The 72,089-nt window shown below is 29.8% G+C and overlaps 3 protein-coding genes and 1 non-coding gene across 6 annotated transcripts; 2 read left to right on the top strand and 2 right to left on the bottom strand.

The window, feature by feature from the left end:
* Window positions 1–896: 896 nt before the first annotated feature.
* On the bottom strand, window positions 897–2,263 carry LOC136985658 (RAC-gamma serine/threonine-protein kinase-like). The gene has a single exon (XM_067282982.1). The coding sequence runs from the start codon at window positions 2,214–2,216 to the stop codon at window positions 897–899; it is 1,320 nt and encodes a 439-aa protein (XP_067139083.1). The 5' UTR covers window positions 2,217–2,263.
* A 3,031-nt stretch (window positions 2,264–5,294) lies between these two features.
* RpL37A (ribosomal protein L37A) lies at window positions 5,295–13,889 on the top strand. Its single transcript, XM_067283037.1, has 4 exons — window positions 5,295–5,414; window positions 5,646–5,774; window positions 12,805–12,887; window positions 13,783–13,889. The coding sequence occupies exons 1-4, from the start codon at window positions 5,412–5,414 to the stop codon at window positions 13,844–13,846; spliced, it is 279 nt and encodes a 92-aa protein (XP_067139138.1). The 5' UTR covers window positions 5,295–5,411; the 3' UTR covers window positions 13,847–13,889.
* A 2,835-nt stretch (window positions 13,890–16,724) lies between these two features.
* On the top strand, window positions 16,725–53,254 carry LOC136985697 (reticulophagy regulator 3). 3 transcript variants are annotated; one of them, XM_067283025.1, is made up of 8 exons: window positions 16,725–17,036; window positions 33,024–33,130; window positions 37,898–37,928; window positions 38,317–38,443; window positions 38,522–38,606; window positions 43,618–43,719; window positions 43,811–43,987; window positions 51,495–53,254. In XM_067283025.1, exons 1-8 carry the CDS (start codon window positions 16,804–16,806, stop codon window positions 51,845–51,847), a joined length of 1,215 nt encoding a protein of 404 aa, XP_067139126.1. In that variant the 5' UTR covers window positions 16,725–16,803; the 3' UTR covers window positions 51,848–53,254. The 3 variants fall into 3 exon arrangements, with proteins under 3 accessions (XP_067139126.1, XP_067139127.1, XP_067139129.1); XM_067283028.1 differs by lacking the exon at window positions 16,725–17,036 and adding an exon at window positions 17,206–17,362; XM_067283026.1 differs by lacking the exon at window positions 43,811–43,987.
* Window positions 53,255–64,240: 10,986 nt separating this feature from the next.
* TRNAK-UUU (transfer RNA lysine (anticodon UUU)) lies at window positions 64,241–64,313 on the bottom strand. The gene has a single exon. It is a non-coding gene; the product is annotated as a tRNA-Lys (tRNA).
* Between the last annotated feature and the right edge of the window lie 7,776 nt (window positions 64,314–72,089).

Raw genomic sequence — 72,089 nt, 5'->3', positions numbered from 1 at the left:
TAAAGATCTCCTTTTCAGACACGAATAGGAAGAATCAAGTGTCTTGATTGAACAATGAAAGTTTTTATTAAACAATAGAAAAGACTAAAGTCGAGGAAAACGTGGCTGGAGAGGATAGTATTTAGTCGCGAAACTGACCTCTCCCGCGCCCTCCGATCGGTTTCGAATTGTCACCAGGTGACGAGTCAAGACCAAGGAAAAGGCAGCTTTAGGGGAAAAACTTATAAAACCTCGCGAATTAAGGTCGTGACGTTCTTGGTTCAGAGTGCTCCTCTCTCGGATTTTTGCTGTTGTCATTCAACAACGAAAGTTTGTTCGACGTCCCGAGATTTGTCTTCGCCATCTCGTCCGTCAAGTTTCGTCCAGGTATACCCAGTCGCCGGAACTCATCTTTCAAGTTATGCTGCGCGCTCGAGGCCGTTGCTCTTCGCATCACCTTCGCCTGAAGACAAACGATCGTCGGAACATTTGAACTTTTTGTATAGACTGGTTTCCCACCTTTGGATAGGCATTACGTCTTGTTATAAGAATAGTTGTAAGAAATTTTTATTTTGTTAAACAGTTATAAGATGGAAAACCTGCCTCAGTGAGTCATTCCACTCCCACACGACAGTATTGACCGCTCGATTGTCGTGACCTTTTCTACCCAATCGGCTAACCTCACAAACATGTACTTCTAAAAAAAAATTTAAAATGGAACTGTCAGTAATTTCAAAAGAAACTCAAATATTGTAGGATAAAGTGATAGGACGACGATGGCCGAATGGTCGAGCGGTCAAAGTGGTATCTTACTGCTCTGGTGAACCTGGGTTCAAATCCGAACGGCTCAAAAAAGTGTCAAATACATTTTTTATTTGGCGCTTTTATTTAAGTTACTACAAAGTTTACATACAATTTTAATAATTAGATAATGTCATTTCTTCTGGTTTTCTCCAGTCTATCCCTTCAAAAAAGGGATGTCGTTGAATTTCTTTAAATTTGAACAACCCATTGCCCAATCTACGAACGGGATCCACTTGCATGAGTTCTTCGATAATTTTCCTGGCATTTTGAGAGAGATAGGAAGGTAAGTCTATAAAATCGCGTTCAAATTGCCTAAGAACGGGAAATGATCCTCGCTTCTTTCTTTTGGGAATCTTCCTTAGAATTTCCTCGCTGCATCTAGAACCTTTCCTAGGGAAGCCCGATAGCAACTTGAAGCCCAACATCCCCAAAGACCAAAAATCCACGCTACGATTGTAAGGGAAGTCCAGCAACATTTCGGGTGCCATGAACCAATAAGAGCCGCATTTTCCTCGGCATTTTTTGGCATAAACGCAATTTTTGAGACCTCTCAACTTCACCCATCTAGAATTAACTACCAAGACGTTATTAAACGAAAGATTACGATAAATGATGCCATTTTCGTGAAGAAAATTAAGAGCAAGTGCAATTTCTGCCATAAAAATCTTAACTTGATTCTCTGAAAGACATCTTTGCTTCTTTGAAATCATTGTCGTCAAATCGCCGTATTTCACGTATTCATACAAAAAACAAAAACTGAATTTAGTTTCAAATTTTGCGCAGATTTGTACGAAAAAAATATTATTTTTCACTAAATGTGAAACTCTATCTATCATATGGACTTTCTCTTTCACTTCTTTGTTTAAGCAAGATTCTTTTGATATTACTTCTAGTACATATAATTCTTTAGACATCTTTTCTTTCGTTAATAATAAGAAAAATCCTGAATAACTGTTTAAACATTTTAAAACTATCAAGTCTTTGATATTCCAAGCTTTCTCGTGTTCGAAGATCATTGAATTGTTACATATCATATAAAACTTTTCACCGAACTGTCCGTCTTCGTTTTTGTTATTATGATAAGGTATATTGTACGCCTCCCAAATAAGAAAATTGACCATGACAGATTTAACTTCATTAGAATTTTCTGATAGATAAGAGAAGATGATGTCTTCGCATTCGCGAACATTAAATGCTTCATCTTCTCCTCCTTCTTTGCTTTGTGGAGATCGTAACTCGTCATCATTATCAAATGCTGACATAATTTCATTGCCCTTTGCGGAAGATGATATGGATTCCTTAAAAAGTAATTTATTCTCCTCCTTCTCTTTCGGGTCATTTTGAATACTTTGTGTACGTAATAGAGATTTATTTGCATCGGAGCACACTTCTGTCGATAACTGAGTTTTTGATTTTACACTTTTGTAACTCATTTTTGTATACTTTCCGTTTAAAAGTTTCGAACAAAGAATTCCTCAGTTTGAATTTTTAAACATTAAATGTTGACGGAGAATGACCGAGGCGGTTAAAGCGTCAGCCTACCGCTATGGGATTTCCGGAATCGATCCGCAATTCAAGAAAGTTTTTACGAATGATATATTCTGAATATGTTGAGCCCTGTTTCTCACCACTCGGACACCCCATTGTAAAACTGACCGAACCCACTATAGTCTTGGAAAAATGGCCTTTTAGCGCACCAGAAGGCAGAAAGAGTAAACAAAAAACTTGATAGAAGGATAACAATGTGAATAATGAGATCGCAGAGTTACTGTTGCCAGAAAACACTATGAAATATATCACAGAATAAACAAAATGACAACGTCATAATAAATATAACACTAATACTGATTTTTTTACGTCTTTTCGCCCTATAAGATGGATTCTTTTAGCAAGTCCATTATGAATTCGGCCAGACCGACCATGGGGCGGCTGGGTGGTGAGGGGGTGTTCCGACCAAATATATCGGACCATCCAACGAAAACTTTCTGGGGATTTTTCGACCACTCCAAATGCGATCCCGTGTCCCCCAGAGTGGTAGGCTGCCACTTCGACCACTCGGCCATCCCGCTGTTGTAAGTTGAGCCTTTCCACGGTTATACAAAATTGAGTAGCAGTGTAAAATAAAAATGACTAAAATAAATAATTCTCGAGACTTTCTAAAAATATATTACATATTTTAATTAGTTTCAAAACAAATTTTTCGTTTTCTAAAAATATTAATTATTAAACTAGTGAAGAAAGTCAATTCGAACAGATGGTGTTCTGATCGTGTACACGTTAGAGCCCTATATAAACAGAGTATGGCCACTCTAACGTATGGACGCCATTTTGAAGCCAAAGTTGCAGTGTCACAGTACTGCTTAGCATTTAAACGAGCAATGTTAGTTAAAAACAGAAATTAGATTCAGAAAGAAGTCATATTAAGTTAAACATTTTTAATTATGTTCGGAATAATTGTAGTTTATAAGTGATGGACAAAATATATAACAATAACAGGCCTAGAAGCAAAAAAGTGAAAATATTAAAAAATTATATTTAGTGGATCACATTTATTCCCAGCACTATTGCGATATAAATAATCTGAAAAATATGTATTTAAATTTAAAAATATAGTAACTAAAGACCAAAATTATAATAAAAAATCAATAAAGTTTATTTTTCAACAAGAAAAACTTAAGTAACATAGTGTAACGTAGTAACAAATAGTGATTTTCTGCATTTTTTGCAAGGAATGCAGATAATTACTAAATATCAATCATTTATTAATAAAAAGGGTAATTTCCCCGTTACGGGGGGTGTTCTGTAGTCGCCTTTACAATGTCCGTAAAGAGGGGAGAGGCGAGCCTTGTTCGATTAACATTTCGTAGCCCGATCTTCCACAAGCAAATTTTAACTGCAGAGCCTTTCTTATTGTATTATTTTGCCATTTTATTTTCCGTGTTGACACGTTTCCAAGGGCTGTTATTTGATCAGGATTGAAAATTAATTTTATGTTTGTACTCTGTGTGTTGTCTCTGGACCAGGGGTTCTCAAACTTTTTCGATCCACTGCCCCCTTTGTTCCATAAAGTTATACCCAACGCCCCCTAACCCATCAGTGACCCCAACTTTTGCCTTTGGTCACTGTTCAGTACCCTGCCTCCAGCGCCCCCCTAGATTTACTCACCGCCCACAGGGGGCGGTAACGCCCACTTTGAGAACCCCTGCTCTAGACTAATTTTCTTATCTCTTCATAGAGATCCTTATTCTTTTCTGCACTCTTTTAACTTTATGTAATGCATTATGCAATTGAGATTACAATTCATTAATTTGTTTCGATTTTGGTGACAGTGGCTGGCTAACAAGATTACCGGAGTCTCGAAATACCGGACCAGATGTCTCATTGTCTTCGTCTTCATTCGTGCTTTTACATTCTTAGGCATTTTCTTCAAAAAGAATCAAAGTATGCAATAAAAAATAGAATATTTAATAAGAATATTTTAAATTTATATTATAAATATACCTGTACTGAGCAGCATAGATGTCATAGGAGATAATTTGTAGCGTAACTGTGGTCCAAGGTCGGATCTATACGCTCACAATTGTTCCTATGCCCTGTTTTTGATTCAGAGCATCTTCTCTTAAGTGCAGGAATGCGAGAAAAAAGTGTAGGACGGCATCGAGCTTCGGCAATCTTCTTCCATCCTTCCTGTGATTCTCACACTGATCTTTCTCAAAATGAACCGATGAGAGTTAATTGTAAATATTCACATCACTAAACCAATATACTTATAAAGGTTAAAATGTATTAACAGACTTAATACTCTTTAGCTTTAGTTTATTAATGTGCGATGTACAGTACAATTAAATAGGTAGGCAAAGCGGAAGTCCTTTCATAAAAATTCTGACAAAGTAATGCATGTTTTCCAGGAATCCATAATTTCTTATTTTCATCCAGCCGGTTTACTTTAATTGCCAATGCTTTTTTTCCTAGCTTTATCACTTGGAAATCGATGCAGTTTGAATTTAGGAGCTCTATTTTGAGCAATTAATGGCTGATCGACCCGGCATGATCTATTTTTATGTGGTAGCTTTAAGAGCGATATAGATGTATCGATAGATCTAAAGGCTAAAATAATAATTTCTAACGTCAGTATAGCAAAGTAAGAACTAACTTGATGTTTAGAATCTATTTTAGATTGGAACTACCTGGTATATAAAGTTTCCAATCCTGTTATTTATCGTAATAAATAGCTGATTGACACTCCCTTGTCATAAGCGGGTCGGAAGCTGGCCTCATAATGGCGTCCACAAACCACGTGATCGGCAGTAGCCAATCATATTTTGACCCCCCAGTTGACCATACTCTGTTTATAGAGGGCTCTAGTACACGTGCAGAAGAATTTGGATGACTATGTTTTTAATTAAAATTAACTAATATAAAGTCAAAAAAATCGATATAAATTTTTTTATTAATTTTATATACTTTATGTATTTTATTAATATAATATTTTCAAAATGTCTAAATTCATACAAAATTTCTTTAGGTAATTTATGCTATATTTGGCTGTAACTGTCAGACGCTATTTGGCTATATCTGGCAACTTATTCTCTCCGACATTTTGATTGTGGAACGTGTAAGAAGAACAAATGGTAAGAAATCCGATTTCATCCGCTTGATAATTTATTATAGAATACATTTAGTATTAATTTTAATCAAAATGAATAGTCTCGAGTTCGATTAAAGTTATTTTAAATACAAGGATTTTTTAAAAACACTAATATTAACATTTTATGAATCGTTTTTCATCAGCTTTATGACTTGAATTCTATAAAGGAAATTAACGAAAAAAAGAAAAACTTATGTTTTGTTAATTATTTTAGGCTAAACGAACCAAGAAGGTTGGTGTTGTGGGAAAATATGGGACTCGTTATGGTGCCTCTTTACGTAAAATGGTGAAGAAGATTGAAATTACTCAACACGCAAAATATACCTGCACGTTTTGTGGAAAGGTGAAATGCTTTATTCGTTGCTACTATTGTATAATATATCGTTTAAGGTGATACAAACCTATATAATTTTACTTGCGTCTTTATAATAATGTAGCTACTGTGTGTTATTTCATACATTTAGGGTAGCATAAGGTTCCTCTTAACTAAGGTATGCTGAAAGTATATTTTGTAAATGCTAATAGGGTATACCGCTAATAGTTTTTTCCATTTTCCAATCAGTAATGTTTTGCAATTTTAAATATGAAATTTGGGTTGATGTTTCCTAGGTATCGAGATGGCAGCTCCTCTTCAATCCCAGCAATCAGAAGAAAGAAAACAGTGGGGATGCACGTTTTAACCTAACCTAACTTGTTCTAATAATTATGGTAATTTATTAGAATACATTAGAACGTACATCCCCACTGTTTCCTTGCTTCTGTTTTTCTGGAATCTGAGACAAGCCGCCATCTCGATACCTAGGGTAACTGAAAATTAACTGAAATTTAATATAATTTTGAATACTTGGCTGAGAAGGGTTTGTGTAATTTATTATAATAGATGAGGGTGTAAATGCTTTACAATTGCGACCTCCTTCCTGTTATATAGGTATATAAAACAGATATACAAATGAAATTGTTTACTGATGACAAATCATAAAACAATGTGATCCAAAAAGATTCTTTCATATACGTATTACTAAACCAAATGATTGCCGTAATTAATTGTACTATTTTTTGCTACTATTAATAATTAGAAATTAAGTAACTTGGTAACTAGATAGGGTGACTAGGTTTTTTTTCCAGAAAATCCAGGGAAATATATGAATTGTCACTTTTTATGGTACACACAGCAGCCTACATGTATAAGTACTGTCAAATAGGTAATGTACAGTACCATGTTCATGACTGAGACCTAGGCATTTTAATTTCGGTTGAATTCGTTCACTTCAATCAAATAGCTCTCCTCCAATACGGTTTATTTTTTGGCACATTTTTAGCCATATTTTTTTGTTTTAAAATTTGGCTTCTTTTTGGCAAAATTAATTAAAAAATTACCTGCCAACTGAAGACATTAGATACATCCTCTGACAGAAAAACTGTCAGCAGCAATATTACAGAAACCACAAGGAATAAAGGGGGGACAAACAGGGAAAAGATTCCTTGCTGGGCACAGATGATCAAAAATGGGGCCTGTCCCCAGAAATCTGGGATGGATATTAGAAGTAGACATTAGATGGCATCTCTTTTGAAATTATTAATTATAATAATTTAATATTTTATTAAATAATTTAGAGCAGTCTGGAAGAAAAGAATAGGCCCAGAGTGGGATTTGAACCACAACCCCCAATTACTGTGCGATATACTGACAGTTATGCCACCTGCACATCTGGGCTGATTCTTTTTTTCCAGATTGTTCTAAATTATTATTATAATAATTAATTTTGATAAGAGATGGTGCCCAATGTCTACCTCTAATATCAAATTACTTAATTTCTAATTATTAATAGTAGCAAAACACTGACAGCACTGACACTTTTGTGGTGTTTTTCTGAGGACCGTCGGAACATGTGTCATGCTGAATCAAAATCCGTTTCCATTGGGGACATTAATTTTGGATCTGTGAATCTTATACTTGTAACAGATCATGCTGTAATTATTGTACTGTTTGCAATGACGACTAAATATAAACATGTTGTTCTCAGTGTTCCGATAAACTTAAAATGATAGATCAGTTGAAGAGTGGTGCTAGTGGATCAAGCTTAGCTCGGAAATATGGAGTTGAAAATGCCACAATATTGAACATTAAAAAGAACAGTGATGCCATTAAAAAATTTATGTTTGGCTTAACATTGACGAAAATTCAACGCAAAGCAACACACAATGGAGAAAATTTTCAACATGGGATAGGTTAATATATTTTGTCGTACATAATTGGTTATCCAAACAACCCCCGTCTCCAGTTGATTCAGATAAACGACGCTCTACTGTATTATAGTAAAAACAAGTGCTTCACTAATAATATACAGCATAGGCAGCTATGCTATATACTATTAGTGCATATCACAGTGATTTTTCTGAATGTGATTAAAATTTAATCATACAAGTGAAAATATATATTGTAAAAAAATCTGAAATAAAACCCATGAGGTAAACCCATAAAACATATTAACTTAATGCAGCATTTCTCATTCTTTTTATGTACAATAAAATATCTTAAAAAATTCTATGGACCACCAAGTTATTTAGGCCTAATTTTTTTTAACCCTTCACTTTGGATATGCCTCATATATAGTATATATATCTTGTGTTATTTTATTCCCAAAGAACCCTGGAGACATTTTTTTTATAAAATGCCTCTTTCAAAAATATGGGATACATCAATTCATGACTGCTATCCTGCTTTATCATAATATATGTTTAAAGCGGAAAAGTTCATGAAACATTTTAAGTTTTAATTAATTTATACATGCAAGAGCAACCAAAAAAAATAGCTAAATTTCAAATATTCTGCAACTATATTTTTTGCAAGAATACATTGCTAGTATTATTAAATTTTAGTATTATTAAATATCTGAAATAAAAGTTTATTAACTTGATTTTTAGATTAATTCCAAACAATTGCTGGATTATTGGCTGTAATGAGGGCAAATTACTTGATATTTAGTTTTACCTCCCCTATACATCAAACCTCAGTTTATGAACAAAATTTTGAACACCATATTTGCTACAATAACTGTTTCCAAACAAGCTACTCGGCAGAGCCAACTACTGATGGTCAACTTCCTATATATCCTATGTTAAAGAAAGTCTTCACCTATCAATGACAGAACTACTGATTCAGTAGTGGTGCTGAGATTCACCTCATGTCATTAGCTATCACAACACAAACAATCAATGACATTGTTGTTAAAATTAGATTTCAATGCACATGCGGGTAAGATACTACTACTGGTTTTTGGTATGTGTCACAATTTAAATTAAATTAATAAAAACTCCTTAAGAACTTTCAACGAACATCTTTTAGGAAAACATGGGTATCTGTAAGTCAGAAAAAAAATTTAATTATACAAAACTATTATTAATTACTTTTCTGAATTTTCAAGAAAAGTGAACAATGGCAAATTATTCCTTTCGTAAATTATGCATCTAACCTTTTTATTTTTAAAGTAAATTATAAACTATAGCACTAGAAACAAATGAAACTTACACCATGGTAAATTGAAATCAAAACTAATGAAATCACTTGTATTAAACAGAAAATGTAAATTGTGTGATCGTTGTTGTTGCATGCTTTAGCCAGTGGTGTGTTGCATATCTTTAGTCATGTGATTTTTTCATTGTCCATCTGTGAGCTGGCAGCATAGCATCACTTTGCAGCAGACTGTTCTTTGACTTTGGTATTTTTCCTTCATTGTGCATTATTTCTTCTAGTTTTTTATTTGTTTATTCCAAAAGCCACTGTGGGAACCTAAGAAAGCTAGTGTAAGCATAAAATCAAAATGGAAAAGAGTGAAAATAACAACAGGTGAAGAAAGAGATAATATGGAAGCATGAAAATGGCATTTGTGTCTCAGATCTGACTTTGCAGTTTGATTTGGGAAAGTCATTGATCTGTATCATTCTCAAGAACAAGAAAGCAATAAAGGATGCAATGTTGTCAGGCTATGATCACTAAGCAAAGATTGCAGACCTTAGAAGCAGAAAAGTTGCATTTTGATTTGGATAAATGAAAAGCAGTTGGCTGGTGACAGTATTTTGGAGACTCGTTTAGTGAGAAAGTAAGGCTTTTGCACCAAAATTTTCTCAAGAAAACCACAGGTTCAAGTTCTGAGACTGATGTTTAAGGCTAATTGAGGCTGTTTGAAAAGTTTGAGAAGCAAAGTGTGATTCAACATGGCGAGGGTTTCAAGTGTTGACAAAAAAGATGCAGGAAAAGTTTGTGAATAAATTTGGTGCATATGTGACTGTTGAGTAGTTTTATTCCCCAGAAAGTGTAATTGTGATGAAATTGGATTGTTTTGGAAAAAAAATGTCAAACAGAATGTACTGTATATAACCCAGGAAGAAAAGGTTTTGCCTAGAAACAAGCTGATGATGGACAAGCTAACTCTTGCTTTGTGACAATGCTAGTGGTGATTTTAAGGTGAAACTATTGCTCATGTATCATCTGAGGACCTCCATGAGTTTAAGAGAAATAACTTTATGAAAAGTAAATTGTCTGTCGTGGAAGGCTAAACAGTAAGGTCTGGGTGACCAGACAGTTTTTCCTGGAATGGGTCCATGAAGTTTCTGCTCCTAGTGTGAGGAAATATCTTAATGAAAATAACTTGTCACTGAGGGGCCTGCTTTTGATGGACTATGTTCCTGCCTACTCCAGGCATGGAGATTAACTTACTGGAAGAGTTTGACTTTATTATTGTGAAGTTTCTGCCTCTTAATACAACTCCACTGATTCAGCCAATGGATCAACACATCATTTCTAACTGTACTAAGCTAAATGATTACCGTAATTAATTGAGCTATTAATATGCTGTAATTAATAATTAGAAACTAAGTAATTTGGTACTAGAGATAGATGTTAGTTCTTTTCTTCCAGAATGCTCTAAATTATTATTATAATTAATTTAGTTAAGAGATAGTGCCTAACTACTTCTAGTACCAAATTACTTAGTTTAATTATTAATTATAGCATATTAATAGTTTGATTAATTACAACAATTGCTTAGCTTAGTATCTATACATTGGGAAGTTGATAGAAATATATATATAACTTTAAAAGTGTAGCACCAAACACTTTTTATGACATGGAGTTAACTCTGTGACTTTTAGAAGAACCACTTTAATATCTTTTGTTGCTTAGGTCTTATTGACAAGGCCTGGTTGCAAGTAACTCTCAGAACCTTGAATTCAGCATGGAGGAATTCTGGCCTGATTGTGTTGCAGAGAAAGACTTTGAGGGATTTGAGAGACAGCCTACTAGAGTTGTCAATGACATCATATCTCTGTAATATTATCAATACCCTGATAAGGCGGTAGCAAGTCGTGTCATTGACTTTTCACATGACATGGCAATGCTGTTTCACTTCTGTAACATTGTGAAATGTAGGCAAAAGCAAATTTCATTACATAAATTTTTAGTGAAAAAGAAGCCCAATGATTCCCAAGCAGAATCTGCTAGTGAGAAGCAGAAAATCCAAAAAGGTAAGTGAAAAAACTTCTGAAGTGCAGTTATTTAATAATATTATGGAGGGGAATTACCATTCCAAGAAATAACATCCCTTTCTTCCCTTCCACTGCCTCTCCATCCTTCATCTGTGCCATCAAGATTTCTCAGCATGGATAAGGGTGAATGAAATTGTCATTCTTATTTATAAACTATTTGTTATTCAGTTCGTATGTTGTTATATAATATTGCATTTGTAGGCATTCTTATGGATGAATGAAATACAGCTAATATGGTTAATAGGTGGGTCAGGAATGGATTAATCCATTTTACATTGTTTATGGGAAATTTTGTTACAGTTTGAGAACAAATCAGTTTCTGAACAACTTTTAGGAACAAATTAAGTTTGTGAACTGAGGTTTGACTGTATTATAGCTTGAATCTCTTCAAAAATAAAAATTTTTGTAACTTGTAGGATATTTTATAAAGTGGTTTATTTCTCTATTTTAGTAAAATTTAAAAAATTTTTTTTGAATTTATTGGGATTTTCTGTTTATTATTATTTTTTAATATATATATATATATATATATAAACTATATGTATATTAAGTTTATATATTACAGTAAGACCCCACTTAATGCAGGGATGCATTTCTAGACAACAAAGTGCTAAACGAAACAGCGTTAAACAAGATAATTTTAACATAGAGTAAATAGGGATAGGGAAACACACAACCAAAAATAAATAAATTTTACTTTACTTTTAAGTTATTTTTATATTATATGTTAAATAACACATAAAGTAAAGTTCATTTTTTGTGATGAAGGTCCTGACTTCTAAAATTCTTGTTTTTTGCAATGTTGTTTGTTTGTTAAGTTATGGCAATGCAACACTTGGGCGATCTGCCTGTGGGGATGCCTTCCAGTAGGTCTTTTTAAGAGAAACTAACCCCTTTTCAGGCATTACAGATGTGGAAAAAACCCAGAAAACTCCACATGGCCAGCCTGTCTGAGCTTGATCGAACACCCTACCTACAAACCTACAATCGAACTCCCAGTGTTCAGAGTATGAAGACCACTTGGCCACTGGCAAGCACTTTTTTTTTTTATTTATCATAAAGTTGTGAAGTTTCATTTGTCACTTGTTTTCTTTCCTTATGCAAATGTCGGTAGCAGAAGATCGCATCTAAAACGCCTCATTTTGCTTTTGCATTTCTTTCAAAATCTGTATCATTCACTACAATTTGATCAACAATTTCAGTTATCATTACCAAACTTTTCATAAGGAAATCAGTAGAGAAATTTTTTGGGTTTGTTTTCAAAATCTTTATTTTCCAGTTCTACACGAATTCCTTGTTCTGCTAGTTCTTGAAGGTTGTCATTGGTAAGGCTCTTACCAGTAACTTGCAGTAACTCCTCAATATCCTGCTCATCTACATCTCCTAGTCCTGTTGTATGGATTAGGTTGACTTTACTCAACCTAACAATACAGCGATAGGCTCTTTTCGTTGAGAATTCTTGGATACCTTCAGTCATAACTTCTTCCACACTTCGTTCGTGCATTTATCAGTTAATTCTTGCTAAACGAAGCCGATATTGCCTATGACATCCATGATGATATATTTTTTCCAAAATTGCACCAAAAATATATATATTTAAAGAAGGTACACCTTTTTCTGATTGGATCGTGTTCATAAATATATGAATCAATGAAATGCCACAATAATTTAAATTGGCTTAAATTTTGAGCTTTTTTTAGGCTTCGAGCAGACCGCATTAAGCAGGGTCTTACTGTATTTTTTATGTTAGTTACATTATATATATATATTAGTTTACATATTATATTTTAATATATATAATAATAATAATAATATATATCTGTTAATAGGAAACAATGAAAAGAACATGTGTGGGTATATGGAAATGTAGAGCTTGTCAAAAGACTGTAGCTGGTGGAGCATATGTTTACAGGTATTATTTATTACAATTCATAAGCATTACATGAGTTCATTACATTTCATTCAGAAAATAAATTCACAAATCACTTTTAAATCAACTGTACAGGAAACTACTGTAAGTGTTTACTTAACATTGTTTCATTTTTGTTTTGTTGATAAAACTAAAAGTACATTTGTAATCTTTTACAATTATTGTATTTTCTTTATAAAACTGATTCTATGAGATGGGAATTGAGTGGAGTTTGCAAACATGATCCAAAAAGAATAATTGAATTTGTTTCTTGAAATCTGATTAATATAATTTGCATTCAGTATACTTTTATCTTTTTCAAGTAACATGAACATGTATCCACATTAAACAAGTAAGACATTTAATTTCAATGTAAATTGTAAACAAATTTGCCTTGTTTGCATTGCCATTTTTAATTTATGTAGCACCCTATGTAGTTTAGAATTGCCAATCAGTAGTTTTTGAACTGTATAATGATGGGGGGTACTCCTTATAATTTTCACTTTTTATAAATTCTTTATTACTTATTTTTACCCATCACCAATGATGAGAATGAAGCTTTCCTCTGCATACTATACACTATCACTCACTTAGTCACAAAAATTGGATAAATAATTATCTTATATTTAACCAATAACAATTCCTTTGCTTTTAGTATGTGTATGTTAACTTGTAACTCTGATAATTCTTGATCTTTTGTTGTGATATCATTAAGGTTGAAGTTTACAAGAACCAATGTTAAGTGAGCCCTTACTGTACATTGTTTTTTTTTATTTGAGCTTTAAAACTATAACTAAAAAAAAATACAAACTATAAATGTATGTTTCTTTAATAAAAATTTGTATTGTTTCTTTGAGATTGAAATAACTTAATGTTTCATTTTTTTTTCTTTTTATAGCACAACTGCAGCTGCAACTGTAAGGAGTGCAGTTAGACGTTTAAGAGAAATGAAAGAGCAATAATTTGTATTAGAATTTCTGTGAAAATACATAATTTAACAGAAAATTTTTGTCTGATTTATTTATTGCTGAAAAAATACAGTGAACATTTATTATAATGAATACTTACTATTTTTGTTTTAGATAGATAGATAGCCTAATAAATAGGATTTAACAATTTGGAGGGCTTATCACACCAAGGCTGACAGAAAAAAGGACCAGATCTTTTACAAAAAAGTTAGTCTTTAATAATCACCTTCAAATTTAGGTAAGGATGCATTTTGGGTACAAGGACCCCTCATCAGCTTACAAACACATAGTACCAACATATAATTATAACATCAGTAGTTAACCAAAACAAAGGAATTTTTGACATATACAGTGCATTGTATTTACAATTTTTAATACAACTCATATACTAAAGAACTAAAACTATCAAGCATAAAATTTTTTAATATAATAATGTGATATATCACATTATTTGGGAGAAGTAAATGTTTTATTTTCTCCCACATATTCTGAATTCTGGTATATGGTTCCACTCTTAATAATAAAATATTGTTAAGTATATTAAAAACCAAAAGGGAGGGAAACTAACAATGAACTTACTATTATTAAAATATTTGGTTTCCAGACCTTAAACAAAACAAATATATCAAATCCATAAGACTGAAGCCAACTGCCTTGTTACAATTCATTTTCAATCTGATGTGACTTTACTCCCATATCTATTCAGGTTATGTAAAAACGATGTCATTCCACCCTCAGTCCCAAGTTATTAATTCTAATTTCTTCTTGTATTTTCAGAATTTCTGTGTTCCTGTAGTCTTCTTTTTAATTGATTGTTTTCTGTCAGAATACTCTTTACACTATTTTTTAAAATTTCACAACCTTCAGTATTACAGTGTTTGTGCCACTGATGATATCAAATTGTTTTTGATGGCATATGTTCTTTAATTCTTATTTTTAATTTTCTTCCAGTTTCACCAATGTATCTTTTTTTTATGTGAAAAACTGCAACCTAATGAGTAAACTACATAATAGTTACTATAAATTATCATTTGAGTATAATAAAACAAATATTATATTAATATAGTCAGGTCACCAAGTTGCAATTTTAAATCCACTGTCGAATTCGAATGCTATAAGGAGACTAATAATAATGGCCAGCCAGGATGAGCTACATAAATATCGTAACACTACAAATAATGTAAGACAGATTGGCACACATGCATATTATCAATAGAAAACGATATTACAGATCGCTCATCTACAATGACGTTATAAAAGGCTACTCAAGTAAAAAAACGTAGAAAAATAAATTTTAATTAAAAATTGGCAGAATGCCGCTCCCAGCTATGGGTAAATGGCGTGATGGTATACTTATAAACAAAATTTTTAATAAAATACGTTTTTTAAATGTTTTTTTTTAAATATAAGATATAAAGTTTGTCATTCAACACCATTTCATAAATATATTTCAACTCTGATTTTGATGTTATTAATTAATAAATCTATCTTCTATTTTTTTAAAATACAGAAGAATCTGCATTTTTTTAAAACTTTCCGCCGTGTATGCACTAAGGGAGTCCGTCTAGATATGTCGGTCCCCATCCTTCACCACCCGGCTGCCTCATTGTGGGCCTGGCCGAACCCATAATGAGCTTGCTTAATTAAAGAGGCTCTCTTAGTGCCCACAGGGCGGAAAAAGTTTAAAAAGGGGGACGGGGCGCGATATATCCAGACGAACCACCACCGAAAGATTTCTGGAGATTCGACTCGTTTGGATTCGCTACCGGGTCCTCCAGAGCGGTAGGCCGTCACCTTAACCGCTCGGCCATCCGGCTTTTAGAAGAATCGGCTATTTAAAATTTCGAACTTCCGACTGCTTGAAACCATTAGTTTCTTCTGATAAATAGCAGGAAAATGTGGAATATAATTATAGAAGTAAATAAACAAATACCGTATATTTCCGCAGATAAGACGATGTATAAATTTTCGTCAAAGTCATTTTGTAGTTTTAGCATATATTTGTCCTATAAGACGACCCCCAAACTATCAATGGGCTATGAATTTAGTTTAGATCAGCGATCATCATCTGGATAATAATACTGTATAGCGTATACGGAATTATGTCTTATTCGTAATTTTTCGAATGAACAAATTTTATTTTCTGCCTTGCTATTGTTGCAAACGTTCTCACTGATTCGGGTAATGACCTTGATTATTCACGAAAACGTATGAGTTATTCTATTTTGTGGACATGCCCTACTCTCTACTAGTAAATAATTACGGTTTGTCCGTTTTTTATAACTTAATTTACAAAAAAATTAGATTTATATATCTGTCCTGTAAGACGACCTCGGATTTTGGGGGCCTTTTTTATGATTCAACTATCGTCTTATCTGCGGAAATATACGGTATAGTAAAATATGAATTTAAGAAAAAATGCAGTGCAATTTATTCCATTAATTTGGACGAGTAATTCGGCTTCGATTAACATTAACGTTAGGTTCGCGTGGAGAATTGTGGTCATGGTCAAGGATAATAATGTTAAATGAATATATCACTATTTCCTCTAACCAGTTTCGAAATTTCCTCAAAATTATAACATTTAAAGCAATTTTCCCCATCAATATATGTATTACACTTAAAAGAACGCGATCCTTTCGTATAGTATAAATTTCCAAATTTCTATACAATACTTCACTAAAATTTTAGAAATTTATTACTTTACTTATTAACTTGTAATGCTATATTTTTATTTTAAAATGCGTAATTATTATTCATAATAATTAATGTAAACTTATTTTTATATAGTTAATTAATTTAAAAAATCGATTTAAAAAAAACCAAACGATATATTTTGCAAATAATGTTAAAGCGCCACCTGTGGAAAAAAATTAGTTTCGAAATGAGAGTGATTTAATATTTGTGTCAATTGGATTATACGCTTTAAATAAGTGGAAGTTGTGTCCTAAATGAGTTCGTATATAAACAGATTGATTAAATCAATGGAAAATTTATATAATTATTTAATACAAATGATTCAAACACGTGAGGAAAGGAACGAAGAGTTAGTTAGGCCCGAAAGTAATTTTGCGTCTTTGATAAGTAAGCTCGAACAATACATCATTCCTATTCAGGCCCTTTTAATATGGGAACGGCCTTACATCAGTGCTGTCGTCTTAATCGCTGTCAATATATTATTTTGGTAAGTGTTTAAAATGTACTAACTAAAAAATAAAGTTAAAAACGATCAAACTAATACACCATGTCTCGTTTACTCTAATTGGTATATTGTCGTGTATGAAATGAATGAGAACCAATCACAATATTTGATATAGTTAGATCACGTAAAAGAATAACCATTCGACGGTCCTTTGTATTCAATCTTATATTAAGAAACAGACTAACTTTAGCAATAAATGCTTTTGCCAACTGCGATGTACTTTTCTAACGTTCAGTAAACAAGATGTGTTTCGCAGAATTCGTCGTGACTTGCAATTTTAATCATTGACAGTGTCTGTTCAGCTTCAGGTAACTTCGTAAATATATTATCTTATTATATTAATTCATTAATTGGTTTATAAGTTAGCAAATTTACAGAAATTTTAATAAAATTTGCTAGCTGTAAACTAGTGTACAAATTAAATGTTGAAAGAAATCTTATTTTTATAAGTTATTGCTATTTTATAATAGTAAATTTTTATAAAATGTCATTCTCTTCCAGTAGAAAAAAAATTCTAAATTACTATTAGAAAAATATACTACGAGAAGTAAATTTATGGCAAAAGTTGTTGTTTTAAGAGGATTGAATCTATGAATTATGCTGAAGTTTGTTAGCTACAGATTACACATACTGTACAAAAATACTTTTTAACAAAAAATAAATTTCAAAGGAAAAGTGATTGACTTAATTTATGTTGTTTATATTTTTATCAGTACGTATCAAAAACTGGTTGTGAAAGCAAAGCTTTGTAGGAATTTGTAAACATATAATTAATCTAACTAAAGGTTTGAGTAAAGCTCGATTTGATTTTTTTGAAATTCTGGATTTAATAAGTAATTTTCAGGAATTAAGATTACATCATTGCAGAATTTTTACACAAACATTTTTTTTTGGTTTTTTGGTGGATTTTTAAATTTTAGGTTATGTTGACTTCAGTTGTATTTATTATATATAGGTTGTATTTATTATAAATATTAATGAAACATAAAATAGGAATAATTTTTAAATATATTATAAAATTGTTAAAAAAACAAAAAATTAAAATATAAAATGTTAATATATATTGAGTTTATTTATAAAAGTATTACTTATTAATTTTTTAAAAAAAATCTAATAATAATTTAAATCAGTATGTCAAGACAGGTAAAAATGCTTTATAAATTTTCTAAATTATTATTGATATCAAATATAAATGTATAATTTAAATTAATAAACTATAAAATGAATCATGCTATAAGATGATCTAGAATATGCAGCATAAATTATTTGAAAAAGTTCTTGCCAAATTAATAAGTTAGGATCCTTTTTATAAATTGTTTTTCAAAAGTTGTTTTTCTGTTATCTACATCCTCTTGTAGGTTGCTATTTTTTTGTTTACATGTTTTTTGATTCAACATTGTTTACTTCTATAAAAATATAAATAGCATCTGATTCAATTAAAAAAAACTTGAATATTGATGTAATTACTTTTATTAATTTTTGATTTCTTGTTTCATTTCTTAATGATTTTATTAATTGATAATTGAAATATATTGATATTAGATAAAAAATTTTCCAGGACAAAAATTTTTAAATTTACAAAATTTAAGAAAATTCTTAAAACACATTTTTATGTATGGTATACTTATCACTTTGTCCCTATAAACATAATATATGATGGCAATAGTTACAAAAATAATTGATAAGAGTATAAAGAAAATTTAAACAAAATATAAACAATGGAGCTCCCTTGTAACCAGTATGTTCTTGTCACAACTGCATGACCTACAATTTTAGAAGTTGAACAGCACAACCCATAGCTCTGGAATATCAAGTGTGAGAAAGTTGAATGAGAATGTTGATGTAATAAATAGAGACTCCCAAATGAACAAAACTGTCCTATCCCCACAGTGTTTTATCATAGAAACTTGTGACCAAAGAGGATCAAAGTTATATTCCATCACTTTTTTGACTAACTCTGTTGAACATGTCCCGTGTGTAATGTCTTCACAATGCTCTGCTAGATAGACACAGGGCATTCTGGTAGTTGCACATATATATAATAAATTTGACCCAGTTAGTGCATTTTGCAAAGGTATAGTCTAGACTTTTCAAAAAGTGTAACCCCTCTCTATAATTGCAAAGTATCCTACACAATGTGGACTGGAGAGTTAGTGGTAGTATATACTCGAGTTTTCTAAAGGCTCGACATATATGCAATGAAGGGGAGCATAGGTACAGGATGGCTGATGACACAAAGTCCAGTTCCTATTTACAAAATAAAGTGTGTCATGAAAATAATGCATTTTTTATCCAATTGACTAAATAATTAAACTTGGTGAGAGAATATCCAGCCCTGCATACTGCTAATTTAATGTGGGCAAGCTCTTCATCTACAAGCAGTTGGGAAGAAGATACAAAACAGCCCTATGTATAAGTGTTGTAATGGCCAAATTTTTGTACCTGGTGGGTTGGAAGGGTAATTAATAATGACAGTTTTCCAGAAACAAACAAGATTATTGAAATGAAATTTTATAGCAGATCAATTTATGGAATGAAATTAAAGATACATCTGACAATTTTATAAAAATTAAAAAACTATTTTCCTTATAACACAAACAAAAGGATAAATGGAAGAAACTTTTCTTATATGAGAATGATGAAAAATTTTTTTAATTTAAAGAAACAAATTTTGAAATAAAATAGTGCCCAGTGTTTAATGTCACTAGTTATTGATTTGCAGTAGTTCTTGAACAACAGGAAAAAAGAGAAAATGTATTACAAGCAGCACCACCTAGTGGAAAACTCTAAAATGGTGTAGAATGCATTGTGAAAAGCAAGAAATCGTAAATATGATAACTTTCTTATTTTTAGTCTTCGGTCCAAAAGTAGGGTATCATTGAACTCATCTCAGTCCCCTGAGTTATGATATATACTCAAAGTCCCGAAATTCCATAGAGAGTAATCTATACAACTTCCACACAAAGTAAATACAGGTATACCTCGCCGTACGTCGGTAATTGGTTCCAGGAGAGGCGACGTAAGTCGAATTTACTTGTGTAGTTACGACGTAAGTCGAAACTACGGTGGAAAATGCCAATAATGAGCACTTAAAGACCGCTAAATAAGACTACAACACAGAAACAGATGTTTTCATGTTTTGTTCTCTAGGATTTATGATGATTAATATTAACATTTACTGTAAATGTACATATTTTAATATGATTTTATGTGCTTTTAACACTTTTCTAGTGATATTACGACTTCAATATTTGTGGCAGATGGATGTAAAGTCAAATAAAATGACTTAAACTTGATTTTTATTTTTTCATATGCTTTTTTGATAAACGATGTATAATCGAGAATGACGTAACTCGAGGTATACCTGTATATTATAAATTATAAATCAATCAGTAACTAGCTCTGTAAGCACTTTAGAAATATATAAGAATATTTTGTTTGTTTTTAACTAAATTTTTGTAATAAATTATTAATAAGTGACTCAAATTATTCTTTAGCACAAAAGTCTTATGTAGTAATAAACAAAAGTTAACTTACTAGAAAATGTGTGCTGAATAATAATAATTTCATAGAGTTCAAAAGAATTTGTTTTATGAAAGTCTGTGACTGTAGAGTATATCTGTAAAAATGAGCATTAACAATTTATGTTTACAAAATGTGTTGTGAATAAATTTAATTGTGAATAAATTTAAATAAGTTTATTAATTCATTAATCATATTTTTCCCCCATCTTTGACTTAGATTTGACTGATGATCTTAAAGGTTTTCAAATATTCCAAAACTTTATCTATTGATACTTTCATTGCATAAAAGTAACTTATGGAAAGTATTCTATTTATTAAAAATTACATACCACTTTGATCTTTATACCAAAGTAAATTAAATACAAATTAAAATTGAAACATTAGTGAATATATTTAAAATGAATGAAATCAGATAAATTAAAAATTTATATATAATGATTTCATTCATTTTAAATATAAACAACTTGTACAACATTAGATAAAATTTATTACATTTATTAACTTGTAAAATTGTAATTTGATGTGTCATAATCAAGTCATTGTATAATCAAGTCAAACTGTGACTCAAGATGACAGTCTTTATTCTTTTTAATCAATTTTAATCAGTTTTCTTTAAATGTTAGAAATCTTGGTTTGTTGTTACAAGAGAATTGTTGATTATTTATTGAAAATTTTTTAATGTAAATAAATAATTTCTAATTGAATATTTTTTTTCTAATATTAAATATACATTTAAATTTGTCATTTGACATATTATACATAATTTTTTAAAATATAAAATTATTTTTTTAACTTTTGATTTTAAATTAAATAAAATCATTTTAACCTGGATAAGTAACATTCTGTAGATAAGTATAAATTACACATTTGTTTATGACATTGACAGATGTAGAAGTTAATAAAAATTGTCACTTCATCATGTTATCAAATAATAATTGAACTGTGAAATTCATTATTATATTATATTAATTATCAAAACTGAAAATATAAGAGAATGAATGATTCCAAAATTTAAACAGCATAAAACTGATCTGGAAAATAATAATTTTCAATATAGTCATTTCATTAGAAGAATAAAAGTAAACCTTTAATTTAGAAATAAATTATTATTAAATGTTTTTATTTATATTTATAGGCCATTTTCAGGTATGAAATAGAAAATAAAATCAAAAGAAGTGGTTTAAAGTAGTTTGTCGTGTGCATTCATGCAATTCATGCATTTTGAAATTCAAATTATATCTTATTTTTAGTTTTCTGGAAAATTACAAAAAAATAAAATAAGATATGGAGCATGGTGGTAGGAGGTTCTCCTTACAATTTTCATTTTGTAAACATTTATTGTTTTTCTCATCCTTATCCATAATTGGTGATGAGAGTTAAGCTACATCACTCACTGCCATAATCATTCTCTCACTGATTTACCAAAAATTGGACAAATCTTATCTGTTTTTATTAATTTATCTTAAATGTGAGCTATACATATACAATATTTATTTCAATGTTTAATATTAGGAATGTTTTGGGTCTTTATTTAGAAGTTTGATGATGCTTTTGTTACCAGAAATATGCCATAGGAACTTAACTCTTGTTTATATCAATTAGCTTATGATAAAATTGGTTTTTTATAGCTTGTTTTGATTAAAATTGCAGTATTGAAGGACCTATTGATAAGTGATTGTGTGTGTGTGTACACAAGTTATGTGGTTTTTGTGTGTCAATGATGATAAATACTAAAATCAAATTTTACAGGAGCAATAAAGGACAATTAATATTGCATATAATAGCATAAGATTTTCCCATCTAAAGGTTCATTATAAGATGTAATGATATAGGTAACTATATCATTACATCTTATAACTGATAAACCGATAAAACAATTATTACCTAGATAAACCGATTAAACTCAACAATCAAAACAAAGTCTTAGTTGTTTACAAGATTTCCTCAGTGATGCAGATTGCTCGATTATATATGAGTCTATTAAAAAATACAGGATAGCCAATTTTATTGGTTGAATGTTTCAGAGTTTTTTTTTTTTTTTCAGAACATGCACAACTATGACATAAAATTTGTAAGTGTTACAATGGATGAAAAAGTTTTTGTGGGTCTAATATATATGTATACTAGCTGATGAGCATGGCGTTGCTCAGGCAGAAAGTAACAGTAGTGAAGATTAAGATTATTAGATTGTAGCCGATCTTACCCATTTTCACTGGGTGCAAGAACTATGATAACCTTACTTGAATAAAATGATTAATTTTAAATTCTAAAATCTAAGGAAACCTGTTTGGAACATTGAATTTGTTCCAAATTTGAAATATATTTATTTTGGATTTATTGTTTTTGGGTTACCCGAACAGTGGAAATGATAAAAATATTTATTAATTTCCAAAATGTATACTATATGTGCCACTATTTACTTTCCTTTTTTATTATTTACACTTTATACTGACTAAAACTAACTCTCTCCTCCTTTTCCCTGGGAGAGTTGAATTTCCAAAAATTCCTTCTTAATGTGCATTTTCATGGCATACCCTACTAAAATGCAGTCAAAAATGCAAAAAACGGCATCTAAAATAGTACAGTAGAAGCAGAGTTCTTCAAGCTAATCTTTAAGCCCAATGTAAGACTCTTTCAAGGTAAGACACTTGGAAATATGTTAAGTAATCCATTATAGATTAAATAGTCTAAATATTATAACCTGAGGATTCTAACAATATTAACATCAATAAAACATGGCTGACTGAATTATACAGAAAAGTATGTCCTATAAAGTGTTTAATATATGTGATATATCTCTAGCACTTATTTTTCCTTCTAATAAAATGAAAGTTTTCTGTTTCTGTTTGATAATTGAATTCTGATAATTTATTTCTGTTTCTTGCATTATTTAAAATTGCATGTCAACAATAGTATTATTCTGAATAACGAGACTAAAATCTAGCATTTTGTTGTTTGTGATGTGATTTCTATCATATTATATCTGTAATCAAAAATTGAGGGAAGCTTATGGAATATTTAATATTTTAGTAAACTGCCAACAGTATCATGTCTTTATTTACAGTAACATCTAATATAACTAAAACCTGAATTTTAGTAACTAAATAAAATGTTTCCATAATATCTTTCTAAAACTAAGACACTGTAATCTACTCACCAAAAACCTTTTTATCCAACCAGCATGAGTTTAATTTTTCATATAAATTTGACAAATGTTCAGGTCTCTAATTGTTTGGTCTCTGAGAATGAAAAATTGGAGACCTGAACATTTGTCCAGATTTATATGAGAAATTAAACTCCTACTGGTTGGAATGAAAGGTTTTTTGGTGAGTAAATAAAATGATTGAAGTTTAAACAATTATTTTGTGTATAATTAATCAATGATTATTTAAAAGTAAAAACCTATATGAAAGAGAGAAAATCAATAAAAATTCTAATAAATGACATAATTCTATATAAACATAAACCATGATGGTTTATATCTTTGCTTGTTTGAATATATTCAATCAGTTCTATTAATTAGCTAATTAAACTATATAATTTGGCCTAAAGGCAGTGTTTAATCCCTACTTTTAGGACAAATTAAATAGTGTAATTATCTAAATAATAATGTTGTTATAATTCATTAATAAAACAGTAGTTTAGGTCTTTGGTTGTTTGAATAATTTTAATAACTGAATAAATTTTGACATTGGAAATGTCTAATTTCTTGAAAAGTTTCTGAAATCTTGTAGAATATTTTCAGAAATTGTCAAATCTTTTCAATCTTTATTGCTGATATTATGATTATTATTGAAAAGTAAACATCTTGCATGGTTTTAAGTCATTTTAGTTGAACTATCTAATTTTAATTATTACTCAGTGGCTTGTAGATTGGTATGATTCTTAGTTATTTGAATAAAAGAAACGTTTACTGGACTGTAAAACAAACGTACTACACCTTTTAAGCATCCAGTAGGAAGTTTTATTAGATTAAAAACGTTTTTGGCCGCATTAATCAGCTTTCGTCAGTTAACGAATAACAAAAACGAACTCAATTCGAAATTACAAAAAAACGGCGTTCGAAATTTACAAAAAACCGTGGTTGCGCATTGACGGGTTTAAGCCCTGTTTTCCGTATCAAAAACGTGATGCTAGTCGACAAGAGATTTCCAGGCCGACGATAGGCCGTCCGCATCCCGGTGGTTGATGCAAAGCGTAGATAAGTGCGCCTTATGTATTTCCATTTTTTCCAAGTATTTGATAGCCTGCCTGGATCGAGTGGCTCTGACAATGGAGGCCTTATCCCAATGCACCGTTATATCTTGCTGTCTAGCAAAGGTCGCTAGGACCGTGCTGTCACTGCCACAGGTTATTGAGTATTTATGCTCTTTTATTCTTTGTTTGAGGTTACGTAACGTGGCGCCTACGTATACAATGTCGGTGTTAAAACGATGATCTTTTATCGGTATAGAATATACCCCTGTTAACTCACTGGAGCGATCTCTCCTCTTGTCGTTCCTCAGTAAACGGTAAATCGTTGGATTGCGTTTGTAAATTACGCGCAGGTTCTTCTCTCTGGCCACATTTTTGACAACCTTATTAAGAAAAGGCATATAACTCAACACAACTGCTTTCCGTGAATTTCCATCGTTGCGCTGCCGACTGTTCTTCTGCAATTTAGTTATTAGGCGATCAACAACATTTCTTTGGTAACCATGCTGTGCAGCCACCTTTCGTATGTAGGCCAACTCCTTTAAAGTGTCTTGAATACTTGAGCAGTGGGTGTAAGCTCGCCGGATACAGGAACGAAACGCTCGCCATCTGTAGACCCCGGACAGTTTAAGATGGCGGCGTTTCGTTCCTGGATCCGGCGAGCTTACACCCACTGCTCAAGTATTCAAGACACTTTAAAGGAGTTGGCCTACATACGAAAGGTGGCTGCACAGCATGGTTACCAAAGAAATGTTGTTGATCGCCTAATAACTAAATTGCAGAAGAACAGTCGGCAGCGCAACGATGGAAATTCACGGAAAGCAGTTGTGTTGAGTTATATGCCTTTTCTTAATAAGGTTGTCAAAAATGTGGCCAGAGAGAAGAACCTGCGCGTAATTTACAAACGCAATCCAACGATTTACCGTTTACTGAGGAACGACAAGAGGAGAGATCGCTCCAGTGAGTTAACAGGGGTATATTCTATACCGATAAAAGATCATCGTTTTAACACCGACATTGTATACGTAGGCGCCACGTTACGTAACTTCAAACAAAGAATAAAAGAGCATAAATACTCAATAACCTGTGGCAGTGACAGCACGGTCCTAGCGATTTTTGCTAGACAGCAAGATATAACGGTGCATTGGGATAAGGCCTCCATTGTCAGAGCCACTCGATCCAGGCAAGCTATCAAATACTTGGAAAAAATGGAAATACATAAGGCGCACTTATCTACGCTTTGCATCAACCACCGGGATGCGGACGGCCTATCGTCGGCCTGGAAATCTCTTGTCGACTAGCATCACGTTTTTGATACGGAAAACAGGGCTTAAACCCGTCAATGCGCAACTGCGGTTTTTTGTAAATTTCGAACGCCGTTTTTTTGTAATTTCGAATTTTGTTCGTTTTTGTTATTCGTTAACTGACGAAGGCTGATTAATGCGGCCGAAAACGTTTTTAATCTAATAAAACTTCTTACTGGATGCTTAAAAGGTGTAGTACGTTTGTTAGTTATTTGAATTGTAATGTATGGCATATATCATTGTGTGTACAGATCAAGAAAGTAATCCTGTATTTGGTGTTAATTAGAACATACTTTAATAAAATATAAGCAAAATCAAATGTTTATAACATTTACAAAGATGTCTTCTTCAGGAACTTTTTTAAACGTAGATGACATGTATGTAATCTTACAAAATTCTTACTTATCAAATAAAATTAAATCAATAAACTATACAGCCTCAGATTAGAAGCCAATTTAGAAGCTTCATAACATAAAATTTCAAAAGGACACAAAGCAAATTTTTAAACAATATAGCATTTGAAATATAGTAGGCCTATATTTGAATATGTAGCAAAATATTTTTGTGCTTCAGTTACAGTAAAGCTTTTAGTATAGAAGTTTTACAAAAGATATATATATATTTTACATATTAATTTAAAGTTGATAAATTTTTATTAATGAAAATGTAATTTTCATTCATCTAATAGGCCTAATAATAATAATTTCAAATTTTATTTAAATATTTTTTTTATTTTATAAGTAAACCTATACTAACCAGCATACATTTTCTTTTGTAATAGTTTTTCATCTCTGTATATATGAAATGATTGTTTCACAATTTTTTGATGTTACTAATTATTTCAAATATTACTGAAAACAGCATATGTAACAGTTATTACATGGATATTTTAAATTTGTCCAATCTTGGAATGATTATAGCTATGTTATGACTTGCATATGTGAATATTTAGTATTATATTTTTCTATATTTGTTGCTTACACAGATTTTACTAATAATGTTTAAAATGCATATATATTATACATTGCTGAGGATATCAAAATAACCTAACCATTAATAAAATAAAAATATATAGGGATTTCAGCCCTGTTAGTTTGTTTGGAAGGGAAGAAGTAGAGAGAGAACTGTCTACTTCTTCGCTTTCTCCTCTGATAGGAAGAGGCAAGAGGATAAGTCTACCTTCTAGATTTACATTTTTGAGATATTAGGTATGTGGTCTCTGTAGAGATTTTTGACTCATTCTCTGTAGATAATTCTGAGCTTTTACAAAAACATTTATCAAATTATTGTTCAGTTTCTGGTTGCTTCTGCTTCTTTTATTCTTAAAAAGATTATATTGAGATTTGTTATGTAACAATTTAACAATTTCTATACACAATGTTTTTCCAAATCTAATGTGCAACTGATTTTGAAATGTTGAAACTTGAATAAAATTTTCTTGAAGATTTAATGCATACCCTATATCACTGAAAACAATGTATTTAAATATGAATTAATGCATTTTTGAAAAGTTTTGTTTTCATGTTTACAATACTTTACAATGTCTACATTTTTTTATTGTATTCCTTTATGACTCCATTATTAGGTACAGATGATCTGTGGACCAGTACAAAATTACTGCATGGGCAACTTTTTTAACAGCAAGATTTGTATTGGCATGCACAAGCATGGAATTTACCAGATACATGTTATCACACTAAAATCTTTGTATATGTGTTCTTCAGCATAGTGGATAAACATAGATTTATAGGACACTTTGCCATCATTCACTTGCCTTACTGCATAAGACTACCAAACTACTATGGTACATTATTTTGGTTTTTTATCTGTACTGATTATGTAATACACATGAATTTCTGAGAGAGTGAACAGCAGATGGGAACAAGGTTGCATTAAGTCAACTTTTTGTCTGATTCTAATGTGTGCTCCAATTTTTGAGACTAGAAAAATAAAAAAGAACATTAGAATTGAGAAAACATGATAATTATATGATTTATTTTTTGAAAGACATTTATCTAATTACTTGTATTATTTATATTATTCATTTATTATCTTGTTCATTTATTCATTTATTTCTTGTATTATTCATTAGTTATTAGATGTAAGTGTAATATAGATAAATTCAATACATGTATAAAGATTAAATGCAGTTTCAAAAACTCATAAGTGATTAAGTATAAATTACTTTTTAATTAAATAAAATAGCTTGAATCATTTTCATTGCTTTAAGATTTGTGTTCAAATTTTAGTAAATAGTATTTTATAAATTACTGATTTTTTTTACAAATATTACTTGAAATAAGCTAACAGCAATTTTCTTTGACTCCTTTATTTTATTTGAAAAAGGCATATGATTTTGAAGTCGAGACTTTAGTTCATTAAGTGTGTTTTCAAACTTCCAAAATAAAATATTGTTTATTTTTAATCAATTGGAAGTTAATTCTTTTATATATACTTTATATTCTAGATGTTGTTTAAAATTATAATTCTAGATTTTTTCTTTTCTCTGGCCAAAACTGATTTTGAAGTTTTTGAATAGCATGTTTTTCAACTTTAACATGAAGCAGCACTGTGACAGAATATGACACGTGATGCAAAATGTGGGGCTATAACAGAAAAGTACCTGAAAAGTAAATCCCAATGAAAGTTAATGGTCTTATGTTATTTTTGCTCATTAACATGTTACACTAAGTCAATATTATTTAATAATGATGTAACGAATATTCAGTTACTATTCGGTATTTGGCCGAATACTGAATACCTAAAAACAGGAGTAAGAAATAACAAAAACACAGTAAATTAATCATTTTGGTATTTAGATTTAATGTTATTGGGTTAGTGTTGTTTGTTTATATTTATTTATAACTTATAACCTGCACAAAATAATATTAGTCACATGTATTCACAATTTATAATTACAAAGATCAGCACACATACACATCTATTTGTTCAAGAACTGTTCAGGTATATCTGAGGGTCTGACCCTGCCTATCCTTCTTTTTAAGCACTCATCTTTGCTCTTCTCTTTCTCTTTCCTCTATCTCTCTAGTCCATGAATGCCTATGCATACATCATAATGTGTGCGCACCATACTTTTGATTCGTCACTTTTCCATCATAGATTTTCCATTTTACAATTACGTGATTCATAGCCTGGTGATAATGGAGAAAAGAGACAGATAGGACATCAGTATAAGTCACAGTTATGATTTCACAGATTCGAGACAGCTTGGTAGCCTGAACAGTCCCAGGCTTTCGCCTGTGCACGCTAAGTGACTTTCATTACAAGTATTTAGCTTTCCAAAGTCTATGAGAACAATTATTTGGCATTGACTGCTGCGAATTTTGAGCCAATAAGCTGCCTCGACTTGTTCAGTTATATTATCAACTCAATTTCATATTTATTTTCACGTTTTCACTTCGCAGTCCTTCTCTGTTCTTTTTCTGTTATTTACACATGTAGGTCATTTTACTGTTATCCACATTTGATATCATCACTTATCACATACTGCCATGACGCACCTGTATATTTCCTGCCGATTGGAAAAAAGCAAGGATGGTACTTATTCCCAAGACCAAAGATGCCCACATCACTTCTCCGGGAGATTACCGGAATATCTCCCTACTTCCCATTTTGGGTAAAACATTAGAAAGGCTAATAATGAATAGAATGGTTTGGCATTTGGAGAAGGAAGAATACTTAAACGTACAGCAATTTGGATTTAGGTCTGGGACATGTACAACGGATGCCATTTTCTCACTGGTTAATAAAATTAAAGCCCTGCAAAACACCCACCCATACATTATGGGGCTCAGTCTGGATATAGCAGGCGCATTTAACTCGGCCTGGTGGCCTATGATATTGATGTGTCTTAAAAAGAGCCAGTGTCCAAATTATATATTCAAACATGATAAGGAACTACTTGCATGATCGTACCGTCACACTACAAGTAGACTCACGTTCCCATACTCGGCATATCACACGTGGGTGCCCGCAGGGCTCCGTGCTGGGCCCACTATTGTGGAACTTGTTGTTCAATGGCTTTGTAAATGAAAATTTTGGAGGTGTCTGGACAGGGGCCTATGCTGACGACGCGATGATACTGGTAACAGCACATTCAAGGGCTGAACTTGAACACAAGGCCAACAGAATTCTGGAGAAGGTCCTCAATTGGGGAAGGAGGAACAAACTTGAGTTTAATCCAAGCAAGACAAAAGGGATAATTTTTACCAGACCAAGGGCACGACATCTATACAAAAGGGTACCGACCATTAAAATGGGCGGCACCAGTGTTAAGGTAGTACCAACATTAAAATACTTGGGAATCTCGCTACACCACAAGCTTAGTTGGCTTCCTCATGTCAAGAACATTTGTAATAAAACTAATCTGCTATTCAATAAAATGACAAAGGTTGCGAAAACGAAATGGGGGCTCTCTCCCCAAATTATGAGTGTGATCTATGATTCTGTGTTCCTTCCTATGATCTCATACGCAGCCCCGGTCTGGGTCGAGGGTCAGAACCAGGTACATATTCATCGGAAGCTACAGAGCGCCCAGCGGAGAGCACTCCTTAGGATTTGTAGGGTGTACTCGACAACCTCCATGGCAGCCCTGCAGGTCATCGCAGGCAAACTGCCAATTGCACAGGAACTCGAGATGGTTTCGCAACGATGGAAAATGAGACATGGCTTGGATGTTTTCATAAACAATGAGAACTATAACAATATAGAGCAAACTCTACACTGCAAGTATAGTGAAGCACCAGAGAACTGGCCCTTTATTGCCAGTCACCCCTGGGCAGACCAAACTCTGGCCATTTTCTCGGACGGATCGAAGGATGGAGAGCAGGTAGGCAGCGCCTTCGTTGTCTATCAGGATGATAATGAAGTTCACCACTCCACATATAAGTTGGGAAGATTCTGTTCCGTGTTCCAAGCGGAACTTTGGGGTATCCTCTCAGCCGTAAGATGGTGCAATGATAACTTTGGTGGTATGAAAATTAATCTCTTTACTGACTCCAATTCCTCTGCGCAATCCATATGTAACTACAATTGGCGCCACCCAATTGTAAATCAAATCCTCAAAGAAATATCAAAGAATGTCAACAGTTTTGCAATCGTTTGGGTAAGAGGACACATTGGAGTCTGCGGGAATGAGCGAGCGGACGAGCTGGCTCGTTGTGCTTCAAATATGAATTGTAATCCAAGCTACACTGCAATCCCTCAAAGCTTCATAATTAGTCGACTCAAAGAAAGTGCGCTTATCAAGTGGCAGCAGATCTGGGACACTCAGAATAAAATAACAAGAAACTTCTTTCCCAAAGTTTCTACTACTGCTGGACATCTCATCCAACATAATGTCACCCAGTTCTACACAGCGCATGGAAGGTTCCAGAACTACCTTTACAGATTTAACAAGTCTTCAAACCAGAACTGCTTTTTGTGCGATGTCCCTGATGGTGTGGAGCACTACCTATTTTGGTGCCCCATGCTCGAGGACATGCGTCATCACATTATTACCATGTTGCCTGCTCATACCAACTGGCCATGCAATTTAAATGTACTTATCAACGATAAAAACATAAATCAAGCTTTTAACAAACTTGTTAATATGTATTTTAAAAGAACGATGGTCAAATAGGAATATAATGGATAGTGTTGTTTTGTTACTGTAATCTCCAAGCGAATTACTCTGTTCTGATGCTATATTCTTAATGTGAGCAACTTTGTTGTTAAATATTATATTGGCTATGTTTATTTATATACTTTGGTCGGACAAGCATGTGCTCTCAAATATTAAACTGTATTATATTCAAAAGCGAATAACTTTGTTGATTTGTATTTCTAAAGTGTATATATTTTAAACCTTATTCCGTAATCTATGGGATATATGGTCTGATTTGTATAATTTCAATGTCATCTCTGCAGTTGTAACCTACACGCGAGCTTTTATAAACTATTATCTTTGTGTTTATATTGTATATAGTAAAAATGTTAAAATGTAAATATTCTCTGTACCTCACCTCGGTAATGCACTGCGGTGCCGAGGCAATTTGTAATAAAGTCTTTTACAAAGTGAAAAAAGTGCCATGACGCACTTGTCTGTCTGCTACAACTGTCAGGAATTAATGCAATTGGCGAAGCATAGTGCAGCGGGCCAATACAGAGCAGGGTCCTTGCCATAATGCGGTTTGTGTGCCAATTTTTGTACATGTGTTAATCAAGCCGAATAGTTTGGCCGAATTTTGTTCTTAATTTTCATTATCAAACCTTGAGATTGTTTACATATATGCAAGTATATATGAGTATAATTGATATAACTATATATATTAATTTGGATTTTAGTTTTAATGTTATATTTTATAGTGTCATAGATGGGTGGGAGTGTCAAGAGTCTGATGTCTTAAATTGTTACTTCTTTGCAAAATAAAACAGAAACTAGATGTATGAGATTTTTGATTAGTATATAACTATATAGGAATAGAAAATTAATATTTGCTCTGGCTCAGCATTTGAAGAGCATAAAAATGGAAAATGTGAACATTTGCCTTTTTATGCTTTTCAAATGCATATGCCTGTTTGCATTTTTATTCCTATATAGCTATATACTAATCAAAAATCTTGTATGTGTAGTTTCTGTTTTATTTTGCAATGAAGTGATAATTTAAGACATCAGACGCTTGACACACCCACTTTATTTCAAAAAAAGGAAAGGAAATTAATATGTTTATTATCTAATGGTTATTTATTAAATGTTTAAAATGTTTTATATTTATATATACATACATACACTGAGATGTTGATTATATAAAAGTTAATCATAGGATGACTTACCATTTATAGTTCATTTGAAGTATTTGATAAAATTTACTTTGATGAAAATTACAGTATCATTAATGCTCTGTTCTATCTTGTACTGATATGATATTCATTAATTTTTTTTCTAGGTATATTGTTTCTCTTTTTAAACGTGTATATTCTTTTGTGGCTATAATAACACTTATAATATTTGGATATAAAATGGGTATCAGTAAAATTTGGCAAGAGATTAGAGGTAAGTTTAACTTCCTATTGAAATATTAAGTTTTGTAACAAATAATTAATTTTTAAAATTTTTGAAATTTTATACAGTTTAGGTGATTTCTAATATACAATTTATTTGTTAATAATTATTATTTTTGAAAGTTTTAAGCAAAAATTCCCAAAATAAAATGATTGCAAATGATTTCTATTTATTTATTTATAATCTTGAAGATAATGTAAAAAAATAAATAGTAATAGTTAAATGTAAATTACTTGTTTGAGTAAATGACATGAATAAAACAGTAAAAGGATAATGAAAATTTAATAATTTAAACACATACATAACTTATTTTTGTTGTTTGTATTTATTTATGTAGATTTTTTGCCATTTATAAGCTGATTATAATACTTAAATGATCAACAAAGGCAAAAGTATTTATTTGCATAATTTTTCTTACACACACCTGTGTTTGTGCATGCATGTATAAATTATTGTCAATATACAGTATAGAATTGAATATTCAAAATTATCAGGACAGGACAATTTTGGATAGCTGATCACACTTGGTAGGGAATGAATAAAAAGATTAATATTTTTTACTTAAGATATTGAAATTTAATTGTACTATAGTATAAGGTTAATACAAATAACAAAAAAATTTTCTATTATTTATTTTTTAATTATTAAAAACAAGCATTAATCTTTCATTTCAAGCTAAAATATACTGATGGAAGTTTTGAATTCAAAACAAAAAAATACGTAATAGTAAGATTAATATTAATTATTACAGATTATCAGCTTTTTTTTTTTAATGTTACTTATTTTTGTTTTATGTAGCTTTTCCTTTTAAATTTGCTAAATCTCTTGTTTGCTTGATCATTACTGGTATGGAGGTTGAAAAATCTGTTTCAGGAAGCATTTGATGCATAAGAAGCCTGCGACTCATTAATCATGCTTTTCTATTTGTACTGTAATAAATAAAACCTAACAATAATGTTGATAATGAGATAGCTTAATAGAAGGCCCACAGAAGATCACTGATGTTAATTATGTAAAAACTTTGTACTTACTAGAATTAGTATTGTCAAAAATTGGTTTCATTAATTGATTTTTTGGATAATTGCTTTAATAATCAATGTTCTACTCTATTTTGAAATTTTGCTTACTTCATTTGAGTTAAAATTTGCAATGTTTTTCAACATTGCAAAAAGATGCAAAACTTGTGGATGTTTAACAAAAATTTTTGATAAATGTGAAAAAAGCAAAAATTGAAGTGAAAAAAAACTCTAAATATTAAATAAGCATATTAAAAACTTGTTAGTTTGTATATGTAATTTTAGTCAGTTTTTGAATGATGTGACTCTTATCTAATTGTTATAGTAATTAAACAAAGACAAGATTAGATAAATTTAAGATAAGTTTTTACTGATACAATAACTGTTATAAACAAAATGAATTAAATAAAAACAATAAAACTCCAAAATGAAATAAATAGAAATTAAGATATTTTATGTACTCAAATTTAGATATATGCAAATTTATAAAAGAAAATCTTTGTGACAAATTCTATTAAAAGCATTGAAAAGTTTTACTTTTGGACTATTTTTTAAAATTTAAACAACAATGTAAAAGAAAATCATATGTAGTTTAGTCTATTATTTTTTTCTTTTTTAAATGTGTTGTTTGTATTGTTATTAAGAGGAAGGCTTATTGTGCCCATTGCATATGTTTGTTTTTTATAAATTGTGTAAAAAACGTCTTGTTTTTTGTGTAAAAAAATAAAGAATATTTGAAAATGGAAAGATAAAAATATAATTGTTTATTTATGATGATGATAAACATTAGATGATTTTTAGGAAAGATCTCCAAATTGAAAAAATTTTTATTCAATTCTGTTTGTTCTTACTAAATTCAACAGTATTATCTACTTTTAGATCTAGTTTTATTTGTTGATGTCTGTGAATTATTCATTTAAATTTTTATATTCATTATGTAAGTCTACATTAAATTAATCTAATTTTTTTCAGCTGATCTCTTATTGAAATTATATTTGATTTTAAATTGCATAATTTAAATTATGTCAACAGTATCATTGTTATATTTGATCTGTTTTGTATTGTAATGCTGATTAGTTTTGCTGACTTTTTAATATAGATTTTAAAATATATATACATACACACATACATATACACATATATGTATAATATAAAAATTTATGGATTTTATTTTTAAAATTTGTAAATATTAAATATATTCTGGGCATGATTTAGAATCTAATTTTATAAATTTAATTAATTGATGTAATAAAAATAAGCATTAAATTCAGCAGTCACAAACTATTTAAACACACTGTTTTTGGCCTTTTAATAACATTAACATTTCCAGTCTTATTAAGTAGTTTATTATTGTTGGATTTTTAAGATTTTTGTTATTTGAACAATAAATATTCAGTCATTGATAAGCTACTGATTAATGGATCTAATGATAAACAATGCTTTTAGGTATTTAATCTTTAACATTTTTGACCTTTTTCGTATTATCTTCAGATTTGTCTTTGAACAAGAGTTTTGGAACAGTTGTATTTTATATGTATTTTGGTAGTCTTCATTTAAATGTGCTTTACTTTAAATTTTGAAGATGGAATAGTTAATGTAATTACAAAATTCTGTACAAAGAGATTTGAAAAGGCTTAAATATTAATCTTAAGGATTTGTGTGACTTAGATATTTAAGAGAGTGGTCACCAACTTGTGGTCCATGGAGAAATTTAGACATTGACCAAACTCTAGGCTACACAAAGTATGAGAAAGAAATGCAAAATGCTTGGTAGTTTTTTCTCACTCATTGGTGTTTTTTATTCAAATCTAAAACCAAGCATGAAATGAAAGTTATCAATAAATAATAATGTCAATAAATCAATAAATAATGTGAATGCGATTGTTATCTTTCATGGAAGAGCCAAGAATCCATAGAAGAGCCATAGAATTTATGGAAGAGCCAATCTGTACTGAAGTGGAGCATTAGTGAAGCTTCTTCTATTAGACTTACAGAATTGTGTTTGTTCTCAAAATCCATTTGATAGATTTTGATTAAACTTTGCCATTTTTCATTAAATACGATGCAGAATCCAAAGCTGCAATAAAAAATGGGGGTTCTTGACTTTGCTTTTGAAATATAAGGTTGTTTTATGAGCACATGTGACAAGGTGATATTGCACAAATCACACGACTTTGTCGTGTAATGTTTCACAGTTGCTAGCACATCTTGAATGAGCTTATAGAATAGAGTTCATTCTCAAAATTAATGGATTGATTTTGATAAAACTCTGTCATTCTCCATTAATTCAGACAAGGAATCCAGAAGTGTAATATGGGTCCATTTAAATGTAAAAAATCCAGCAACAAATTGCTCTCTGATGCGATGAGCCTAAGCCTGATGGAATTTAAGCATAGGGGTCAAAAATAAAAACAGTATTATGTGCACCTAATGGAAAATAGGCATGTGAAATAAACAAAACACAAGAACAAAGCAATTGCCATAGATTGCTCTGTTCTTGGATCATCTATCTGTACCTGGCCAATGCAAAGAAGGACCCAATGCAGACCACAGGAGACCATGGTCTGCAGGTACAAGGATAGCCTCTTTTGTGGTGGCAAATGCAAAGTTCACTGTTTGTCTGTCGGGTACTGTACAAGAATCATCTTTTTTGTGTCTAACAGATGCAGGGATAGCTTCTTTCCTTCTGGCTCCACTTCAATTCTATTGCGATATGACATAGTTGTGCTATGTCCTAGTTTCAAATAAGCAGCAACAAACTTCACACTAATTTGTTATAATTAAACAATTGAATTTCTTATTAGTGAAGTGAAATGGAACTTTTATGATCATTATTCCATAGATGTTTGTATAGTTTAAAAAAATTTGATAGTTGTCTGCAGGATTCAACTCTGTTTAGTGGTCCATCAGGTCAGAAAAGTTGGCAACTGTTGATCTAGATATTTATCAGTAGATAAATTAGCATAGTTATGTTATGTATTGATGCATACATGACCTTAGCTATGTTGAATTAATTAAAATTATAAAATGCTATAATCTAAAGTAGTATTTTATGATCAAAATCATAAAATACTACTTTAGATTATAGCATTTTATAATTTTTTTTCTATTTTTTTTAATATTTATTTATTTATTCCATAAATTATATACTTGTTGCATAAATTTAATATGATTATAAAACTATAAAATTTAAAAATTTTTTTAGATAAATTTTTAAAGTATTTTAATAATTTTATTTTTAAATAAAAATATAAATAAATTTATAATAATTTATATCCAAGTATTATATTCTTGATATCTAAATTTTACTTTTCTGAAAATTAATTTACAACAAATTGTATAACCATCATCATCCACATGAATTACAGTGAAATTAGTTTACAGTGAAAATGGAAAATTTTATCTATATAAAAACATTTTTTGATATTGATAAGATGTGGAAGTTTGAATTAGTTCAAAAACATTGAGCTTTATCTCCATTTCTGACCTTCTTGAACTTGAAATACTTTCAAAATGATAAATGCAATGAATTTTTTTTTGTTGTTCTAATGAAGATTATGCAATTTGTTTGTATAAAATTTACAAAAGTAAAAACTATATGAAGTTGTTTATAAAAGTACTGTTATATTTTATTAGCTTGTAATATGTTTGAAATGTATAAATGTTTTAAATATTTAACTATAAATAATTGTACTATAATTTGATATGAAAATGTTTCCAATAAATTTTGTTTTACTTTTAGTGCCACCATCAGAGGATGAAGACAGTGAAAGGTAACTGTTGTGTTTTTTTTTTTTTTTTAAACTACAGAATTATCAGTAGATAGATTACATATGTAAAAGTGTTTATAACAGCAATTTGTTATTTCTACATTGTCATATGATGATAGAACATATAGTTGGAATACTGCCAAAATTATGTAATAACAGTTGCAGCTCTTCAAGGTTGTAAATTTTATTGGTGTGTTATAAAGTTAACTGTATAAATAATCTAAACTGTTGAAGGTAAACTGCTGGAAATTTTTACTAACGAATGAATATTTTTATGAATATAAAATTTAGAATTGGATTATTAATATGTTACTTGTAAGTGAAATAATTTGATTTTTATTTACATTACAAAATAAATTGACAGATTTCATGAATATTTTTTTGTTTACAGTTGGATTCCTGTACATCCAAAAGTTCTCAGTGCTCCAGAATTAAGTCACTATTTAGATGAAGGTTGGAAGTATATTAAACAGTGGGGAATTTGGTTACAGGATTTGAGAAATAGAAATCATGGAGTTGTATGTATTACTGAACATTTGAATTTTGTAAATTGTTTAATTTAACATTATTTTACATACATTGTGTATTATTTGCAGTTTTGTTTCATTATTAGTTCTGTGTTTGGTGTATTGGCTTTCATTGGACATATCATACCAGGAGTTGTGATTACTTATACGCTACGTAAGTAAAAATTATTTCCAAAATTATTATTATTTTGTATTAAATTTTCATTCAGTAGTGATAAAGTTTAATTATTAATTTTAGTTTATTTAACACTTAAGCTGCTAGCACCTGTTATCAATGCTTTTTTTTAACCTATTCTCTTATCATAAAAATTCATTATTACTTGTTGCATATTTTATATTTAAAACTTAACAACAAATTGCATAACCATCATCATCCTTATGTATTAGTGTACAACGAAAATGAAAAATTTTATCTACATAAAAACATTTTTTGGTAAAGATAAGATATGGCATTTTGAATTAGTTTAAAAACATTGTGAGCTTTATCTCCATTTCTGACCTTCCTTTTTTCTAAATAAAAAAACTGTCTTTGGAAATAATCTGAGAAATAATGATCTGTTTTTAAGAATTTAAAACTACTTGATAGATTGTACATTGACTAATTTATGCCACCATAAGTAAATTGAAAAATCAAAAAAAAAAAAAAAAAAAATTTCTTGCTAAAAGAAATGAATTTTTATTAAAAAATATCTGAATTGCATTTGTTTATTTTTTTTAATTCGTTCTAATGTTATGTATTGAATAGTATTGAAGAGACAATATGAACAAATATTACTTTGTAACATAATCTCCTATAAATGCATTTTCAGCAATTAACAAATAATAATTGGTGGTTATAATCATAACTATTGATGATAAATAAGTTTTGAATTAAATTATTAATAAAAATACTCGTGAAATGTAGTCTTTCAAATGATTAAAATTTATTATATAAATATTCAGATGTATATTTGTTTCCTAATATAAATAAATAGCTATATTATATCTAATGATGACAGATGTAACATTGACCAGTCATAGTAAACTCATACATTAATCAATTTATAACTTGCTCCACAAATGGATTACTTGTGTTGTTTGTCCTTACTATTATTAAAAAATTGAAATTTGTAACAACAGATTTAATGGCTTAAAATAGTATTTTTGATTTCATAGTCATTCATTAACAAATTAGTTAAATCATTACACTAATATGATAAACTATTTTTAGGAAAATGTGAAAGATTTTCTTCTGTTACAAAAATTGCACCATGAATCATATAAGTTTACATACATCAACAATTGTTAGTATTAATTTGTAAAAGCTTAAAATGATATAGGTTCATACTGCAGTCAATGGGATTTAAAAACAATGATATATTATTGTTCTAAATCAGTTCAGTTTTGTAAAAATGTTTGATATTTGGAAGAAAATAATAATAGTCAATTACTAATACAAACTAATATATACTTTGTGTATTTTAATTATATTTTGAAATTAAATTTTTTAAAGATGAATAAGCAACTATTCTACATGTAAATGTAGAATAGTTCTATGGATTAAATTTTCATATCATTATCAAATTTGTAAAATGTCTAAGTAATGTAAATAGAATGAGATACAAAAATGAAAGTCAAATATAAAATTATTATTTTTTTGAAAATAATGAAAACTAACAATGAAACAATTAAACAAAATAAAATTATCTGCTTACAGAATTATTTATGTATTACAACAAAAATATAAAAACATTGTAACTTCATGTAAATATCGTAAAATAAGATGATAAATAGAATAATAATTTTCATTTTTGTTTCTGTATTGTCTACTTAAACCTTGTTTATTAATAGGACTTATTATACTGGTGTAGTTTCTGATTAGCAAAGAGAGGAAATCTTAGTTAAAAGTCAAAACAAAATATCTTTGTGTTTTGGACCTGAAGATTCCTCTTCAGCAGGTTTACAAGATTGTACAAAAAACTTTTTCAAAACAATGATATTATATCCAACAGTAATATTTAAGATAAGATAAAATTACTTACATTTTCTTTATTGTCCAATATTAATACAACACTAATACCAACAAAGTATCCAAAAAACAGCATAACATACTTAATGTTTTTTAATTTAAGCCATATAAAATGATAAAACTATTAAAAAATTTAAGTTTTATACAAAATGTTAAAAATTGGTGAGTAATCTTTTTAGATTTCTTTACTCACTGATTTTGTTTGATTGTTTTTTGGTTTGATATCTTTCATATTCTTATTATATAAGAATATGAAATTTTTATATTTTGTCATAGTTGAACTCTAGGTGCCATAACTTTGAATGCTTTAATCAGAATAGATAAATTTTTGGTTTTAAAGCTAGTCACTGCAGATTACTGTTAAATACAATTTTATTTTTGTTAGAAATGCCTTGAAAATTAAATGTGGTGCTTTTTTATACAGAAAGTACTGGAATTTTAACATAGTGTAATTTTTTGTGTGCAACTCCAGTATTAATGCTTGATTGCAGAACATGAAACTTTTTGACAGTGTGAAAAAGAGTTTTATGCTAACCAAAATTAAAATGCTCACTGCAGAACATAAAAGTGATTAGCATTTTAATTTCACAAATCTAAAATGGATCTTGCTTTTCTTACTATTTATTCTGTATACATGTAAGCTTTGAAAAATATTTGAAACTACACTGGTACCTTGTGCTTTGAACACTTCAAAGTTTAAATGCTAAATTTGACAAAAATGTGCTTCAGAGTTCGAACAGTGTGTCAAAATCTGAACTATGCACACAATGAAAAAATGCACTTGAAATGTAAAATAAGCTTTTAAACAAAGAATAGTCTCATATTAGCAATAATGTGTTAAAGTGTGTGGAAGCAATGAAGTCTAACAAGTAAGAAGTCTGTAATTTCGATGATTCAGACGAAAAAGGAACTTATCACAACTATACGTGATTTTTATTAACATTCATATTAATCCTGCTTTTTCTAGATTTTAGTAGGAAATTATCTAATCTTCTCTTTAAGAAATTATCTAATTGTCCTACTTTTTGTCTTAAGTAATAATACAGGATCAGTTGTTTTTAATAAAAAGAAAAAGCCTATTATGTTAATGCATTCTTGGATATGCTATTTCTTCCTACTTGTTCTTTTGTAAATGTAATGCAAGATGTTATGATCAGTAAATGGATAAACCTTTAAATTTTTACAAACAAAAAAATTAAATTGCTTTAAATTAAATCTCTGCAATAATTTTTTTTAGTATTTAATCAAATTTCCAATGACGATCATAAGAGGATTTTTACTCCAGGTATATCTAAACTGTTGTAGCAATTATCCATTAAATTAGGAGAATGTTTACTGATATTTAATTAATAACAATGATTCCACGACCAACACACTCGGTGAATTTTTGACTTTTATTTGCACTAAATTACTTTGGTTTTGTATATACCATACTTTTAGCTCTAATAACAGCTGAAAATTTGCTGAGTTTGCCATTATTTCAACATACAATGAAATTCTATTTTAACATTTCTTGATTTAATGTTTATCCTGATTATGCATTCATTTTTTGTAGTCCAGCTAGTGCTCCCTAAAAACAGTTTAAATTTAGGCTTCAATTTAGCAATTCTTGATTTTACATTTAACTTTGATTTTAAGGCGTTTTCAGTGCCATACATTTAAAAGTAATTTTGATTTTAACATTTACCAACTAGAAGATACAATGAGTGCTTTTTGGATCTCAAATTTTCTAATTTTGCTGTAACAGATGCTTGCTTACACTTTTAGGATTTAACCTGCAAATCCATTCTCTTTTAATTTCAACTTGATTGATATTCAAAAGAAGCACAGAACAAAAACAAATATAGTCTACATTGTTTGTTATGTCTATATTTAAAGGATTGATTGCTTTTTACCATAATATATTATAAAGTTTTTAATTTGATACTGTAATTAACATTTTTCATGATATTCTGTATTTTCTTAAATTTTTTTTTTTCCATACATTCATTAGTTATAAATGCTGTTGAAAAAATAATGGCCCTAACCTAGCCAAGATTATTATTGTAGTTCTAATGAGTGGCACTCTTTTTGGTAGGAAATTTTCACATTGAAAGAAAATGAATAAAAATATACTAAATTAATTATCTTTCCTTTCCTTGTTAATGAGACGATTTTATCTAATAAATATATATAAATATACTATATACCTCTTAAGTAGCATATTTAATTGAACATTCTCCAGTAAGTGATGGTTTTTCTGTTATTGATCTTGATATTTAGTTTTTTATTATGGCCACATTATTATTATTATTCATAAAAAAATAAATTTTTCTCCTAAATTTAAAAGCTAATTTAAACTCATTTATATTATCTTTTGAGTGTGAATCATCTGTGGAGTGTTTCCATATTGAAATTTATCCAGAGAACTTTGATTATATTATTTTCTCAACTTCGAGTTCTCTATATTTAATGTTACTGTATACAACTGAATGAACAAATAAATCTAGGATAATTTTATTTAAATACAGTTTATTAACTTTGATATAAAAATGTATTTTATTGTTTAAAATGAACAGTAATTGGGAAGAATTTATTAAGCTTTGTGATTAAGTTAAGGTTTTTCATTGTTTTCATAGCTTAACAGCCTTTTGTTAACTTTTTTAAATATAGAGCAATCGTTTTAGATTCAATTTTTGAAAAGTATCAAAAAGTCTTTACTTTTTATTTGATGCTCTAAAATTTGAATTTTTTATTAAGGAATTGAATATCACCAACCAAATTTTTTTTATAGCAACACTATAAAAATATAGTTGGTGATATTTAGTTTTTTAATAGAAAATTCAAATTTTAGAGTATCAAATAAAAAGTGAAAACTTTAAATTCAATTTTTCAAAAGTATCGAAGAGTGGTTGCCCTTTGTATTAAAAAAAAAAGCTAACAAAAGAATTTTTATTGGGATACATAAGGATGTTAAAATTAGCTTTGGAGAAATGATGTGACTACTAATGTAGATATTTGACATGAAATTACATTATTATTATTATTAAAAAATTTTGTTTATTTATATACATTTAAATATTTTTTAGAATTATTTTTAATTATATTCTGAAATTTAAAATATTTATTTAAGTATTTAGAAAGTAGTTTTAAAATTACTTTATTTATATTTTGACAGTGATGACAGTCTTATTAGGACCTGGTATTGTCTTGTTTGTTCTACCACCAACTTTATACGATCAATTAAAAGATGTTATATTTCCTACTGTTAAAAACCAGAGTAAGAATTTTTTTCTTTGCATTAAAAATCTTGTATGCTTCGGTATCAAAAACAAATTTATGGTATTTTCTACTTTCATTATTTTTGGAAGATGCTTCCACTGGCCAAGATAATGAAAGTGAAACAGATGAATTTCTTCCAAATACCAGTGCTATTGGAGAATTTTCTCTATTGCAAGAAACCATTTTAACAAATGATAATCTCTCAGAAGTTCAGTTTGAAGAAGCTATTGCCAAAGAGTTAGGAATAGAATCATTAATTGGTGAAGGTTAGTGCTTTGACAACAGTATAATTTCTTTTCTGTGTCAAAAATAGTAGAGAAGTTTTAAAAGAATATTGATATGTTTTATTACTACAAATGTTTTCAAAGCTTTAGCATTCTCATACTTAAATTTTAAAATACAAATTTCAAATAATATATTCTTTAACAATATTAATTTCATTGAAAAAGATAAAAATTAAAAATATGATTTTTGACAATGTAAAGCTATTTTACTTCAGCATTACAATTATTTAAACACTTTTTTTTTTTTGTATAAAGAAAGATAACTTTGATGTAATTTGTGTAATTTGTTTTTATAAAAAGCTGATGGATAGTCTTCTAATAATATGGGAAAAATTAATTATTCAATGAAAAATATATGAATAAGAATGTTTTGATCTGATCTTTGACATTCAAGTTCAGATTTTGGCTTTAGAAAACCATATTAATAGTAAAAAAATGGAACAATAACAGGTACTGAATTGAGTGATTATTTAAGCTGTCTACATAAGCAGTTTCTAATTCAAAAGATTTGTGATTTCTGAATTATAATTTAAGACATCTACAGTGAAACTGCAAATGTCTTTTAAAGACATATTTTCAGTTTAGTTATAAAGACTTATTTTTTCCTTAAATTCTATGGTATTAACATAGAGCATGAAGTCAGCATACCTTCCATCACTGATAATCGGGTAATTTTCTTCATACGTTTAAAGTTACTGGTACATATAACTTTAAGTGCACATGATGTGAGCATGTATGAATATGCAGATTAATGTCTTTTCAGCATATATGTAGAAACTTGGAGTCACTACAAATGCATACAATCTGTTGTCAGTTTTCAAAAGAAAGCATTCACACACTTGTTCTCAATTTTGATGCTAGTATTGTGCACATCTGCTGTTGTTTGAATTAGTTCATTAGTTCATTTTATTGTTCAAACAGCTGAAAAGCATGGAGTGAAGCAGTGAGTCTCAACCATTGTGCCACAGCACTTTAGTGTGCCATGACATTTTTAAAGTGTGCTGCACTGTGAATATCCATACATGAGTGACGTCAGACAAGTAGTTTAACCGGTTCTACCTTCCTAGAGTGCGTTTGGAAATTGTAACCGATGTTACTGGTAACTGCCGGTAGTTACCAAGGCATTTCGAAAATGTGACCTAAAAACCAACTGCATTTAAAAATCACTGTTATGACGTCACTGGTTGTCCTGCAGTACTTACTGAAGTAACCGTGTGTGCCGCCAAATTTTTAACTTATTAAAAGTGTACCGTGACGAAAAAAAGGTTGAGAATCACTGGAGTGAACTACTGAGAAATATTTGAAATTACATAGTATTTTTTGTAAATATCTTTTTATTGTAGGAGCAGAAAGATATGTGTGTTAATAAATATATAACTATTCTTTAAACAAAAAAGTAACACATGCAATGAGACTGCAGAATGATTAAATTTGACTATACAAATAGTGAAAGCTAAATTGAACTGTCTTTAGGAGGTTTTTTCTTTTACTTTGCTGAATTAATCACTAGAAAAGCAGCAGCAGCTATAACTGGCTCCCAGACATTTGGCTGAATGGATGTATGAGCAAGCCAACATTTGACATTTTGTTTATTTGTATTTTGTTTTAATGTTTGTTGGAATTTTTCTTCATAATTGTTCTCTATAATTAATCTATATAATTGTTTTATAAAGCAATTAAAAACAATATAAGGATAATTAACACTGTATAACAGTGGTTCTTAACCTTGCTGGAGGTACCGAACCCCATCAGTTTCATATAAGCATTCACCGAACCCCTTTTAATTGGAAAAATAAAATATAATTTTTCAAATTCAAAACATAGGTATAATAGGTGTTCTTTGGGAAATATAGGCATATTTCCCAATAGAACACATATTATGTAGCATTAGTTTTCGAAACCAATACGGTTTCTATGTCACGATGACGTCAGGTGGTTGACTTCCGCCGAACCCCTGAGACTGACTCGCCGAACCCCAGGGGTTCGGTCGAACCCAGGTTAAGAACCACTGCTGTATAATATTAAAAAAATTATTGCATATACAATTAAATTAATTTATCCTTCAGTATATTTTCTGTAAAAAAAAAAAATTACATTAAATGTTCTTAAATGTTTCAAAACTGTGAGCACTTGCTTTCAAAAAACCAATTTTGGGATACTCCTCATATTTCTCAATGATAAATGTCAGACTTTTGGTTAATATCTGGTAATACTGTTTTGATTTTTGCAATGGCATGTCTGATGTTACTATCTCAGTTGTCAACTTCCAATCTTACTGCTTTTTTATTAGTTTTGTAACTAGGCTGTTGTGTCTGGCATCATTTTATTTTATATATATTGTTTATTGTTATAAATGTTTATTTTTATTATATTTATATATAATATTTGAAGCCAATTATCATTTTATTTTACACTCAAGTTTTTATTGATCTTAGTGAAAAAATATTAAAAACTAATTTCTTTAAATTTCCTACAGTATGCATTATAATCATGATGTAAGATCACAATACTATTTTTTTTCAGTATTACAATTAACAATTTAATTAATAATGTTTATGACAAGCAGAGTTTTGCCTATTGTATCACAAGTCTGCAATATATTGTTCTAAAATGTATTTGAAATTCTCTTTTTGTTTTCCCTATATAAGTAAATTATTAAAATTTTCTACATGCATAATTCTTTGTTCATACATTTACTTTTTGACCAAATGTCTTGCCACAGCTATAATTGTTTCTTCTGACATTTTCATCTGACCACATGCTCACATTGCTGCATATTCATACACATGCATTGCTTGTATTTGTAAAAAGACCTGAGCACATATATTTAGAACATTGCAAAGCCTGATATGTATGTAGAAACATAACCAAATGATTGCCTTAAATAATCAGGCTGTAACTTCTTTACTTTAATGATTAATACTAAGTAATTTGCTATTGGTGGTAAGTGCCATCTGTGAAGTAAATTTATTAAATAAATTATTAAAATTATACGGTGGTACCTTGTATAACGTACTTAATCCGTTCCAGGTGCACGTTCGTTATACAAAACGCATTTTCCCATAGAAATACATGTTAAAACATCTAATTTGTTCTGCAGCATAAAATAACTGTACTGTATCATAAAAAATGAACATGGGGTGTGTTCTTTTATTTCTCTGCGTAACTCTGTGCGAGCGACATCCGTTAAAAAATTCCTGCGGAACACGTTCCTAAATTCCAGTGGGAGTGCATGCCATCGAACGGCAAAAACGGCCGCTTGTAGTAGTAGTTTACAGTGGAAAGCAACATGGCGTCCTCCATGGCTAAGATAGTTTCATTTCCGGGTCCATTATGTGGTTTTATGAATGAGAATTTAGAAATTGTGACACTTACATCACTGTGAGTTAGCGCACGCGGTGATGTAAGTGTTTTTACGAATTTTTTTCGAGGCTATTTTGAATGCTCTTTCAACAAATAATTCATTTTATGGTTAAATTGGGACCCTTCTTTTGCCTTTTAAAGCTCATAGTTTAGAATTATAGATTACTCCATCACGATACTATCGATAGTGCGGGCGCCGCCATCTTTTTTTCTTTCACTGTTGTTCCTAAATGCCTACAAACAGCAGTGCACTTCCGTAGTAGCGGAGACTCAGAGCGACCGCTATTAAAGAATGCATCCATGGAGCAGTCACCAATTATGCCGGAAAGTCCGTTGTTCACAGCCAGTTCGTTGTTCGCAGCGTCCGTTATACGAGGTACTACTGTAATTAATAATTCAGGGTTTGGGTTATGCAACTGGCAAGCAGAGGTTGCAGGTTCAGGTCCCGCCTGAATCAGTTTTTTTCTTCCAGATGATTCTAAATTATTTAATAAATTATTAAAATTATAACTATTAATTTAGTTAAGAGATGGCTTCTAACGTCTACCTTTAGTAGCAAATTACTTAGTATTAATCATTAAATTAGTGGAGTTATAGCCTGATTATTTAAGGTAATTGTTTGGTTACGTTTCTATATACATATTAGGCTTCACGATGTTTGATACACTTAATTGAGTAAGCAGTTTAATTATGTGTTGTTAGGCTGGATTGCAAAAAGATAAGATGAATTGCAGGAAAAGGAGAGGTGACCCACACATTCCAGAGAATACAGGCCAGCCCCCCAATAAGAGGGAGAATGAGTTTTGAGTGGCAAAGGAGCCACAAAACAAAAGGGACAGAAAATTAAAAATTTGAACAATAAGAACCATAGGGGCAGCCCTAAAAACCCATGGAAATAGAGGCAGAAATACCACAAAATTCATGAAGACTATGAAGCTACTAAGCAAGACCCCAGAACCAAGGAGACAGTCCATACATCCCATATGGATTTGGGGTGGAGCACCTAGCAAATAGCAGAATGAAAATTAGATGCTTAAACTAGCCAAGGGTTAAGTGCCAACAGAAAATTCTTAAAATATACAAAAGTTAATAAAATATTAGCTAAATATAATGGGCAGCCCATACATCCCATATGGATTTGGGCTAGAGTCCCAAGAGAAGAGAAGTATGCTTTAAATGACTCAGCTAAACATGTACCATGAGTGGAATGCCTGTTATATTTTTACTTATATTATAAAAGTTATTAGAACAATCATCAGGTATGGGGGAGAGCCCAAACAATCAATAGGAACTTGGGCTAAGTTCCTAGGCAAAAACAAATAAATCTAAACAATTTTGAACTAAAGTGTAATTGATAGCAATAAAAATAGAAGAGTTATGTAGGGACATTAATATTCATTTTTGGGGTAAACAAGAGATAGAGATTGTTGGAAATGAACTGAAAAATGAATAGGATTAAGAAATAAGATTTTGCAGGAGAGCCAATGTTTGTGTAAGATATTATTTTATAGTTAGTGTATAGGAAAAATAAAATAGTAAAAGTCCAAATGATGAATTTGAGGATTTTGGAATTTTGGCTATAGGAAGCCCCAAGTGTTACAATTATTGCATGTTTAGATAGAGTATATTCAATTTTTAATTACAACTAATGTATCACCTCTGACAAAAGATGAATTAATATATATTTAATGTTATTTTAGGGGTTAAAAGCCAAAGAATTGAAAAATTCAGTGCCACAGCCAAATGATTACCATATTAAATTGGGCTACATTACTGCTTCTAATAATTATTAAATATTGAGTAAGTAATAGTAGCCATAAGATAGCCAAATTTTAATCCTGTAATTGTTTGGCTCTTATATGATCATTGAACTTTAAATGAAAAATTCAGCATCAATTTAAAAAGCATTTTGTAAATCACTTTGGCAAATGGTATTTACCTGTTTTATGACAAATTTAATTGCTGTAACTAATACAGAACTTTGTGATGGGAACAAAAAGTTATATTATGAAGTACTGTATGAAAATATACAGTATGACAATGTAGATCACTTTTGACAATAATATGGTCAAGGCAAAGTGTTTTATCACAATGAGAACAATATAAAGCAGTATTTTTTTTTTATTGTACCATTTTTGCATTAAATGTTAGCATCAATGCATTTTAAAAAGATTCAAAGTCATCTCCATTTTCTGAAACAGTTCTAAATTGTAAGTCATTTTCCAAGCATTGATCAACATGATTTGGATTAATTGCCAGCATATCTCTTTAAACTGGTTTTTTTTTTCCTGATGAGTGTGTGGTGCTGAATTAATTTTGATTCCATCTAGAAGTCATTTTTAAAATTCAAGTTTTAACTCTTTTTATGTTAGTTGACATGTTTGATACACTATCCCCATTGTTTTTCTCATTCCTGAAATAGGTTAAATATGAAGGTTCAAGAGGCAATACTATTTCAAGTTGAAAATTATCTCAACCCTACCCAATTGTGAGCATAACTTGAATTTATGTTGGACTTAATAAAAAGGACTTCTTAGTGCCCACAGGACAGAGAGAGTAAAGAAAAAAACACCAAATGAATTTTTAAAAAACTTACTTTTTATTTGAAATATTTTGGTTCGCGTTAGTAGTCTATTTTAATTCCTGCTAGCCAAATAGCTGTTAAGAGTTTGAAGACTGAAACCTCTGTCTGAGGATACCTTTAAGTAATGATGTTTCTAATTTAAAGCTGTAAGAAATGGCTTTCATCAACAACACATTCCCAATGAAATTTTTGATTATTTAAATAAAAATTGTTCATTACTAAAAGTTCTTACTTTCAAATAAAAATTAGTTGTACAATATAAGCAAAAATTATTTTTTAACATAATTATATAGGAGTACTTATTTTTTATTGAATTTAAAAAAAACATTATTGAAATAATGTCATCTTTCAAACTTTTTTGTTTAAAATGCATAATCTTTTCCTGTTGTCCCTCTTAGTGTTAATTTCAGATTAATATTAAATTTTCCAAATTACCACATTTTATTCTGAAAATAAACTTGAGTTTGGTTCTTGTAATTTTTATTCATTGTATTTGACATTTTTAAATGTTCTTGTTCAACCAGTGGTGTGCAGTGACATTTGATGATAGGGAAGCTGTGCCAGTCCTGGATAGAATCATTGGAAGCCTTATACAATATTTTGGTGTGCAGCATCCACCAGCTAAACTGTGTGAGGTTGATGCTCTGTAAAGCACATGCGCAAATGCATATAATCTGGCTATTTTACACAATTCAGATATTTTTGCCATGGAAGCTGTCCTGTATTTGACAATACAGTGCTTCCATTGGGAATATGCATATATGAATTTACATTTGAATGTACAATAGCAATCTTATCATTGTTTTTCACATGTAGTAAGAAATAAGATAATATTTTATTATAACTACAATGTGTTGTTTTAATTAATTCAAAGTACATTAAAATATGAAAATAATTGCACAATATGTATTTATATTTTAGAAAATACAAGGAAAGTTGCACTTCCACAGCTTCCATGGACAGCATGCCACTGTGTTCAACATTAGTGTTATGAATATCTAGGCAAATCTGTAGAATGGCTTTTGTTGAAGAGAGTAAATTCAATTTTAAATATGAAATTTATGTGACTAACTTTTATAACTGTTTGGTTGATTGATTTGATTTGTTACAGAGCAAGCCAAAAATTTCATCCATTATAGATGGACTTGATTTTCATTGATGTTAGCCTGTAAGTGACAGAATATTCCCAGTTTTTACTTCCCATAATTTATGATTTACAATATCTGTAATCTATTGACTCCTCATGGATAGAATAACAATTCATTGCTTGGCTATCTGGCAGGCAGTTAAACTACAAAATATTATACTCAAATAAAATTTTAATAAAATTACTGAGAAATTATAAATACAGTTTATATTATATTAGCATAAAAGTGAAAATTTAAAATACCTTAATTGTTTTTGATTTTGTTTCTATTTTATGTTCAAAGGAATACAAAATATACAATGTGAAAATGTTTATTTTATTTTTTTAAATAAAGTTTGAATTTTTTTTTTAAAGTTGAAATTTTTTTATATATACACACTTTTTTTTATATATAGAGGATGACTTGTCATTATATCAAGGCCTTGAAAATTTTCCCAGTGTTGATGATGATGAAGAAAGTGCTGATGAAATAGAATTACCTCAACCAGAAAATGCAAATGGAGAAGACAACTTAATTAATATTGTTCCAACTTATTATAAAGAAGACAGTTCTGACACCGAAAATGAAGAATTATTTTCAGAAGGTTTGACATTTACTGACGTGCTCGACACGGATTCTAATTCAAATCATGAATCAAATAACAAAAGTAATAAGCAAACTTCCGAAAATGCTCTCCACTCTTCTCGGCATAGTGACATAGATATTGACGAGTACGAAATTGTCTCCAAATCGGATCTGACTTCTTGATTTAATTTATATATTTTATATAATGCATGTTAACTTTATAGTTCCTCATTTGCTAATGTTCGTTCTTTGTTTTTTAAAATGATTTAAGTCCAAATATTTTTTGTTTTGGATATTTTGTTAAGGTCCCATGCAATCATTATGTGAATATATCTCATTTTACATTTTATAACTTATTATTTCATTATTGTAGAATTTCAAAGTTATTGAAATTCAAATTATTATGCTATATATTTATATACATATATATATAGATATAAAGGCATATATAACAAAGAAAAATTAAGTTAAACTTTAATCTATTATTATTCTGATTTGAAAAATATAAATTTTCATATCACTCAAACCAAAATTTACCTCCAAATTGTAGAATAATTCTAATTTTTTGAGAAATAATGTAGGTGCCATCTGACACTTTGAAAAGAAATGTGTCTTTTGAATGAGTTGTGCCTTTCACGATCGAAAACGAACCCCAAAATTACTATTTTTAATTATTGGTGCATTATTTCATATATGTTGTGATATTACCAGTGTGATAATTTAAACATTATATTACAGAAGTTAAAAGATATTTCCTTTTTTATTTCTATTTATTATATAGTCTATTAAGTTTAGAATATATAAAAATGCCGAATCAAACCAGACTTATAATAAAAATTATAATCTTCTGACGCTCATCCTCTATACCAAACACAATGTATATTTGTGATACTAAAATCATATATTTTTAAATTTAATGAAAAAACTTAACTATTCTCCCACAAACAGTGCCAACCCTAAAATTTATTATTGATTTCTCTATTTTTGAGAAAGTTCTTTTCGATTTATAATCTTGGCATATTCTAAACCTGAATTCAAATCCATTATTTTGTCTTTCAATATAATAAAAATGTTTAATATATTTTGATTTAAATCATTTATTCTGAAATTAGCTGTATAAAGTTCTTTTCACATAATGTTAGATCATGGACAAATTAGCTGTGATTTTTCCTTGTACTTCACATAGGTTATTGTATGACTATTCTTGTGTATACAGTAAAATTCTAATTTGTGTTATTCCTGTAAATATTCAATAAATTGCAGCTAATACTTTGATTATGTGAGCTTTGATCTAAATATAACGTGAGCCAAAGTTTTTATTTTAATCCCTCGAGCAGCGTAATTTGATATATTCAAAATAACGTATGAATATATATATATATATAAAAATTATTATTTTTTATTCAGAATATATTTTCATTAGGAACAGAAATTGCAGATATATCACAAAAGAGTTTGTAAATTTTTAGAAATTCCTTTGGACCATTCTACCTTCCTTGTATTGTTTCTTTTAAATAACAAAGTGATTTTAATATTGTGCCTTGATGTAATTGTTCAATAAAATAAGTCTTGTCTGTCAATTTAAAAACATTGATGTTACTTTTTAATGATTTTGACTTTTTTCCTTCAAAAATCCCAAAAATGAAACCAGTCCACAAAGTTCAAAATATAAGAAAATCCTGCTTTTGTTCAGTGGTTCTCGGTAGCCACAATACACTCCTAAAGTATAAACTTCGTATAGCTGTGTTACGAAATTTTAAAAGTCATTTTAAAATACTAAATTTTTTCTCCGTTTTTTTTTTTAATTACGGTTAAACCTGGTTAACTCGAACCGGGATAATTCGAAGCCGCGTTTACTGTAAGTCTTTCTTTTCAGATCGTCTAACTTGTTAGGGGTTTACGTGTTAAACTGGCTAACTCGAATGAGGTTTTAATACAGTATTTTCATAAACTTCAGAATTTTAATTTCCTATTAAGTAAAATAATTAACGTCTATGTATCGAATAAAACAATCGGAAACTTTGTATAAAACACGGGAACCACGTGCAACCAGAAATAAACCATAAGTATGAGCATTTTTGAGACACTGGTTAATGAATTGTGAATGTGCAATTAGCCAAAAAAAAAAATTCATTCACCTGCTTTAGTAAAGTGAATTTTTTTAGATATTTTGAAACAACTGCTGCTGAACCTTGTTGGCTAGTTATCAGAGATTTAAAGTAGTCTGAAAATATTAATATTCTTGTTTTTTGGAATGTTTAATATCTTTTTGGAATAATTGACTCTTAAAGATGAGCCAGCGGGGCTTAAAAAGCTCTAGCCTTCTAACAAATTCCTCTTGCAAAATACATGCAAAAATAAAGCTATTGTTTCTATTATTTCTACGTAACTAGAAATTTAAATTCCAACAAAAATAAGCATCTAGATGATTTGAATAAAGACAGGTATCCAATAAATGGAAACAATTATCCTCCAATATAAGAATCAAATTCAATATAAAAAAAAAATTAGAACAAAACTTCAATGCTTTTCAATGATGGCCAATAAATACACTTCCTTCGAATAAAACGTAATTTGAAATTATGTCATTTATAATTTAGCCTCATAGATTCCTACATACTGTATTTCGTATGAATAAGATATCAATTATAAAATACCATAGAACATCACGCTGTAGATGATCTTACATATTTCAATATCGAAATACATGATAAAAATTTACATAAATTTACCAGAAGCTTTACCTTTAAGAAAGTTATATTTTGCTTTTCTGTATAAAGCCCTTGTCGAAAAACAGCAGGCATTCTCACTCTACCACCTTCGCATTTGCAACTGCATTTTCTATTTGTGAAATTTGTTAACAGTTCTTTGGCATTAAATAACCAAAAATAATATTGGGTTGTTCGGAAAGTAATTTCGTTTTTTCCATAGAAAAGTAAACGCAATATTCTTATAATAAATAAATATTTTATTGAATTATATATTGACCATTTTGGTCAAATACCTGTTGTCATTGTTTCTGGTAGTAGCAAGATTTCACGTTCGTAAAAATTTTGATCGTTGTTTACAAAAAACTGATCTAAGTGATTTTTGACAGTCATTTCAAGTAAATGTCTTAGTTAAAAAAAATTTGTACAGACCGGAACAAGTAATAATCTGAGTGTGCCCGATCTGGCTAATATGGTTGGTGTGATAACACATCCCATCTAAGCTATAACAGTTTCTGACTAGTTACCAAACTTGTGTGAAATTTGGCATTAACGTGGTAAATCACTACACTTTGTTTGTTGATCAATTCTGGCCTTTTCTGTTTGATGATATTACTCAATTTGTTTACTCGATGGCAGTACACTTTCGAATCAATTGTTAAATTGTCTGGTAAAAGCTCAAAAAAAATTTCTATAAAATCCAACCATAGAGAGCATCTCCCGTTAATAACATGTGGAACCCATATATCGAGCTTTGAAACGAAACCAATTCGTTTTAAGTAATAACAAACGGTTCAGTTTAACAGATTTAATCTCTTAGTGATTTCACGTGTTGTTATACGGCAGATTGCTTCAATCAGTACCTTTATTTTGTTTTCATTGGCTCAAATGGCCATCCAGAATGTGGTGTATCTTCGATATTAAAATTGCCAGAACGCAATTTTGTAAACCAGTTTTGGCACTGTCTTTCTCTCAACACATCTTCTCCAAACATGTACCACAATTTTTTTCATGTTTGAACAGCATTTTGATTTTTTAGTTATAAAAAAAACAAAATATGCCGAAAATGATGCTTTAGATTTTCCAAATTTGATGGGACACCGGAAAAAAAAACAATTGTACGGAATCAAACAAAATTTTTTACAAATAAGTTTTAAAATGTCAGCTGTCGAAGTATATAATGAAAATATGGTTTAAAATAAAATTGGCTGGTAAAAATGCGTCTAATTCCTCTAGTAATAAAAAAAAACGAAATTACTTTCTGAACAACCCAATAATAATATATTTTTAGTGGGAAATAAATTAGCATGCTTTACGTTGATTTTCTATAGGAATGATTGAAGAAATGATGGTCTACTGTAAACCATTACAAAAATCACTTGAATCTTACTATAATTCCTGTTGAAGATTTAAAGGGACAGATTCATCCATATTAAGAATTTTAAATAATTGTTCATAAGCGCATCATACGAAAAAAAAAAAAAAATATATATATATATAACAGGTATACCTCGAGTTACGTTGTTCCCGATTATACGTCGTTTGTCAAAAAAGTATATGGAAAAATAAAAATCAAGTTTAAGTCATTTTATTCGACTTTACATCTGTCCGCCACAAATATTGAAGTCGTAATATCAGTAGAAAAGCGTTAAAAGCACATAAAATCATATTAAAATATGTACATTTACAGTAAATGTTAATATAATCATCATAAATCCTAGAGAAAGAAACATGAAAACATCTGTTTTTCTGTGTTGTCGTCTTAGATTAGATTACTTTTTTTTCTGTACTATATTAATAAAAACTAAAATTTATTTGTTTGTAAGCTTAAAACGGATTCTTATTAATCATACATTATTAAAAATGCATTTATAAATAAAATACAGAACAGGGAATGGTAATTTGTGGTTTAGCCTAGTGACAAGTAAATTCGGAGACAAGTAAGGTGAGGTATACGTGTATTTTTAGAACCAATTTTATGAAATGTCTGGTTTGCTTTTATTTTCTAAAATATACACGGTAGACTCCTCATATCTCAAATAGTTCTGGAAATCATCGTAAATCGAATTTAATTTTCCATAAGCAATGTCTTGTTTGATTCCAGTAAATTATCTTTGGGTTATATAATACTAGATATCATAGCGCGGTTACTAGGACCATTTAAGAGGCCTCAAAAATAATCATTCATTTCATTGCATTTTTTATTTTTATTTTAGTATACTGTAGGGCTCAAGTTAATTGGCCTAGGACTGTTTTGATATCTGAGAAGTCTTAATACTTTTCCGAAATGGTCAATGAATGCAATAGCATTTGGGAAACGTATGGCACGCGCAGAATGATTTTTAATGTCATTCCGCAGATTTCAGGCTTAGATTATAGAAAAAAAAAAAAAATAATTGAAAAATTGAAACCGCAAATTAATTAAGCGTATAATGTTTTACAGTTCAAAACAAACCGAATTTTTATTTTATATTACTTTCACTTTTTTTTTTTTTATATATAAAACTTGTCCGTATTTATGAAATTAAGCCTTTTGCCATGAATTATATAAAAAGATTTTTTAATAAAATATGATAACAGATGGCGTATATCACGTAGTTTTAAATATTGTTGCCGGGAAAGTTAAGCAAACTCGTTTTTGGATTTTTTTTATTACTGTATTATTATTTTCGTCACGCATCTGTATGACTGTTATAAAATTTCATTTATTTTGAGATTCAATAGAGATTTACGCATCTTTAGGTACGTTCGTTAATAGTGGTCGCTCTGCGTCTCTGCTACGTTATCAGTGTGCTGTTGTTTATAAGCATTTAGGAACGACGGTGAAAGGAAAAGAAAGATGGCGGCGACCGAACTATTGATAATATCGTGTTGGGAGCTACGATTTTAAAATATGCGTTTTTATAGACAAAAGAAGGGTCCCAATTGTAAAATTTAATCCCGGCAGTGCAATGCGGAACCGGGGCATGTACTAATCTCGTACATAATAAAAAGATATTGACTGACTGACTAAAATTTAATAATAAAATGGATAGTCTTGCCGACAGAGCATTCAAAGTAGCCACGAAAAAAATTAAAATGCCTGCTACCATTCGAAAAAATAGTTGAAAAGACACATCATGGTGTGCACCATATTGCGCCTTTACAGCTTCTAAATTTTCATTCATAAAACTATATAATGGATTCCGAGACGAACTATTTGAGCCATGGAGGACGCCATGTTGCTTTCCACCGTAAACTACTACTACGAGCGGCCGTTTTTGCCATCCGGCGCGCACGACGGCCGGAATATAGGAACGCCTTCCGCAAGAATTTTTAAACGGATACCACTCGCGCGGAGTTATGCGGAGGAATTAAAGAATGCACCCATTATTTACGGATGACGCTGTAAGCCTTATGAAATGTTACGCATTCGCTGCACGTGGCATACATGAGTATGTGGGTTAAAATTTATGATACCTTCAATAAGACTAATTCATTATCCATATTTATTTGCTACTACTAATAATAATCTAAAGGCCGGAAAACTGAGGATACGGGATCGAGTCCGGATGAGTCGAAAGGTGATCCGTCAGGTATATCGGATCACGCCCTCTAATGGAAAATACATTAGAGATTTTTATGAACACAGATAAATATTTTTACCGTAATTCGAAATAATATATGTCTAAGATAAAATAAATGCATATAGTATAGTTGAAACACGTATAATCGAATCAGCAGGAAATGTAAGGGGCAAAATAATACTTTAAAAGTTACCGTATTTACTATCTCTTGATTAAAGTACTGCATGTTTTGCCTGATGATAGTTTTACAATATGAAAATAATCGTATTCACGAAGAACTATACTTGAAAGAACAGCCAAGGAAAGACATTTTGCATTTCTACATTTTCGAAAGCAGAACATTGCTAAGAAGAAAATACTGTATTTCGTATTATTTATTACACAGATAGCGCTTTTCCTCTTACTGGCAAACAGATTTTGAACGTCTTCAGAGATGTTCACATTGGTCATCCAGTATTGAATATCACGCCATAATTCAGTGTGCCAAAATTTCTACATCATGCTTGAACGTTGTAATGGAAAAGGTCATGAGAACTGTAAATTTCATAGCAGCTCCTCATTAAACCAAAGACAATTCTACTATCTAGTAGAAGAGATGAAGAATTCATATTCTGGCATTCCACTTTACAACAATGTTTGTTGGTTTTTAAGTTGTGGTAGGTTTAGAAGAGAGAAAAGTATTCCTCACTAAAAATACCAAAATTTTCTAAAGTTGAATGATAACGACCGACTTCACAAGTTAACGTTTCTTTCATACGAGTGTATTACAAGGAACATTAATTTGTAATGTCAACTTATAACTTGTTAACTTGGAACATATGTACAAGTTAACAATGAGTATGGTTGCCTGCTAAAGAGGTTTTAATACAGCCAGAAAGCAAGTCAAGGTAGACAATGCTTATCTAGCTTCTTTAGCGGGAAACGCATCCAATGTTTGAAGAACGTCACCTATACAACAGCCAACGAGACATGTTTGCTAAACATACACATTCAATTCAGTAAAGAATCGAAAACTTCGTTGAAAAAGAAGCACTTTTGAAAACAGTGGTTACAGATGAAACTTCGATAGCACTTGATAAAAAAATAAATGCCTCTATTATCGAAAAGTAAAGAAATATAATAAAATATTAAATAAACAAAGTTTCTGAAACTATATCAAAATAAATGAAAAATCGATGGTATGTACTGTACTTGAAATCGAGTTTTCTATTTCCTTTCTCATTTCTTCATTGGCTTTATCAGTAGTGTCTAAACTTTTCGATTGACGAGTCACAAATATTTTATATATTCCATGTATACAAAACGTTATTTACAAGTGATATATCAAATATATGCGGGCCAAACTAGTGACATTATCGGACCGTTCATAAAAGTAATGTGAACTGATAAATATTCCACTGTCTGAAACTATGCTGTGCTGCACGAATAGTGTGAAGCTTGATCAAATCAATTTTTGTAGCATTCCGTTAACCCTAAGGCCGCGACTCCACTAGCCGTAAAACAGCCGTAAAAAAAAAAAAAGTCTCCAGGAATTTTTCGGGGGTGGTCCGTTCGGATATGTCGGGCCCCGTCCCTCACCACCCGGTCGCCCCATTGTGGGCCTGGCCGAACCCATAATGGGCCTACTAAAAGAGGCCCTCTTAGTGCCCACAGGGCGGAAGAGTTTAAAAAAAAAAAAAAAAGACAGCCGTAAAACCCTCACCGTAAAAGCTTTTAATCACGTGACCTATTTGCGTTTGCGCTCGGATTGCGGTGGAGGTCCGGCTAGCGAAGCTTTTTACGGCGACAGTACTATTACGGTGTATACGTGATATATCAATATAAAGACAATAATTATATTCTACGAGTTTTCTCTATACTATAATTACAAATATAGTAAAAGTAATATCTTTACTTTCATATATTGACTTTTATTATTATATTATTAAGATAATATACAGCACTTATAAGCTTAGCTTTTTTATTATATACTTCTCTAAATTGAACGATTTTCCTTTGGCCGTTCATATCACGTTTTAGGCATCCACTATTATAATCGGGATACCTCTTGTCGTAGATACATGAATACTTTCGGATGTTTTCGATAAATCTTTCCAGATCTTCTAGAGTAGCCACGAGAGAACATACACAAAAGCTCGTTTTCCGCCATTTTCGCACCGTGTCACGATGACCTAGATTTCACTGACTTCTGATTGGTGTATGGTACCGGTTTATGGTCGTATTCACTTCGAAAGTTGAACACTGCTCAACTCGCTTTTACGTTGGTTTTACGACCTGCTCAGGCGTTAAATATCATGGTCACGTGATTAAAAGCTTTTACGGCGAAGGGTTTTACCGCCCTTTTACGGCTAGTGGACTCGCGGCCTAACTCTTTTTGAAAGGATGAGTATCGATGAATTTTAAATTCTTCATATAGTATTTAAGGCTTTCGAGTTATGAACAACTAAATTCAGAGAAATGAGGTAAACACTTGGGGAATATCGCCCAAATAGATAAGCCCCTATCTACATTGTTAGATGATACTACTTGAAAAATTCATTGGGCTACAATTTAAAAAGATTGTAGACCCTCAATTGTATAAATTTCTGCTGTCGTCCGTCCACTGCTGTCTGTCCCTTATTAATCTTGAGAACGAAGTTATATAGATAAAAGTCGAGACCAGATGTAAAGAACTTAGGCGTAGGAGATTCAGATTAACTATATACGAACTTGTGCTTTGAGCCAAAAGTAGCATTATTTCAATTCAAAAATTTTCCCTACAACGGAGTTAGATTCGCTTGTGCCAGTAAATATAGGTGGCGTATGAGTGGACCAAAATGGCTGCCACAAAGGGTACAGCGTGCTTGACAACGTACGAGAGTTACTTGTGTGTTGTCTTTTTAATAACTTTTTAACTCTGTAGTCAAAACGTTTTATCCGCATTTGTATCCGACATTAATCCTAGTTGATTTCGTAGTTGTTTAAGTCACGATGATTGCACTCTGTGACATTTTAGAATATGTGGCGGATCGAAAAAGATGTCTTACAGAAGGAGAGGAAATACCAAAACTGATAACTTCACATCTATCCAGCTCTTTCTCAGCAAACAATTTACTTCAGTTTCACCACAGCTAATTTTGCTGAGCTTAAAATTTTTTTATACAAATGTTTTCACTCTATCTAATATAGGCCATCGTCAGGTTTAATGTTATAAATGTTCCAAAATGTAACGTACCATTTTCTAATATTTTACATATTTAAAATTCAAAAAAAAATAATTTAACTTTAAAATAAATTGAAAGAAGTGTGTATATTAAATAAATAAATAAACAAATAAAACATAGAGAACAAAGCTAAGTAGAAAGAAATGATTTAAGGGTTTTTAAGTGCCATTATTTTTTCTATTATATATTTCCACGCTGTTGGAAGCGCATTAGCATCCATAGCGTTTAGGCAACGGTTTTTCATTTTACTTTTATAAATTTCCACCTTTTCTATCTCCAACGCAATGGATGGAGAGTGCACCGTTTAAATGACTTTAGCCTCTTCCCATTTTACAATCGCTCCTTCAGTCTGTGCCATAATTGCTAATAGTGTTGTGTCCTTTGTCAAAATTGTATGTATGTTCTCGCAGACGTACCGCCAGGTTTCTTCTAGTCACACCTATATAATCTTTTTCGATTCCTAAGTGTTGATTTTCAAATGGAATTTTATATACCACAGCTTTACCTTCCTTTTTTACGCTGTCTTTATCTTTCCGTAGCAAGCTACAGATATTAGGTGCTTTTTTTTATAGATTATTCTCGATTTTTATAAGAAAAAGAGTATTTGATACAACGTTGACAAACGACACAACAACAATTTTATCAATTATAGCACAGACTGAACGATTGTAAAATGGGAAGAGGCTAAAGTCATTTAAACGGTGCACTCTCCATCCATTGCGTTGGAGATAGAAAAGGTGGAAATTTATAAAAGTAAAATGAAAAACCGTTGCCTAAATGCTATGGATGCTAATGCGCTTCCAACAGCGTGGAAATATATAATAGAAAAAATAATGACACTTAAAAAAACCCTTATATCATTTCTTTCTACTTAGCTTTGTTTTCTATGTTTTATTTGTTTATTTATTTATTTAATACACACACTTCTTTCAATTTATTTTAAAGTTAAATTATTTTTTTTTTGAATTTTAAATATGTAAAATATTAGAAAATGGTACATTCCATTTTGGAACATTTATAATATTAAACCTGACGATGGCCTATATTAGATAGGGTAAACACTCTATTCTAACAAACTACTTTATACCCATAGCAGCCGCCATTATGTAGTTCGCGCTAATACCACTAGGTGTCAGATCTATCGTTGGCACAGGCGAATAGATAACCGGTTCGACTGTATTAGTAACAGAGAAAGTATGATGTACAGGGACAAGACACCACTAAAGGAAATGAGAACATTGTGAGAAAAAATCGCTGTTTGGCATTGTGACGATGTCACAATAGATAATCGCTCGTTTAAAAAATCTTTTGTAATCTCTAAAAATAAAGATTATTTTCAGATTAAATTTTTTTTATATATATATATTGGTTTTAGGCCCTTTCCCGCTCAAAAGCGGGAGCAAATATTTTCGTATATAAAAACAGTTTCGAAATCTTATTGAAGTCGTCTAATAAATATGCACTCAAAAGCTTGTGTAACACTTAACGTAAAACATATATATCTGATATAATTAACTTAAAGAACTTAAATCTTCACTCTGCTTTTCTGCAGAGTGAAGATCACCAGATTATCTTAGTTCTGCAAGAAGTATTTTATAACTTATTTTTTAATTTATTTTATATGAGGTCATACCATCCAATAAATACCTTTTTGTATTTTATAAAAGTATTTTTTTTTTAATTCTTAATATTTACTATTTGAATCTTAAAAAATTTAGGCATGGTCCTTTTTTTAAAAATAAAGATGGCACAGTGAGCTATTTCATAGTTTTATTTCGGCATAGCATTTACAAAAAGTTGCCGACTCCAGTTCAGGGTCCTCCAGGGCCGAGTAGATAAAACTACTAAACACTGGTAGTTTGTCGTCGGTTCGCACCTCACTCCTCACTAATGGGATTTTCCGGATTTTCTTCACCTGTCTAACATCTAACTAGGGGTTAATTGCGCATATATTCGTTAAAAATTCCTCCAATGAGTCTCTCCTTTGGCAGATCGCCCATATGTTGTGTTGCCCCACCCCATTAATCCTTGTAATTCCTAGTTAAGGTCTTAGTTAAGCTTTCAAACCTATAGTTTGGTGGAGAGGGAGTTAGAGCATACAGTCACAACGTTTCTGAATGTGACGCTGTTTTTTCCAGCCGTGAAAAGGAGGTTTACAGTAATAATTAATGTCGTTTCATATATGAACGCAACCTATGTTACATAAAGAATGATTTATTTGCATACTTTTTCATTTAAGAAGGTATGAGACAAAATGCATTTTTTACATACATTTATTAATTAATTCAATGGGAATAAATACCGGAAACACGTGTTTCGTAGATAATTATTATTTCTATTTGCTACAGATAATTTGATAAAGATAAACGGAATATGAAAATACACACACAAGATGTTGTGCGAAGGACATACAAGATAAGAGATATTGTTTTGTTAGCATAGTACGTTTGCGTCAAATTTACGTCAATTTGATGTCATTTTTATACTTTTGTTATTTAAAAGTGTAATAGTGACATCATTTCTACGCAATAGTGTACATTATGATGACAAATCGAACGTGCCTATAGTAACTACGTAATCTATTTAAAGCAATGCAAATACGTATTTGCGTATACGTTGCCACGTGACGCTCCTGTTGCCAAGAAATCATATTTAAATAGCATTAAAATAATTTAATCAACTCATGTATTAAAATATTTCGCGAATTACAAGCTATTATATAATTGTAGTATTTATGAAACCGTGCCGGTGCTTATTCTGCAACTTGAACACAAACTATATGGTGTTATTTTCTCGGACATATGGCAAATTTCATCACTAAGTTTTCCTCAGTTGATTGCCCTTTTCTATTAGTGATGAAATTTGCCATGTGTCCGAGAAAATACACCATATAGTTTGTGTTCAAGTTGCTATTATATAATTGTTAATTCGAGGTAACACATTTTTTACTGCTGCTTGAATTTTGCGAAATTAATTTACTCTGATCTTTGAATACATCCTCTAGCAATTATTTTTGCTAATTACTAAACATTATTAATTTATATTTTTAAAATTAAATTATAAGATAAGGACAGGTAAAAAAGTAAAATAAAAAAATAACGCCCGAACAGGGACTCGAACCCTGGACCGTTAGGTTAAAAGCCTAACGCTCTACCGACTGAGCTATCCGGGCTTACACTACTAACTGTTTTAAAGTGAGTAGTTTAAATAACCAAGAAATTATTTATGTATAAGTTTATTTAAAATTATTATTTTTCTTTTAAATATTCATTCAATAGAATTCTAACAAGTGAGAGAAAAAGTCCGTCGGCAATATGACCTTGACAATGTATATTAAGTTATACTTGAATATATAATAATTAAATAATCATTTATGTTTTTAAATACTTAAATGTAAAGAGATCTATCATAGAAACATAAATATAATTTTTTAAAATTATATAAGTTAAAGTAAATATTTTATATATTTTTTTGAATACTGTATATAAAATTATAAAAAAACGTTTAGTTTAATGTAAGCTAATATATAGCCTACAGTATATTATTTTCTAAATTCTTCATTGTATCACAATTACAGCTGTATAATTTCTATAAACTAAGCGCTAATCGAACATAATGGAAGTTATTTATAGATGCTGCCATTAGAATAGTTCTTAGTAATTCATATATGTTACATGGATTCGTCATCAATTTTACGCGATAGTTCTTAGCTTAAAAGTCATATTATGAGTTTACTGTATGTAAATATGGTAAAGATGGTACGATATATAGGCCTAAATAATCGATATTTTTTCTGAAGTCCTAGTCAAGAGCGCAACTTAAAGAGATCCTTAAAGTCCTTGTATGGATAAATGAAAATTTGTGTATGTACTGTACGTTACGAGGCCCTTAAAATCGTGAGAATCTAGAAGAAAATCCTAGGTTGTCTATACTCTATAGTATAAATCTGTTCCTGTACGGAACTAAGTTTCATTACTTTTAATCTGTGCGAGATTTAAAAAATTTCGGGACATAGACAAAATATAAATATTTCTTGCACGCGATCCTTGAAAAGAGAGTCAATTTTATATGATATATTTATCACTGGACCCTCTTGGAAAAACAACGAATGTTATTGTTTGCATTGTTCACACTATACATTTACAATTATATTTACATCTATGTGGATTTACAATTAGATTTACGGACTCCTGTCAGAATCGGATTCTAGGCAATTGTAATAGGCATATGTGCCTAGAGCTTAGGCCTAAGTCTGGTCTAATTCAAAGTCTGTAATTCTAAGCAGAGAAGTATTCAGAGAGAGGGCCTACAGGAGTGGAGGTTTTGCCTATGGGCAAAAGGAAAATTGCCTAGGGCCTCCATTAACAGTGGGCCCCAAACCAATCTCTTATAAACTCATTACTGTAGTAAGAATTTAAATTTGGCGCCATTCCAGACCCTAGATTGTAGGTATGTCATAGGCAAAGCGCAGAACTTAATTAATTAAAACCCTCCAGAGATCGCGTTAAAAACGAACAAAGACAATTTTTTGGAGGGTTCCTCCTCCAAAAAATTTTTTCCGAAGAAAAATGTCCGAAGTCAACACTGTGGGACCCCAATTAAAATTTGCGTGGTAAAGCTAAAACGCGCCATTGGCTTACAGTATGTCTTCTCTTAACCTTAGTTTTTACATCTATGTACAAAAACAACTTTACGCATAAACCTATTCCTTATACCGGATGTAGCCAACTTCTTACTTTAAGTCTACTTTAAAATCCAAGAATTTAAAATAATAACTAAAAATTACAATTAAAATGTAATTAAAGCTCAAGCCAAAAACATCGTCGCAATTTTTCTTTTTTAAATAAAAGCTTCATTCAACATGTCAATTTTTTCAGATTAACGATTAAACTTTTCTCAATCGTTGTAGGCCTAAGCCTATATATAAATTAGATGACACGGTTAAAATCATTGATTTTCTTAGAATCATTTAACAAGTCTTCCCGGTTCTTTTTTCTTATTTCAATAATAAATTATTAAATAATCATTTTTCCAAGTAGAACAAAAGAGAAAAATTAAAATTGGGTGTGACTTTTATTCGTAAAATATAAAAATGAAAAATCACGTATTCGAAAGTATACTTAATTATCTTTCTTTTTTATTATCATATAAAATGATCTCATAGGCTACAAATTAAGAACAAATAAAACTTCACGACGATTAATTGCTTTGTCATTCTGTTCAACATTAAGTATGCTTATCCTTGTGCATAATAAACAATTATTTTCTTAGAATTTTCTAATGGAACTATAAATAAACCAGCGCGAAACAAACAATAAGAAGAAAAGTAATACTATTTTATAAATTTTGTCATCATTAAATCATTAAAAATTTTATGAATTTTTACAATAATTAATAATAAAAGTATACCAAATTTGGTATACTTTTATTATTACTGGTATACTGGTTATTATTATTTGGTATACTGGTATATCAAATTTGATTTATTTTGCTGGCTTATTTATACATTTAAAAAATACATATTTTTATTATGTATATATACACCAAGTTAATGCTTTATTTTCTTGAATTTCTTCGATTGGGAAGGAGAATTGGACTCTGAAATATTATGTTGGCCAGACTAATTAACGTTTACTAAATTTCCTTTAGTCGTATGCTTTCTGGAACCCTGGCAGAACTTAATGATTACCAAAATAACCCAAGATATAGAGAGAACTTTCGTATTTACCTCACGATTTTCGTGCTGCTTCCTTTCTCCATGACGAAGAGAGACTCGTTTCTGGACGAAGGTCTTCTCCAGTTTTCGTAATTGTGATTTATACTTTTGTACAAAATTTGTAATTATTTTTTTATAAATATTCTGATAAAAATAACTAGAACAGATATCTGTTTATATATATTAATTTTTCTTTTATTTTAAAAAAAAATTATAGAAAATCTGAATTTTTTCGTTTAAATTTACAATCAAAAATGACTAAAAAACAAATGTTATTTCTAAAAAAAAATACAGTACACGTGCATCACATTTTATTATATATTGTAATAAATAAAATTTAATGTATGCTCAAGTTATTTATAAGTTTTAATTTATACATAACTTAAATTAAATATCATTAAATTTTCCGTTTAGAAGTTAACTGGAAAAGTCTTTGAATTCCGTGTTTTTTGTTAACTCTTTCCTCCATGTGAGCACGAAGAGAGTTTTTTTTTTATTTTGTTCATCATCAGTTCGGGCGTTTACAATGGATATGTGATGTTTGACATGTAAGGATCCCTTGAAATGCATTCTAAACATTATTATACTTGTATAAGTAAGAACGTCCAGAAAGGAACAGAAACCTCCTTGAACTCATATTTATTGTCATAGAAAAACACATAGTTACCGTTTATTTTCTTAAGAACAGCCGCAGACAACCGCATATCTGTATATTTAAGAAAAACGTAGTCAATTATTAATTTACTATTATATTGATAATAAGGCAAGGACGGGATTTTCCATATTAAATACAAAATTTTTAATTATAAAACTTAATCATGTAGCTTAATATCTTTAGAAAAGTTCATTGCTTCAGTAATCGAATTGCATTAAAGATAATCTTTTTTTATTTGTAGCAAATAAATAATGTTATCTTAATTGTACCATGTTGTTGCTTGTCAAGTTTATCAGATCTATAGACATCATTTACTGATGAAGATAACACTCTAATGATAAAACTATTTTTACTCCAAAGATAATTTCAATCCAATTTGGTGAGCATTGGTGATCTTTTGCGTACTTTACACAAAATAAAAGCTTTATTAAGTTTCAATATAATGTACTATTAAATATATTTATAGATTGTTTTAACTCATTTAGACAGCTTTTAATACTTTTCATACAGAAGTCGTAAATAAGCTATTTTATTCCCACAATTTCATTTAAAATATCATTGTATAGTCCCAATGTAAATTTTACATTACACATTGTCTGAAACGATATTTTTAGTTATACTTAGTAATAAACATGCTTGAATGATTTAATTTATTTATCTATCCTTGATGACCCCTTTATGACTCTATGAAGATACCCCATGCTACTAAATGATTAAGTTAATTTGTTGATGTGTATAATCAATATAGAACAATCTGTACGGTCTGCTTTAATGTCTATAAGTTATTATTATTTTGTCTAGCTTTCCCATTAAAGATGGGACCTGACAGAAAAGTATTGATCAGTACAGATGAGGGATGCGGAAATCTGATCCGAACTATTCATAAAAAGTCACGACTGAATCCCTTAACTGCAGGATGTTAACTTACTGCAAACTACATGATTGGAATAAATTGTAGATAAAATTAGATTTAAGTATTTAGAATAAGGTAAATTTGGAAGTTTCAACATTTTGGGTGTATGGAGGAATCATTGCTAATTATTTGAATCTAGTAATGGGTACAAAGACCAATTTAACAAACTCGTCACTAGTTCTAATGCCCAAAGTTTGGTTTTATAATCATTTGATTCCGGGAACCTGCTGTTTTGTTTGAATGAAACTTTCCTGACTGAAACAACACATTCTACCATGCTATCCGAATAATATTTAGATGTTATTCTTAATCAGAATTTTGAATTTTCCAATCAGGAGTAGATGCTGTTATTGAGAAGACAATGGATCAAAACATGCACATCTCATTAAAACAAATGAAAAAAAAGAAAAAATTTCATACATCTGATATGTGTAAACTGACTCGATGGCCAAAATGGCCGTAACCACTTATTCTTAAACCATTCTTAAAAGTAACTTCAATTTTTCTTAGAATACAATAATAAACAATTTAATTTAAATCATTAAAGCCTCTTCATGTTTTAAGACATATTTTGCATTATTAATATAAATATTCTGCAACTATATCATCAAGTTTTTGATATTCTTGGAATTTCCTTTCTGAAGAAAAACTAGAGACTTTTTTCTTTGCTCCGAATTATACATTATACATTATACATCCATAATAATGATTTTCCACGAATTTTTTGACAGTCTTTCAACTTCACATAACTTAAAACCTTGTTATTCAACCAAATTTATATGGATGATAAACTTGTACAGTACGTAATTATATAATCTATAATAATAATAATAATAATACGTTCATATGAAACATTTAAACTTTAAAATGCAAGAAATTTATAAAATTTATATGTAGTCTATATAATAGATTTAAAATTATCATTAATTTTATAGGGATTATTTCCAATTCGCGAAGTATTCATTGTATCTAATCAGGTTATCTTAAGAATATTTAATAAACTAAACTAGATTACTTTCGTAGAAATTTGTTAAAAATAAAATATCTGATATAACATTTGTTTTAATATAAAATTATCACGTAAATTTTATTGGTGATCATTATTCCTTTATGTAGATTTATTCTTTGTACCAACTAAAAATGAATATCATTAAGAAGTACTGCCTTTCTTTCGTACTGACTAAACAGGAATATCATTAAATAATAATGGCCACATTTCATACGAATTGAAAACGAATATCATCATTATTATTAGAGAATAATGACAGCACTAGTACTAATTAAACAGGAAATTATCATAATTAATAAATACAGACCGCCCTTAGAACATACTAAATAGGAATATTATCAACATTAATAATTAATTGTATTTGTTAAAAAGTTTATAAATACAATAATTTTTATAAACTTTTATCTTTTAACATCCATTTACAAAAATATATATTCATTTTCACAATATACATTATTTATTAATAGGGTCTTTAAGATTATTAAGGCTCCATGTAATATGAAAGTATTGACATCAAAAATACAAAGTAACCATCTCATCAGTTATGTAAAATTATAAAATATATTTATAATATAAAAATAACATTTTAATTAATAACAAAATGCTTATTTTATATTTTTAATGTGAAAATTTTTATACTATCGATACAATTATCCTATTAATAAATAACATAAACTACTATTTAAATATTTGGAATGTATATAAGTGTATAGAAATTATCTAAAATATTCTGTTAATATGTATTTAAAATTATATTAAGTCTTTTTAAAATTTTATTTTGTATAAAATTAAACATGAAATATGATTATGTTGAAAAAATTACAGCATTACAATCAGTATTATAATCATATAATAAAGGAAAAGAGGAGGAAGGAAGATAAGGAGGAGAGAATTTATATTTTATCCAATGATTTATGTATATCAGATAATTATTGAATAAATATAAATCTTTAATTTTATTAAGTATTTATGGTAATTAACCAAATATTTTAATATTTATTTAATAATTTTATCCTATGGTATTGGTGACAACACATTCAACTTTTATGTAAAATATATAAACATGTATAAAATATTAAATAAATATTTAATAAATTATCATAAATAAAATTAATTATCTGATAAATATAAATTAATTATATAAAAATGCATATTTTTATATAATTAATTTACATATAATTTTTTAAATGTTTATATCTGAAAAAAATCTTAATTAAATGGTATTTAAATGCACATTATTCATTGAATATCTGATTAAAAATGAATTAATTGTATAATAAAATAAAATATGCCAACTCATTATTTCATTAAAAAACAATTTTTTAAAGTATTATAATGATTATACAAAGAACACAAATTTGAATGAAGGTAATTTAACGTGACACAGCAATTTTGAAACGGTTCTTAGAAAAAACTAAACTTATTTTAACTTTAACAAATGTCAATAAAATTTTGGAGCACAAAAATCTCGTTAATCTTTTTTCTGACAGTTTGACTAATAAAACACTTCCTGGTAAAAATGTGTAACTTTTATAGTTCATAGACTTACGTAACAAAAACTAAGCATTAAGCTACTGGCATTATAATGTTATGGGTGTAAATACATTGTCCATTATGAAATATCCGGTTTTTGAATGTTATTTGTTTAAATATTTGCTCGGAATATAAATAAATTTACAGGCATTCGATCATTACACATCTAATAAACGTTTTAACAATAGCCTTAAGAAGAATTTAACCTTATATACATAACATAAAGTTTTAACAGTGGCCTTAAGAAGAATGTAACCTTTATGCATATAAAGGTTGAATACTTCTTAATTTTTAAAAAAATTAAACGTGTATTAATGAAGATTAAATATTAATGTTTAAATATGCTTTAATAAAGTATCAAATTAGTCATTTGATGTTGTTAATATATAATTATATAGTTTAAAATGTAAAAAAAGAATGTTAATTAATTAATTTTAAAGATAGAAATACCCAGAAGAGGGCAAAATGAGCAAATTGCGCTGTCCCAAAAAATTAGGGGCTTCTATAATTTTTTTATGTTTCATTTACTTTCTTTAATTTATTATAATAATTGCTGTATAATGATACAAAATAGTGTACATATACTGGTCTGCAATATATATTTTACCTAACACCTCCATTATCCTTCTCAAGTTCATTATTGAAACAAATTTAAGAAAACAAACATATTGATAGAAATTAACGGGTTTTACATTTTAAAAATATAAAAAAATAAATGTGATCTTTACTTCAAAATATCTAAATAAGATTATTATAGAAACCACTTTGAAAATTAATTAAAACTTACATTTATATTTTAGTAAAATGTTATTAAAATTATATCTGGAAAGTTGTAAATGAGAAAAAAAGTTTAAAAAAATCTTTACTGCTAATAAAAATTCAATTTAAAATTTCATGAAATTCATAATAAAATTTTCCCCAAAATATCAAAATTTCCCAGAATTTCTCCCTTGGATTTACATGATTTCAAAAGACCATTCTGTGGTGAGTTTCATTAGAAAATAATGAAAACTAAACCATAACGACTTCCACATTAAAAATATATATATATATATATATATATATATATATATATATTATTTATTGTCGTTAAAATGTTAAAAATCGACACTTAAACCATTA

The sequence above is a fragment of the Centruroides vittatus genome, unplaced genomic scaffold (genome assembly GCF_030686945.1).
Source record: "Centruroides vittatus isolate TY-2023 unplaced genomic scaffold, ASM3068694v2 contig_975, whole genome shotgun sequence".
NCBI lineage: Eukaryota > Metazoa > Arthropoda > Arachnida > Scorpiones > Buthidae > Centruroides > Centruroides vittatus.
This window is presented reverse-complemented; position numbering and strand designations above follow the sequence as displayed.

Coding starts and splice junctions, on each gene's coding strand:
- LOC136985658 (XM_067282982.1), bottom strand. CDS start 2,216: ATGAGTTACAAAAGTGTAAAATCAAAAACTCAGTTATCGACAGAAGTG.
- RpL37A (XM_067283037.1), top strand. Junction 5,775..12,804: donor CCTGCACGTTTTGTGGAAAG/GTGAAATGCTTT, acceptor ATCTGTTAATAG/GAAACAATGAAAAGAACATG. Junction 12,888..13,782: donor GGTGGAGCATATGTTTACAG/GTATTATTTATT, acceptor TTCTTTTTATAG/CACAACTGCAGCTGCAACTG.
- LOC136985697 (XM_067283025.1), top strand. CDS start 16,804: ATGAGTTCGTATATAAACAGATTGATTAAATCAATGGAAAATTTATAT. Junction 38,444..38,521: donor GAAATAGAAATCATGGAGTT/GTATGTATTACT, acceptor TATTATTTGCAG/TTTTGTTTCATTATTAGTTC. Junction 43,988..51,494: donor AGAATCATTAATTGGTGAAG/GTTAGTGCTTTG, acceptor TTTTATATATAG/AGGATGACTTGTCATTATAT.